The following is a 72,089-nucleotide window of genomic DNA, read 5'->3' on the forward strand; positions in this document are numbered from 1 at the left end:
GACTCCTTGCTGTCCCCAGTCCACCTGGCCTTGCTGCTGTTCCAGTTTCAACTGTTCTGCCTGCTGTTATGGAACCCCTACCTGTTCAACTCTTAATGATCGGCTATGAAAAGCCAACTGACTTTTATTCCTGATTATTATTTGACCATGCTTGTCATTTATGAACATTTTGAAAATCTTGGCTCTCTCTAATTCTCTCCTTCTCTCTTTCTTTCTCTCTCTCGGAGGACCGGAGCCCTAGGACCATACGTCAGGACTACCGGGCATGATGACTCCTTGCTGTCCCCAGTCCGCCTGGCCCTGCTGCTATTCCAGTTTCAACTGTTCTGCCTGCGGTTATGGAACCCCTACCTGTCCCAGACCTGCTGTTTTCAATTCTTAATGATCGGCTATGAAAAGCCAACTGACATTTATTCCTGATTATTATTTGACCATGCTTGTCATTTATGAACATTTTGAAAATCTTGGCTCTCTCTAATTCTCTCCTTCTCTCTCTCTTTCTCTCTCTCGGAGGACCTGAGCCCTGGGACCGTGCGTCGGGGCTGCCGGGCGTGATGGCTCCTTGCTGTCCCCAGTCCACCTGGCCTTGCTGCTATTCCAGTTTCAGCTGTTCTGCCTGCGGTTATGGAACCGCCACCTGTCCCGGACCTGCTATTTTCAACTCTTGATGATCGGCTATGAAAAGCCAACTGAAAATTATTCATAATTATTATTTGACCATGCTTGTCACTTATGAACATTTTGAACATCTTGGCATAGTTCTGTTATAATCTCCACCCAGCACAGCCAGAAGAGGACTGGCCACCCCTCATAGCCTGGTTCCTCTCTAGGTTTCTTCCTAGGTTTTGGCCTTTCTAGGGAGTTTTTCCTAGCCACCGTGCTTCTACACCTGCATTGCTTGCTGTTTGGGGTTTTAGGCTGGGTGTCTGTACAGCACTTCGAGATATTAGCTGATGTACGAAGGGCTATATAAAATAAACTTGATTTGATTTGATTTGATTGATGCCAGAATTGACTTTTATAATGATCACCTGCTGCATTCAAAGATAACCGACCTACAGCACTATACTAAACTTCACTTGCGTCATCCTTGTGCTACTGAGAGATAAACATGATAATGCTTTCACTGATTGCACATAAAGGAAGCTAGTTCCTCCATGACAGAGTGTTTGCTTTGTAACTGATTGTGTGTCCTTTCTGTCATCCTGTGAATTTCACAGCAATGTCAGAATGGCCCAGGCAGGTAACCGCAAGCATGTATAAGTAGTGTGCGATTACATGGTTGCTATTGTGCATCTTCCCAGTATTTAAAACATTCCCCAACCCCTACTGTATATGTTCCACCTCATGTAGCTGGTGAGACAAATGTTCAGTGAAAACCCCCTTTCCCTGGAGATACCAACAATTATAGTTCCGAATGAGGACCACTGAACTGTTCACTCCCTGAAGAGTTCACAATGTGCACAATTATCAAAAGCACACAAGGAACAAAATATTTGCCATTTTGAATTACAGTATAACCAATGAGAGGAATCATTTAGCAGTGAGCATGGTACATGTATGTAGAGACTGAATAATGTAAGAAGTGAGATATACAGTGGGGAGAACAAGTATTTGATACACTGCCGATTTTGCAGGTTTTCCTACTTACAAAGCATGTAGAGGTCTGTCATTTTTATCATAGGTACACTTCAACTGTGAGAGACGGAATCTAAAACAAAAATCCAGAAAATCACATTGTATGATTTTTAAGTAATTAATTTGCATTTTATTGCATGACATAAGTATTTGATCACCTACCAACCAGTAAGAATTCCGGCTCTCACAGACCTGTTAGTTTTTCTTTAAGAAGCCCTCCTGTTCTCCACTCATTACCTGTATTAACTGCACCTGTTTGAACTCGTTACCTGTATAAAAGACACCTGTCCACACACTCAATCAAACAGACTCCAACCTCTCCACAATGGCCAAGACCAGAGAGCTGTGTAAGGACATCAGGGATAAATTGTAGACCTGTACAAGGCTGGGATGGGCTACAGGACAATAGCCAAGCAGCTTGGTGAGAAGGCAACAACTGTTGGCACAATTATTAGAAAATGGAAGAAGTTCAAGATGACGGTCAATCACCCTCGGTCTGGGGCTCCATGCAAGATCTCACCTCGTGGGGCATCAATGATCATGAGGAATGTGAGGGATCAGCCCAGAACTACACGGCAGGACCTGGTCAATGACCTGAAGAGAGCTGGGACCACAGTCTCAAAGAAAACCATTAGTAACACACTACGCCGTCATGGATTAAAATCCTGCAGCGCACGCAAGGTCCCCCTGCTCAAGCCAGCGCATGTCCAGGCCCGTCTGAAGTTTGCCAATGACCATCTGGATGATCCAGAGGAGGAATGGGAGAAGGTCATGTGGTCTGATGAGACAAAAATAGAGCTTTTTGCTCTAAACTCCACTCGCCGTGTTTGGAGGAATAGAAGGATGAGTACAACCCCAAGAACACCATCCCAACCGTGAAGCATGGAGGTGGAAACATCATTCTTTGGGGATGCTTTTCTGCAAAGGGGACAGGACGACTGCACCGTATTGAGGGGAGGATGGATGGGGCCATGTATCGCGAGATCTTGACCAACAACCTCCTTCCCTCAGTAAGAGCATTGAAGATGGGTCGTGGCTGGGTCTTCCAGCATGACAACGACCCGAAACACACAGCCAGGGCAACTAAGGAGTGGCTCCGTAAGAAGCATCTCAAGGTCCTGGAGTGGCCTAGCCAGTCTCCAGACCTGAACCCTATAGAAAATCTTTGGAGGGAGCCGAAAGTCCGTATTGCCCAGCGACAGCCCCGTAAACCTGAAGGATCTGGAGAAGGTCTGTATGGAGGAGTGGGCCAAAATCCCTGCTGCAGTGTGTGCAAACCTGGTCAAGAACTACAGGAAACGTATGATCTCTGTAATTGCAAACAAAGGTTTCTGTACCAAATATTCAGTTCTGCTTTTCTGATGTATCAAATACTTATGTCATGCAATAAAATGCAAATTAATTACTTAAAAATCATACAATGTGATTTTCTGGATTTTTGTTTTAGATTCCTTCTCTCACAGTTGAAGTGTACCTATGATAAAAATGACAGACCTCTACATGCTTTGTAAGTAGGAAAACCTGCAAAATTGTCAGTGTATCAAATACTTGTTCTCCCCACTGTATATATTAATCTATGACTTAAGATGATGGACTAATGTTTGTAGGGGGTACTAAATAAAGACATTTCTGACTGAAATGTTGATAATAAATGTGTAGGCAAAATCATGTGTGTGGGAGTTATTTCCAAAAATATTGGGGGAAGTAAATCCCTGCACCAGACGTGAGAACAGCATGATAGTGTGCTTGTTAAACCTTCCCTTCTAATGTTTCTCTCCCTATCCTATGTGGGGGTAAAGGTCAAATAAAGAGGCGTGAGAGGAAGGAGCATCTACTCCCTCCACCTCAACCCCCTCCATCCCTCATTGGATTATGTGGATTAGAAAAACCGACATGTCGATCAGATACCCATGTGGTGTAGAGCGGTGTGGATCTAAATCCATCATAGTGGAGGCAGATGGTCTGGCATGGACACTGCCATCTGGGAGCTGCATGCACTGCTGAAGTCAACACACACACACACACAGACAGACACTCATAGCCAAAAATAAAACGTAACACCTGGAAAATAGAGTCACAATGGCATAACAAGCATTAGTCTTGTAATGCTTGTAATGTCCACATGTATGTCATTTCATGGAAGATACAGTAAAGTACAGCTTGTACACTGCCCAAACAATACCTAACACCTGCTAATGTTGGCCTCAATGTACCAAACACCCGTTAACTTTGGCCTCAAAGTCTTTGCTCTCCAACTGAGGTGCATGGATTGAGGAGCAATCGGAAGTGAAAAGGAAATTCAGCATCTCTTGGAGGACAGTGGAAGTTGATAAAAGAGCTTATTTATTGTTAAGGTAATGACTCAACAATACGGCACAGGACGCACATCGTACCACCGGGCTCTCCTCAGCTTAACCAACAACACAATGATTGACAATGTAACCTCTTAGGGTGCTTGGACACTGTGAGCCCAACAGTTGAGCCCAAAAGTTGAGTGGAAGTTTATGAAAGAGATTCTTTATTGTTACATGTATTTAATGACATTGTCAATTATTGCGTTGTTGGTTAACCTGAGGAAAGTGCAGTGGTGCCATAGGTGAGCCTCAGCCTCCTGTGCCTGTTGATTAGCCTGCTGTGCTCTGGGCTGACCTTTTCCCAGGGCACGACTCAGACAGCAGGAGAGGACCAGGCCCAGACGTGGTCGATAGATACCAAGGAGAGTAGTGGGAAGCAGTGGCACACAGGACCCTGCATGGGAGAGAGGGCCCCATACTAGTGTTATGATGAGCGCGACAGGATGGAGGAGCCTCTGTCTGTGCAGACAGGATGATAGTTATTTAGGGAGATGAGGGACTGAGAGTGGACAGACAGACAGACAGACAGACAGGCAGACAGGCAGGCAGGCAGGCAGGCAGGCAGGCAGGCAGGCAGGCAGGCAGGCAGGCAGGCAGGCAGGCAGGCAGGCAGGCAGGCAGACAGACAGACAGACAGACAGACAGACAGACAGACAGACAGACAGACAGACAGACAGACAGACAGACAGACAGACAGACAGACAGACAGACAGACAGACAGACAGACAGACAGACAGACAGACAGACAGACAGACAGACAGACAGACCGACCGACCGACCGACCGACCGACCGACCGACCGACCGACCGACCGACCAGGGAAGTGGTGGCCGGTGGAGGAAGAACTCCAAAGCTGGACTCATAGTAGAGGTTGGAATTAAATTAATGGAACAGTATCAAATACATTGTTTTATACCATTCCATTGATTCCGTTCCAGCCATTACTATGAGCCCATCCTCTGATTTAAAGTGCCAACAGCCACCACTATAGGGAACATTGTATGCATGGTAACCAAGAGGGTTCTGAGAAGATCAGATGTGGTTACTTCCCGAAGTACCATGTTGATGTTTTAGTCAGTTAGAGCAGAAGATCTGATATTGAAATAGCTACAATCAATGCATTCAATGTTGATATTTTCGAAACTGAGAGTGGTTTAATTTGACCATAATTGTCACGCCCTGGCCTTAGTTATATTTGTTTTCTTTATTATTTTAGTTAGGTCAGGGTGTGACATGGGGGATGTTTGTGTGTTTTTGTCTCGTCTAGGGTGTTTGTATTGTCTAGGGGGTGTTTGTAGAATTCATGGGGTTGTGTTCATTGTAGGTGTTTATGTAAGTCTATGGTTGCCTAGATTGGTTCTCAATTAGAGACAGCTGTCTATCGTCTATCAGCTGTCTATCGTCTCTGATTGGGAGCCATATTTAGGCAGCCATAGTCATTAGGTAGGTTGTGGGTGATTGTCTATGTGTAAGTAGCCAGTGTCTGCACTTATTGTTTGTATAGCGTCACGTTTGTTGTTTTGTATAGTGTTCTTTTCGTCTTCATTAAAGAAGAATGTATTGTTATCACGCTGCGCCTTGGTCCTCCTCACTTAAATGTTACGACGAACGTGACAATAATGGTATCTGTCAAATAAAGCAGAATATATCCTGATACATCCTATACTTCTGATGTGCGTTATATGTGTGGTTGAGGGTGTAAAAGGTAGACTCCTCTTATACTGCCTACATCCCAAATGGCTCTGGGCAAAAGTAGTGCACAATATAAGGAACAGGGTGCCATTTGGAACGCAGACACTGTATATGATTGATCAAAGGACATCTATAGCCAGAGTAGTTTATGAATTCGTTTTTTATAATTTTTTTTGCAGAAGCAGTAGCTTCTTTTCCTGAGGTCCAAAACCCCCCCCCCACAAAACATCACAAGTAACAAAACACCGATACACTGATAGACAAGGACAGTCACACACATTTTCAATACAACGATATGCAAACAATACAACAACAAAAATAATGTGAAGCAGTGGTGGGTTTAGTTATAGGCGACATGGGCAGCCGCCCAGGGTGGCATCTTGCCGAGGGCGGCACGGGGCGCCTGCACCAACAAATCAGAATGGTGACATTTGCGCGATCGGTTTTCTATCACTCATTTGCACGTCATGTCAATGATATCATGTCACCGTGTGGGACTGTGGGTCAATTAACCTTGTCGGAGTGGGCGCCATGATTCTAGTTTGTGCTGTTAAAAAAAGCTGTTAAAAAAAGAGCGAACTTAAAAATAAATTTAAAAGAAAACAGTTGAAGGTGTGACAAAAGTAACTACTGTTAAGTGTCAGCACATGGTGTTTACATTCATGGCCTATGCTTGTCTGTATTTTTCTCCATTTCAAAATATGTTAATTTCACATGTTGAAGATCTAGATCATGAATATTCAGCTTTTAACTGCCTGGGAAGGTCTCCCACTCAGAAGTATGAGATGGGGAGGGGGGCGGGGGTAGGTTGACCTCAGGTGTCCCACTGGAAGCCCGAGGTAGTGGGAGCGGGGAAGCTATCAAATAGTGCACCTCTAACTTTGTACAGTACTAATGTAATTAGTCAAATCAGTCACACCACGAAATGCTACCAAATAAACCACAATTCATTCATAATACTGTGAGTATATAGTTTCACAGACATATTGTTGCATTTTTTTCTGGTTTGTGCGATATCGATAAGAATAATATAAAACCAGTCTGCACACCACCAAGGTGAATTGGTTTAGTCTTGACTCTTGGTTGACAGTGTTGGTGGAAGGGTAATGTATTGATGCTCGAGTGCCAAATCAACACAAATTTGTTTCTATTTGTCTTTGTTACTTCTTTCTGATATTTATGAGTCTAATTTTTGAATATATTTTTATATTTATATCGTTTTAAATGTTATGATTATTTATTTGTGTTGTTCCAAATGTCTGAAGGGGGGGTTCGCCAAGGGAGCCATACAAGCTAGAATGACCAGTGCTGTGAAGAGACCGCTGGTGGCATGTCTTGTGGCGTATGTATGGGTGTCTGAGCTGAATGTTATTTGATTCTGTACACAATCTGGAATTTTCATCACTGAAATATTTGTCATAAAAACTACAAGAGAAGCAGTTCATCTCTCGTCAACCCTCATCCAGGAAAGAATGGCATGTTGTTTATGTTAGTTCTGTATGTGCAGTTCAGGGCAAGACGTGCTGCTCTGTTTGAGCCAACTGCAGCTTTGCTTGGTTTTTCTTTGCTGAACTTGACCATATTACCAGACAGTAATCAAGATGGGACAAGGCCAGGGACCTGAACAACTGATTTTTGTGTAAAAAACACAGACATACCCCTCCCCATCTTCACAACAATTTTGTCAATATGACTTGACTATGATAATTGACCATCCAATGTTATACCTAGGAGTTTAACTTCATCAACTTTCTCAATGGGCACAACTCCAGTTGAGGTTTAGGTCTTAGAGAATGTTTTGAACCAAATACAAAGCTTTTAGTTTTAGATGTATCTAAGACCAGTATATTTTTAATCACTCATTCTGATACTGACTATAACTCCTTATTTAGAGTACAGTGTGTTATATATACTTAATAATACTAAGAACACAATACTCAGTGAACATGGATCGTAGCTTGGATCAACTCAAGCTTCGACTGAATCAGGGCAATGTTAGACGCCCCACGTGTTATGTGTAAATGTTATGCAGCATCAAACATTTTTATTCCTCCAGTATTACTGGGTTACAATGTAATGTGTGCCAGTCGAAGACATATTGAGGTTAATACCACATGGCAGATATGTCCAGTGGGCCCATGCTGATGTGACAATAACATGATCTGCATCCCAAATGGCAAGGACCCATAGGGCTCTGGTCAAAAGTAGTGCACTATGTAGGGAATAGGGTGCCATTTGGGATGCAGACATGGTCTCTGTAGTGATAGAATGCAGATATCCACCACACTGTATCTAGAGTCACATAGAACGTTTTTTAAAGGTTGCATCAGATGATACTGGAATAGACAACCTTTCTTGAACTACACTACTGGTCAGAAGTTTTAGAACACCTACTCATTCAAGTGTTTTTCTTTATTTTTACTATTTTCTACATTGTAGAATAATAGTGAAGACATCAAAACCTTGAAATAACACATACGGAATCATGTAGTTACCAAAAAAGTATTAAACAAATATATGTGATATTTGAGATTCTTCAAAGTAGCCACCCTTTGCCTTGATGACAGCTTTACACACTCTTGACATTCTCTCAACCAGCTTCATGAGGTAGTCACCTGGAATGCATTTCAATTAACAGGTGTGCCTTATTAAAAGTTGTTTTGTGGAATTTCTTTCCTTAATGCATTTGAGCCAATCAGTTGTGTTGTGACAGGGCGTGGTATACAGAATATAGCCCTATTTGGTAAAAGACCAAGTCCATATTATGGCAAGAACAGCTCAAATAAGCAAAGAGAAACGACAGTCAATCATTACTTTAAGACATGAAGGTCAGTCAATACGGAAAATTTCAAGAACTTTTAAAGTGCTATGATGAAACTGGCTCTCATGAGGACCGCCACAGGAATGGAAGACCCAGAGTTACCTCTGCTGCAGAGGTTAAGTTCATTTGAGCTACCAGCCTCAGAAATTGCAGCCAAAATAAATGCTTCACAGAGTTCAAGTAACAGACACATCTCAATATCAACTGTTCAGAGGAGACTGTGTGAATCAGGTCTTCATGGTCGATTTTATGCAAAGAAACCACTACTAAAGGACACCAATAATAAGAAGAGACTTGCTTGGGCCAAGAAACATGAGCGATGGACATTAGAATGCTGGAAATCTGTTCTTTGTTCTGATGAGTCCAAATTGGAGATTTTTGGTTCCAACCGCCATGTCTTTGTGAGACGCAGGTGGGTGAACGGATGATCTCTGCATGTACATTTCCCACCGTAAAGCATGGAGGAGGAGGTATTATGGTGTGGGTGTTCTTTGCTGGTGACACTGTCTGTGATTTACCTAGAATTCAAGGCACAACACGGCTACCACAGCATTCTGTAGCGATACGCCATCCCATCTGGTTTGGGCTTAGTGGGACTATCATTTGTTTTTCAACAGGACAATGACCCAACACCCCTCCAGTCTGTGTAAGGGCTATTTGACCAAGAAGGAGAGTGATGGAGTGCTGCCTCAGATGACCTGGTCTCCACAATCCCCCGACCTCAACCAAATTGAGATGGTTTGGGATGAGTCGCACCGCAGAGTGAAGGAAAAGCAGCCAACAAGTGCTCAGCATGTGAGAACTCCTTCAAGACTGTTGGAAAAACATTCCAGGTGAAGCTGGTTGAGAGAATGCCAAGTGTGTGCAAAGATGTCATCAAGGCCAAGGGTGTCTATTCAAAGAATCTCAAACATAAAATATATGTTGATTTGTTCAACACTTTTTTGGTTACTACTGTACATTATTCCATATGTGTTATTTCATAGTTCTGATGTCTTCACTATTATTCTACAATGTAGAAAATAGTAAAAATGAACAAAAACCCTTGAATGAGTAGGTGTTCTAAAACCTTTGAGCGGTAGTGTATGTGTACAGAGAAATGCAAACATCAGCTTTTCCCGTGCATTGAAAAACAGATATTTACATGGATTTTTGTGGGAAAATCATTGACGTATCAACCAACATGGCCTTAATCCTATTTAGAAAGAGGAAAATGTCAGGACAGAATTAAGTGCCAATGCAAAAAGGCCTTGAAGCATTCTCAGCCCTTCATGTGAACTTAATACCACTCATCTGACAGGTCATCAAGAGATCTTCATTACAAAGGTCACAGTGGTAAGAGAAAGCGGCATGTGTTAGCATAATGCTAGCCTGGTCCCAGATCTGTTTGCATTCTTGCTATCTCCAATGCTGTCATTGTCAAGCCAAACATGGAATGGAAATTAGTGAAGGAGTTGGCACGATGGCACAAACAGACTGGCAATAAGGCTAGTCTAATGCCTATTTTGTCACTGTATTAAATCATTTATTTACAGTCAGCTGTGTTTTTGTTCTGATATTAAGGTGAATATTCAGAAGACTTGGTGAAGCAGCTCAATTTGGTGAAGCAGAATGCAGCGCATTGACTTTGTTTCTTGTATCCAGGTTTAATGTGACAAAATATGCTGATGAGGTAGAGTTGAGCTTAATTAGAACAGACAAGAGGCCCGTGATGAACAAGAGGGGTTTGGACAGAAGATTGATGCTGGCTAGAGAGCTGTGGCCATTGACGGAGATAGTCATCTCTCTGCTCTCTGCCTGATAAACCAGAGTGACAGACGGCTCAAGGAGCAAACTGCGGAGACCCCTTCAGCCTGCCCCTGCCTGCCTGTGTCCGTACGTCCACCCTCTGACTTGTACACTGGCTGTGTCCCAAATGGCACCCTATTGCCATTATAGTGCAATACTTTTGGTCCAGGCCCATAGGGCTCTTGTCAAAAGTAGTGCACCAGGGAATAGGGTGTCATTTGGGACACACCCACTGTGTGTTCTGAGCAGGACACCACCGCCTTCCTGCACTGGCCACTGACTGTCTACCCTGAGTCTTCACTCTCATCAGCAGTCCCTTGTCAACAGTGATGCCTTTTCACAGTCATTTCAATGTTATCGCTCCACATTTTACTGACAGGTAGAGGACACAGTGTGTGCATCCAAAATGGCACCCTACATAGTGCACTACTGTTGACCAGAGCCCTATTCAAAAGTAGTGTACTATAAATATTATGGGGATCCGTTTGGAACGCCGACATGGGGGAACAAAGTAGTTTTGTAGTGCTCATGAGCCAAAACGGGTCCCCAAAAGTTTTTGCACACTTGTGTACTACATCATGCATTTGACATCATGCATTTCGTATGATATGTTACGAATTGAACCCCAAAAATATATATCATAAGATATCATAAGGTGAATGCACCAATTTGTAAGTCGCTCTGGATAAGAGCGTCTGCTAAATGACTTAAATGTAAATGTAAATGTGATATATAGCTATATATAATCCAGCTGTTAAATCCCAGATAGCCCCTTTAACTGTTGTACTGATGAAAGTCTGGTTCTAGGAATTAAACAGAGATACAAATAATGTTTGTTGATTCAGAGCCACTCCTCCAGAAGCCATTGTGAAAGGGTAATAAATAGATGTGTGAAGATAAAGTGCTTCTTGGGAATATACACAGAAAATGATGATGACCAGGCCATAGTAACTCCACATCCATCATTGGGGGAATTTCAATGACATTTGACATTTTTCTATGGTAGGTAGCTATCTGTTTCTACATAGGAAAGAGGCTGCCATTTGAAATGCAGACCACATCCCCTTGGTATCAGCAGTGTTAGTGAAAGAAGCGCTAGAGGCAGAGGGAGCTTGTTTTTTCCTCTTTGATGAGGACATCAAAGTCAGCACTGGCACTAACACAAAAAACCATTGCCCTTTAATTGAATGAAACCTAGTGCTGAGGGAAACTACCCCAACCCAACTCCAGGCTTGTGTGATGTATTACAGACATTTCCATATGCATGACTATGTCTCTGTCTATGCCGCTAGGTTCAGCGTGTCCTCCAGTGATCATTAGCAAATCAAACATGAAACAGTAGGGGAGGGTGGGATGTTGAGACGTTTTTTACATTCAGCATTACTACGTCAAGGGAAAGAATATATCTACTGTACATATATCTCAGGATGTTGTGTATCCCTGGAAATAATCAGAAGTCATGTAAACATAGCAGTTTTGAACAGGGGCTTCATGCACACATTCATTTAGAGGGGGCACAAAGTACGTGAGGAGGATGGGGGGGAGTCTTTGTCCGAGAATTTAGCCTATTGTCTGCAAAGGTTGTTACATTGTAACTACTGTACATAGTAAATATAAAGGTTCTCTACTGGGTTTCACTTTAAATTAAGTTCCTTGCTCCTAGGTAAGTACAGTACATGATAATTACTAGTATATCCTACATTGTTCTTACATTACACTTGATTTAGCATAGCCTTTGAGCCAGGTCATAACATAGAAAAAAGTCATACAAAATAACTAGTAGTTAATGATAGGGTGTGCCTTGTTACAATTGTTGTTACCAGGTCCTAGTCTATTTATCAACCCTGGTATTACATGTGGATTCAATGGCAGTGGTACCTTGTAGTTACATGTCACACGGTCCGACTTTGGTTCAAGTTATTATCATTGTAATTCACAAGTGACTTTCAAACGTGTAATTACAAAACACTAGTTACATAGTGAGACAAGAAAATGTGTAATAACAGACAATGTACCCTGTAATTACATAGTAACATAGTAAGACTTATATAACTACTATGTTGTTACCACGGTTATTACTGTGTAGTTACATAGTGTAATGTAAAGCGTTACCAAGAAACTAATTATGCTTCTCTGCGTCTCTGCTAAAATCTGGGTAAAAGATTGAAATGAATGTGAGATTTTTCAGTACATTTAGTAATTGCTTGCGTTTCTAAAGTATACCAACCTTGCCAGCAGGCATGCCAGCTAAGATAGTTCGACTACCTTGATTGACAGCCTGAAAAGGCTTGGTAGCTAGTTATGAGGTTGAGAGATTGGGAACCTATCTAGCTGGCTAGCTAAAGCCAACTTCATACAATTGCTAGGTGACTAGAATTACAGAGATAAAAGTTTTTCTTTATTCATTCATCAAGAAGGTATCAATAGGCTACATAGCTTTATAACATTAATTTACAAACATAACTCCTGCGATTCCAGCCAATCACTGGCAGCTAAAATCAAACCAATCGCTGTGTGTATCCCTCTCTACACTCTATCTCATCCTCCACTGCATGATACTGTCTGCACTCACACCGAGCCGGCACCTTGGAAGGAAACACTTACTAGGGAGAATAGGGTGGGGGGGTACACTTTGCCTGGTCCAGTCAGTGTGCCCCCTCCGCAAATTATTTTACATTATTTAATGAATGGAATGTGGGTTTGGTGTATTGTATATCTTAAATGTATGCCTTCATTCAGATATACACTGAGTATACCAAACATAAGGAACACTTCCCCCCCACACACAAGTGGGATCATAGCTTTCACCTGGATTCACCTGGTCACCTGGTCAGTCATGGAAATAACACTGTGTATGTCTCTGTCTGTCTGTCTGTCTGTCTGTCTGTCTGTCTGTCTGTCTGTCTGTCTGTCTGTCTGTCTGTCTGTCTGTCTGTCTGTCTGTCTGTCTGTCTGTCTGTCTGTCTGTCTGTCTGTCTGTCTGTCTGTCTGTCTGCCTGCCTGCCTGCCTGCCTGCCTGCCTGCCTGCCTGCCTGCCTGCCTGCCTGCCTGTCTGTCTGTCTGTCTGTCTGTCTGTCTGTCTGTCTTTCACCAATTTACCCATTGCAGCTTTATCACCAACGTATGCATACATTTCCCTGACGCATATCTACATTATGCATCAATATCCTGTATGTGGAGGTGGGAGAGAAGAGAGAGGTGGATGTGGGAGAAAGGAGGGAGAAGGAGAGAGCGAGAGATGAAATCGCAGGAATTTCAGCTTCCTGCAATTACAGGAAGTGACATAATTGGGGGTCATGGGGGTGGTTTTCGAAGGTTTAAAAAGGTTTAAAAATATTTGTTTACTTCCACTGGACACAAAGGTCTTGCTGTTTAAGAAACTCAGAGCCTTCATAGAATGAAATCTGTCACATTTTTTTAGATTGACTTGAAACTTAAAATTGTCTTTGTGTCTGTCTGTCTGCATGCCTGTGTCTGTCTGTTTCTCTGTAAATGGATATGTCTACCTGTCTGTCTCCGTCTGTCTCCATCTGTCTATCTGTCTGTCTCTCTGTCTGTCTGTCAGTCTGTCTGACATGAAAATAAAGCTCTTTGGCCACACCAGTGGTGGGCTTGGCATCAAAATGAGAATGCATGAGCATAAAATACCCCCATACCTACTGTAAAATGTGGTGGTGAATCTTTAATTTTATCGGGCTGTTTTGCTTACACTAGTCCTGTGGCCCTTGTCAACGGCATCATGAACTTTACCCAGTACCAGGACATTTTAGACAAAAACATGGATGCCTCTGCCAAGAGGCTGAAACTTGGCTGCAAGTGGATCTTCCAGCAAGAGAATAACCCCAAGCACTAATCAAAATCCACAAATAACATTTTGCAATGGCCATCTCAGTCTCCTGTGGTTTGATTTGAAGAGGGCAGTCCATAAGCGCAGACGAAGGATATCAAGGATCTGGAAGGATTCTGTATGGGGAAATGGTCTAAGATGCCTCCCAACGTGTTCTCCAACTAATACAACATTATAGAAAAAGGCTCAGTGCCATTACCTCGCAAGGTGAGGTATTGAAATATATTGAAAACAAATGTCAATCATTTTGAATTACTTGTTAAAGAAAATCTATTTCTCTGAGCAATTGTATTAGTATAATAGAATTTCCCAATTTCTTTGCATAAATATAGATCAGTATATACATTATTTTATACAGTAATGTTTGGAAATCTTTCTCAAAGACTTGACACATATCTTTTCGCATTGAATGCAATCTATTGAATTATGCGTCACATTTCATGATGCATATCATTTTGCATATCATACCAGACTGAAGCTTATCAGTTGATACCAGGCTGGTACACCCTACCTCTTCCTGCTCCTGAATAAATGAATTGTGGGGGTGCAATGGAAGCCAGTTAACTTGTATTGTATATGTTAGCTACATTTACATAAGTATATACCATCCAAAGGAACCACAGCCATATTAAATAAATGACACTGAAAAAAGACTATATGAGTCATATTCACAGAACGGTGTTGAGATATCAAATGTATTTTCAATAATTCAACCATTGAACCCAGAACTAAATTAGACATTGTGTAGTTTGTCATGAACAATTACACTTCCAAATTGTCAGTATAGTTCTGTAAGACTTCAAGTTGTCAACTTTGTACTGTAAGGTGAACATTTCATCACAAAGGCAACAATCAAATCCAAAAGCAATAACATCAGGGACTCCTCACTGCTCTCCATAAACATTTCAGAATGACAATTTATTTGAGCTTGTTTACCTCATACATAAAAAGGAAACACAGGGGACAGCTCTTTAATAGCTCTGTGATTGGCTGGGTTAATATGTGTAATTCATTTACTGTGGGTTTTTGTAATGTGAGCCTGAACAAACAACCTACAGCACAGACCATAGGCTAGGCTTTATTCCCTCATGTAGAAAGAGATTGTCGACATCCCAAATGGCACCCTATTCGCTACAAAGTTCCCTGTAGTGCACTATTTAGGGAATAGGGTTCCATTTGGGACTCAGATATTCTAATCTGCTCCTTGACTGAACCCCATAAACATGTTAACACATCCCTTCTCTATGATCTAATCAGGAGGATTATGTTGCTATAAATAAACATGCTATAAATCTGCCCATCAGGGCAATGAGCCACTCTTGTGTAGCAGAGTCTCCTACTGAGTGGTTTGGGTGGAGATCATATTTTAGAATTTCTTCTAGTTACTGCTTCAGGATTTCCGATCCAAATGACAACTATCTTGCTCATTGCTCATAGCCTGGCCCAATTTCTTGAGAAAATATAGAAAGTCCAGCGAATAAGAACCAAATACACCCATTTCATGATACAATTATCAAACTTGGTACACTAATACTAGATACCTTAAGGAACATTTTAAGATCTTTGGGATGCCTGTCAACCAGGCAGCATTTTGATAAAATGGCTGCCATTTTGATTTCCTGTTAGAAGAAAATAGAGTAATATAAAAACATGAGCTGGCGCACACCCAGAAAAAATGTGTTTGTGTGGAGGTGCTGACTAATGGCGAATAAACTATAAACTATCAAAATAAATATATAAACTTGCAGTCATTTATTGGGTATTTACTATTTACCAACGTTTCGGCATCACTGTGCCTTCTTCAGGGTAATGTCATGAATACTTGAACCAGGTTATGTAGACAAACAGTGCAATTAGTGCAACTAATGACAATAGTGAGGGGTGTGTCATAATTAAGTTAATTAGAATGAATTAGTGATGGCATATTAAATATCATACAATATAACAAACAAACAATATAAAAATTACTTTGTAATGTAATCTACTCACTAAATCAACCCCACAGATAATGTAGAAAATAATTATTATCATAAAGTCATCTTAAGACCTTCATGGGGGTCATATTGAGGTCATATTTGACCATTGCGGCTATGTAAAAAATGTGTGACCTTGTGTAAATAAGTATTTTTGGCTATAGTGCCATTGCAGACATTTTCTATTACCTCCCTGATTTCCAATACGCCCCCCCCCCCCCCCCCCTAAAACGACATCGGAGGCAGCTTATGGTAGCGAAATGCACATTATATTCTCTGGAACGTTTCTGCAGTCAGCATGCCAATTGCACAATCCCTCAAAACTTGAGACATCTGTGGCATTGTGTTGTGTGACAAAACTGCACATTTTAAAGTGGCCTTTTATCGTCCCAGCACAAGGTGCACCAGTGTAATGATCATGCCGTTTAATCAGTTTCTTGATATGCCACACCTGTCAGGTGGATGGATTATCTTGGCAAAGGAGAAATGCTTACTAACAGGGATGTAAACACATTTGTGCACAACATTTGAGAGAAATAATATTTTTATGTGTTTGGAATTTATTTTTGTATTTTTTTTACAGCTCATGAAACACGGGACCAACACTTTACATGTTGAGTTTATATTTTTCAGTGTAGTTTGAGAGAATGAAATAAAGCATGCTTATTGATGGCAACATAATCCATGTAACATTTTACCTCTAGTGCAGATAAGCTTGAGTGATGGTATTTGTCACATCCCTCATATGCTCACTCGCATTTGTTTGCAATCATTCCAGAGGAGCCTTGTGTGGTCTCTGCTGCTCAAAACAATCCATTAGTGTAGCCAGTAATGTGGGAGGTTCACTCAAGCTGTAAGGAGGAGGTTTCTTACCAGCTTTGAGAAAGAAGTATAACGAAACAACTGTTAGATCTCCATCTAGGGCTCAAATCTATGCGTAGGAACGCCATTAGCCTGAAGCCTCTCATTCTTAGAAGTTTGGATACAGATATTTTGACAAGATAGTAATGAACAGATTCTCATTTTGAAGAGTGATTAAACCCACTCATTCACAATTCCCATAGCCCATCCTCTCATATGCCAAATGCTAGAATAGGGGTATAATTTGACAATCAGGATGTGTAGAGAAATAGAGTGAATCCAGTGTGAATCAGTGGTTCTTTCTTGGACAGCTTCTTCTCTTCCAATTAGTGCTGCTGCCTCCGCCCCAGAGCAGCTCTGTCAGCTCAGATCACCACAGCTCCCCGTCTCCGGATCAGCAACACGTTCAGCTAGCGTCCTCGCATCCTGGCTTGCGTCCCAATTGGCACCCTATTACCTGCATAGTGCACTACTTTTGACCAGAGCCTAGTGGCCCTGGTCAAAAGTAGTGCACTATGTAGGGAATAGGGTGATTTGGGACATACAGTGGGGAGAACAAGTATTTGATACACTGCCGATTTTGCAGGTTTTCCTACTTACAAAGCATGTAGAGGTCTGTAATTTTTATCATAGGTACACTTCAACTGTGAGAGACGGAATCTAAAACAAAAATCCCGAAAATCACATTGTATGATTTTTAAGTAATTAATTTGCATTTTATTGCGTGACATAAGTATTTGATCACCTACCAACCAGTAAGAATTCCGGCTCTCACAGACCTGTTAGTTTTTCTTTAAGAAGCCCTCCTGTTCTCCACTCATTACCTGTATTAACTGCACCTGTTTGAACTTGTTACCTGTATAAAAGACACCTGTCCACACACTCAATCAAACAGACTCCAACCTCTCCATAATGGCCAAGACCAGAAAGCTGTGTAAGGACATCAGGGATAAAATTGTAGACCTGCACAAGGCTGGGATGGGCTACAGGACAATAGGCAAGCAGCTTGGTGAGAAGGCAACAACTGTTGGCGCAAATATTAGAAAATGGAAGAAGTTCAAGATGACGGTCAATCACCCTCGGTCTGGGGCTCCATGCAAGATCTCACCTCGTGGGGCATCAATGATCATGAGGAAGGTGAGGGATCAGCCCAGAACTACACGGCAGGACCTGGTCAATGACCTGAAGAGAGCTGGGACCACAGTCTCAAAGAAAACCATTAGTAACACACTACGTCGTCATGGATTAAAATCCTGCAGTGCACACAAGGTCCCCCTGCTCAAGCCAGCGCATGTCCAGGCCCGTCTGAAGTTTGCCAATGACCATCTGGATGATCCAGAGGAGGAATGGGAGAAGGTCATGTGGTCTGATGAGACAAAAATAGAGCTTTTTGGTCTAAACTCCACTCGCCGTGTTTGGAGGAAGAAGAAGGATGAGTACAACCCCAAGAATACCATCCCAACCGTGAAGCATGGAGGTGGAAACATCATTCTTTGGGGATGCTTTTCTGCAAAGGGGACAGGACGACTGCACCGTATTGAGGGGAGGATGGATGGGGCCATGTATCGCGAGATCTTGGCCAGCAACCTCCTTCCCTCAGTAAGAGCATTGAAGATGGGTTGTGGCTGGGTCTTCCAGCATGACAACGACCCGAAACACACAGCCAGGGCAACTAAGGAGTGGCTCCGTAAGAAGCATCTCAAGGTCCTGGAGTGGCCTAGCCAGTCTCCAGACCTGAACCCAATAGAGAATCTTTGGAGGGAGCTGAAAGTCTGTATTGCCCAGCGACAGCCCCGAAACCTGAAGGATCTGGAGAAGGTCTGTATGGAGGAGTGGGCCAAAATCCCTGCTGCAGTGTGTGCAAACCTCATCAAGAACTACAGGAAACATATGATCTCTGTAATTGGAAACAAAGGTTTCTGTACCAAAAATTAAGTTCTGCTTTTCTGATGTATCAAATACTTATGTCATGCAATAAAATGCAAATTAATTACTTAAAAATCATACAATGTGATTTTCTGGATTTATGTTTTAGATTCTGTCTCTCACAGTTGAAGTGTACCTATGATAACAATTACAGACCTCTACATGCTTTGTAAGTAGGAAAACCTGCAAAATCGCCAGTGTATCAAATACTTGTTCTCCCCACTGTATATGGTAAGTAACCCAGAGCTCTTAACAGAGTCTATGAACCAGCAGAAAGGACAAGGTTTAATCAGTAACAGCAAAACATAGGCTGTAACAAATATACCTGTAGTGGGGTCTCCTTGACTGTATTAGCTTTCCTCTTTAACTTTTTTTCTCTCTCCATTTGTGTTGTTTGTCATGCAACAAGCCCTTTAGGGATTCTTCTATCTACCTATTAATAGTCATTGGTATTAGCATTGGAAACGACCATGGTGGTGCCCTTCAAAATGAGTTCATGGGCAAGCCTCATCAATGACGAAATGAGTCATAGAAGGTGCTGTATTGTTTACTCATCATGATCTCATGACATACATGTACCCAGACATTAAACAAAGCATCATTCAATAGCATGTTGCTAATATATAAAAATGTTTGTTATGCAACCTTATAAAATGCCCCCCCGTGGTGGGAGGGTTTAGCGGTGAGAACGCAGCTAATGGAAAGATATATTTGACCATAAAGGCAAACATTTTGTTCTCATAAGGACATACAGCCTAGTCCCAAATCTGTTTGTGCTCTTGCCAACTCCATGGCTGTCTATGTTAAACCAACAACAATGCGTATGGCACTTAGCCTGACAATGAGTGACAAGGAGTTGACATGAAAACACAGACAGACAGACAGACATTCAGGCTAATCAATACAAGGATACATCACTAATGTTCATGAAAGCTATGGCATTTAATATACACATAGGTTGCGCCCTAAATTACACCCTATTCCTATTTTGTGCACTACTTTTGAACAGAGCTGGTCAAAACTGTTGCACTACGTAGGGAATAGTGTGCCATTTGGGAAGCATACCTGGCAATAGGATGTGGAATAAATAATTACGATTAAATAGCAAGTATTAGGCACTTAACATTTTGATTGACTACTGTACATCAATGACAAACATGCCCCCAAAAAAACACACACAATCCTGGCAGTATTTTACATGGCAAATACATGACGTCATTTGAAATCTCTTAGGTGATCAGGGAATAACCTTAAAGTAGATATAACCTTTGGGAATCATTTTTTACTAAACACAAAATATTTCAATGTTGGAGCCAAGGTCTTGTTCTTATGTGACCTCAAGTCTAAACATGGTCACCTTCTCAGTGAAAACACTTCTGAGGAAAAAGCCAAGCTAATCAGCATTCATTTCCTGTCTTTCTACACCAAGCACCTGAAATCACGGTCTGGGTCAGTTTGGTATGCCGGATGGATGTGTGTATAGCATCCCAGACTGGAGCATTTACGTTATCTACCACAGAACTCATACCTTGAGTTAACATTTACATGGACAACATAGCTGTATAACTTACATCAGAGAAGGCTTTGGTTGATTGCCTTGACGAATGAACACACAAAAAAACAGCATACTGTAAAAGACAGAGGGAAATTACATTCACATGATGCAACACTTGATGCAACACTATACCACAATCATGTGGTATAACATTCATGGTCTTTGCAGAAAATAATTCTGAGTAATATCTCAGCAAACATGACATACCAGTACTTTGCAGTAGGTCAATACTCTTATGTACACAATGGTCGTTCACCTCCTCTAAGCCCTACTCTTACGGTTCTTAGACAACTGATGCAGAAAACCTGTGTTTTTTCAACAATCTTATTTTATCATCCTTTTGATGGCAATCCAAAGCAACATGTAAAATGTATACATGTAGTATAACTAATACACATCCTTGCCCTGACAATCCTAGTTTCCTTGTAATCATGTTTTGGCAAAATTGCAATGGATTTACTAGAACCACAGTCAGCTCGGCTAATATATCATAAAACAATGGAGGAACTCAAACCTACTGTTGAGAGTTAGAATAGCAGAATACACCAGGTGCAATTTAGAAAATGTGGTTGTGCATCAGCAGTTTGTCTCTTACAGTCACTCAATTATCCCACGTCAGCTAAAGTTTTTTAGATTGGTAAACTATTCGAGCCAGCGATCTAAACTTGTAGTAATCATGGTTGAATTACCGACCATGGGGCCCCATTGGTTTTGTTAGTCACTCTCACTCAGATATCTTATTAAAAACTGCAAACATGACTAAATGTGTAGAATTGAAGGATATTATTTTTGAACCTGAACAATTTTATCTCTGCCCCATGGCAAAAGGAGTAGAATTGCATGAAATGAATGAAAAAAACTGCAACATTATCTCTGAGGTGAAGAGAACATTTTGCCGTTTTAAAGCTAATTTCTTGCAATTCTACACATTTTGCCATGACTTATGTCATGTTCATATGATATATGATATCTGAGTGAGTGAGACTAACAAAATCAAATGGGGGGGCCCCCTGGAGGACAGGGCTCTTCGGCACACTCCGTGCCCAGTCTGTAATTTGGTGATGATTACTACAGGGTTTAGATAGCTGGGTAGACTACCTTTCCCAGCAATCTAAAGAATTGAGCTGATATAGCTGGGCTAACTGAGTGACTGTCGGTGACTGACATGACAAGTGGCAAACTGCAATACATGACCATATTTCTAAATTGCAACTTGTGTATTCTACTTTGTAACCCTCAACAGTAAGTTGAAACCCCGACTGAGTTCCTACGTTTTTTTCATTTTTGGGTTGGGGACCCCCTAGTGGCTGTGGAACCGTGGGTGTATAGGCAGAGGCATCTCTGGTCGTTAACCACAGAGTGAAATCCATTTTACTACAGGGAGAGGGAGAGAGAGAGAGGGAGAGAGATAAAGATATAAGAGCCATGCAGAGCACTTCTCCCTGGCATCCAGTAATGAAATGTTTACTTAAACTAACCAATTATTACAAATATTGACATTAATGTAGTATAGCCCAATTTATTCATATCTGTTCAAAAAATACCCTGTTACGCCATCTGCCATAAATTGCGGGCACAAGAAAATATAGATTTTTTCAAACCCTGTACCGGTGTCTGGGTTTTAGTAACAAACTCATTAGAAGATCCTAGAGTGCCACTGTGCCAATTGTTCTGCCAATACCGTGGTCCAAGCTAACTTTTTAGTGCCCACAACTGTAGGCTGTGTGTGCTGTAGTGTGTATTTAGGCCAATACCAGAGTTCCAGAGCGTTTTAATGGAGACCGATCCCTCTTTACACGCAGCCCTCACACTACAGTGGTCTCTGACTGCAGGAAGGACTGAGCACGAGAATTACGTTGGAACTGAGCCATGTTCTCTGAGCCGTTTTTGGAGGCGTAGGTGTTGTGCTGGGTGTAGTTTCTGGCCATATGGCAGTTGAGGCATATACTCCGCCATTTTCTCTTGAGTTCCCCTTGAACCTGAAGTAGCAAGGTAAGTATTTTAGCACAGAGGGAAAACTAGCCCACATCTGTCACTACATTGCTTATATAAATGTTCTTATAAAATGCTGTACTCATCGTTTCACTACAATGAAAACAAAGCAGACAACAATTAAAATGTACATTTGTAGTAACTGCTAACAAAATACCTTTAAACATTATATACTTTAAACATTTCTCATAATTTACACTTTTACATTTGAGTAATTTAGCACTTATCACTGTCAAGTAAATTTTTCCTCAATAAAGTTGCTATCAGCCAAGTCAGAGCCAGTAAGCGGGAAAAAAATCCAGTGCGAGTGTTAGTTTTTGTTTTGTATTTTCGGGGGGGCCAATGTTGATTCCAATGCTTCCCACAGTTGTGTCAAGTTGGCTGGATGTCCTTTGGGTGGTGGACCATTCTTGATACACACGGGAAACTGTTGAGTGAAAAACTCAGCAGCGTTGCAGTTCTTGATGCAAACCAGTGTGCCTGGCACCTACTTCCATACCCTGTTCAAAGGCACTTAAATATTTTTGTCTTACCCATTCACCCTCTGAATGGCACATATACAAAATCCATGTCTAAATTGTCTCAAGGCTTAAAAATCCTTCTTTAACCTGTCTCCTCCCCTTCATCTACACTGATTGAAGGAGGGGTGTGGGGGGTGGGGGGGGGGTTATTTAAGATATTGTTAAAAGAGGTAGGGTTTCAGTTTTTGAAAGACGGGCAGGGACTCTGCTGTCCTAGCTTCAGGGGGGAAACTGGTTCCGCCATTAGGATGCCAAGGCAAGAGCTTGGACTGGGCTGAGCTGAGCGGGAGCTGCCCTCCCGTAGGGGTGGAAGGGCTAAGAGAACAGAGGTGGCAGAACGGAGTACTCAGGTTGGGGTGTAGGGTTGGAACAGAGCCCGAAGGTAGGGAGGTGCAGTTCCTCTTGCTGCTCCGTAGGAAAGTACCATGGTCTTCCAGTGGAGTGTGCGGAGGAGCGGGGTGACATGGGAGAACTTGGGTAGCTTGAACACAGGAAGGCTGCAGCGTTCTGGATAAGTTGCAAGGGTTTGATTGCAACAGGCGGGGAGCCCAGCCAACAGCAAGTTGCAATAGTCCAGACGGGTGATGACAAGTGCCTGGATTAGGACCTGCGCTGCTTCCTGTGTGAAGTAGGGTTGTACTCTACGGATGTTGTAGAGCATCAACCTGCAGGAGCGAGTCACTGCTTTGATGTTTTCAGAGAACAACAGGGTGTAGTCCAGGGTCACGCCAACGTTCTTTGCACTCTGGGAGCGGGACACTGGAGTTGTCAACCGCAGAGCTGCTCCGTCTTGTCGAGGTTGAGGTCAATTACAATGATGTACACAACAGCTTTTACAAAAGCCTGCACGTTGCTTCTCATCTATCCTAATTTGTGCCAAGGAGGACTTTGTCAACACTGATTCAACACTAATCATTTACGCTGTTGTGTGTCTTCTTAACTGGGCCATCAGTGCCCAAGGCAACCTATTCATTCCAGAATAAAATGCAATTAAGAGCAATCAAGGCGCGAGCTTACCTCACTGTTTAAGAAACAGTACAGGATGGCAACCACCAGGCCCTGTCAACAGAACAGAAAGTCTTCAAAATGAGAAACAACCAAAAACAATCCAAAATAAAAATGCCCCAAATATTGCCAAAATATATTGTGATATAGATTAAAATATCCTAAAAGGATCAGTTTTACCTGAAAGGATCCGATAGCAAGGTCAAAGAAGATTTTATAATTTTCCATGGATTCATTGAGAGACACAAAGACAACGTAATGGATGCCAAACAGGGGGATCAGCAGGAGAGTGGATTTGGCCAACCTCCTGAAACCAGACACACAATATTACAGAGACACTCTATGGAGGGGACCTAGAGACTACACCGTTATACAATCACATACACCGAGTATAGTCAACATTGGGAACACCTTCCTAATATTTAGTTGCACCTCCCCTTTTGCCCTCAGAACAGCCTCAATTAGTTGTGTCATGGACTTTACAAGGTGTCGAAAGCATTCCAAAGGGATGCTGGCCAATGAATGCTTCCCACAGTTGTGTCAAGTTGGCTGGATGTCCTTTGGGTGGTGGACCATTCATGATACACACGGGAAACTGTTGAGTGAAAAACTCAGCAGCGTTGCAGTTCTTGATGCAAACCGGTGTGCCTGGCACCTACTTCCATACCCTGTTCAAAGGCACTTAAATATTTTTGTCTTACCCATTCACCCTCTGAATGGCACATAAACAAAATCCATGTCTAAATTGTCTCAAGGCTTAAAAATCCTTCTTTATTAACCTGTCTCCTCCCCTTCATCTACACTGATTGAAGTGGATTTAACAAGTGACATCAATAAGGGATCATAGCTTCCACCTGGATTCACCTGGTCAGTCTATGTCATGGAAAGTGCATGTTTTGTATACGCAGTGTATAATTTAATAATTGTTGTTAATACGTCCACAAAACGTTGGTGTTTACCCATTAAATGATAGGAAGCATATAAGGCAGGGATGGGCAACTCTGATGGGGGTGGGGGCCACAAAAAAATCTAAACTAACCATGAGGGGCCACAGTGGCTCGTGCAGTCAGAGCCTTTTGAGGTACCCATGTTGTTTGGGCTGCTGTGAGAGTAACCCATAGTGCACTACTTTTGACCAGAGCTCTATGGGCACTAAAAGTTGTGCACTATGAAGGGAATAGGGTACCATTTCAGACACATCCTAAATCGTGAAGCGGCCCTGACTGCTAAGTGCCAACCAAGGTGGACTTTCCTGTAGCAGTAGACAGCAGCTCATCCAGTCTTAGTGTCGCCAGCCGCTTCTCAGCCCTTAAATCCACTCACAGACAAGATGGGAATATTTCTCCCTGAAGGCAAATACGTGCTGTGCTGACCACCTCTATAGCTTAGCCGAATCTAGTGTCACTCTACAGTGTAGTTCGCACAATGGAACAATAGGCTGCATATCTATGTCTTTTGCTTGAGAAGTCAACTAAAATACCATATGTCAGTGACATACAAAGGCATACTGAAACATTTGAGCACTTAATTTCTCCGTTCAGGAATGTTGACACTGAGTATTCATGGTCTGTTGCCTGAGTGCAGTAACACATAGGTCTCCCTGCTTTGTGACTGACTGAGCACAACAACACATACCTATTTTGTGACTGACCGAGCACAACAACACATACCTGTTTTGTGACTGACCGAGCACAACAACACATACCTGTTTTGTGACTGACTGAGCACAACAACACATACCTGTTTTGTGACTGACTGAGCACAACAACACATACCTGTATTGTGACTGACTGAGCACAACAACACATACCTGTATTGTGACTGACTGAGCACAACAACACATACCTGTATTGTGACTGACCGAGCACAACAACACATACCTGTATTGTGACTGACCGAGCACAACAACACATACCTGTATTGTGACTGACCGAGCACAACAACACATACCTGTATTGTGACTGGTCGTTGCCACCCACATCAGGACACCTCAGCTTCTGAACCAGAATCCTTATAATACTGATGAACAGGAGGAAGTTCACCTGGAAACCCAGTCAACATATATTGACATACAGTATGTTGTATATTTAGTGAAATTTGGTTACTGCAATTCTTTTTAAGGGCAGTTAACGCAGCTATAACCAGCGTTGGTATACATTGAGGGATGTGTTATGCAATCAGATAAGACGACAGTACTTAGTTCCATATAAATCGTCCCATATAAATCACCTGTTGTAAAATATAATGACAGTTCGATAAAGCTAGTTCAAGCTAGTTATACCCACCATGATGGAGAAGCCTATGGGTACATTGATCACCCACTTGGGGATTGGGTTATCATTCTGTTCCCAGCATCTGAAGGAATAGGAAATGATACCCATACGAAGATGTTAGTCAACACGTGCCATGCATCCCTGGCCATACTAACCTAAGTACAGCACTCCTAGGTTCCTGCATTTCTAGGGAGTTCTTCCTAGCCACCGTGCTTCTACATCTGCATTGCTTGCTGTTTGGGGTTTTAGGCTGGGTTTCTGTATAGGACTTTGTGACATCGGCTGATGTAAAAAGGGCTTGATAAATACATTTGATTGATTGATTGAGCACTTTGAACTGGTTTAAACTGATTTGAGAAATAAATTAAAATGACAAAGGTTGCCAATGCGTCATTAACTTTATAATCACAATCAAATTCTTTCATGCAGTCCAAGACAAACAGCACATCTACATTAAGTCTAGCAACAGGCACATGCACAGATTGGGTTCAACAAGTGCCCAAACACGTGCCCTTTTCCCCTCTTATGAAAAAGTGCCCACGCAGCTCATCGATCATTTACATGTTATTATTTTAAAAAATATAAAACATTTAAAATATATATATATATATGAATAATATTCCCTATTTTACCCCAAATTGTATCATAATATCCAATTGGTAGTTACGACCTTATCTAAATGCTGCAACTCCCAATGGGCTAGAAAGAGATGAAGGTCGAGACGTGAAACATGACCCGCCAAGCCGCACTGCTTCTTAACACACTGCTCGCTTAACCCTGAAGTCAGCCGCACCAATGTGTCGGAGGAAACACCGTTCGACTGAATGAAGCCAGCTTGCAGGCGCCCGGCCCGCCACAAGGAGCGCGATGAGCCAAGGAAAGCACTGCTGGTCAAACCCTCCCCTAACCCAGACAGTGCTGGACCAATTGTGCACCGCCCTTTGGTTTTCACGGTCACAGCCCCAGGCTGTAGTACCTTAGACCACTGCACCATGCAGGGCTCTTAGAATATTTTTCTTAATTTTAAACGTAACAAATTGCGCATTAAAATTAGGTCATTTCATAAACTCTTGAATCTCAGAAAATACCCCCCCCCCCCCCGCCCCCCTCAAGACCGCACTCATCTGACTTGCATGCAGTGGCCACTGGCTGCGGGCGGGGAGACATTTCCCCGTTCTTTGCCCCTAACAGTGAATGAGACTCATGATAGATCCAACTTCAATAGTAGCCTCCTACCAGGAAAGAATCGGGCAAACTGACTGATTGTTAGTAAGAGGCAGATGTCAGCAGCAGAACACACTCAAATCAAGTTAAAACTATTTTTTTCCCGATGGCATTGCTAACTAGCTAGCATATTTAGCCTACATCATCATTCGCTCTCTGGTTGTCTCCAGGCCTAGGAGTCACTGGTTTGCTTACAATGTTTGATGAGTGAGTGTGTTGTACCAGAAAATATTAGATCGATTTTCTTTTTTTGGGGTGCGAGGGGCCGTGCACAGAAATGTCTGGCAATCACAAATGAAAAGAATCCACTACCCTACCAACCATGTACATTTATGCTTTCCAAGGTGACTTACCCAGTATCCTCAAAATAAACCCTTGTTATAGCCCATGCAGAAACAAACACGGTTGGGAATCCTGAAATACAGATGGAGAATTCACTGAATACAATCTCATAGCGTAAATGGTTTGGATGTACTGTATGTTCCTCACTGTTTTTGATACATTGGATATATATTAATGACTAGCTTACCCCAGCCGATGAGAAGATAAACGATGAAGTGTCTATTTTCAGAGAAGATGACAATCAGGAGCGTATGGAGGTAGAGGCCCTCAACCAGCAACCAGAAGAAGTTGGCCATGATAAAGTATTGAAAAATCACCAGGCTCGCCTTGCATCCAATCTGGGACAACATTGTAGTACATCACTTGTGCTGCTATACAAAGAGAAACTACAGGACACTCAACACAAATAACCAAAGTGTATCTATATGGAAACTGAATTCCATGTCCTTATTCTGATAGAAATGAGTGGTTACCAGATCTTTGTGTAAAATATACCCACACCACACCAATCGGAGTGGACTGAAGGAGCAAGAATCAAAATGTGTCCAACGGAAACTGAATTCCGTACCTCAATTTCAAAGAAGTGAAAGAAACATGTTTCATAGCAAATCTACACAAATACAGTTGAAGTCAGAAGTTTACATACACCTTAGCCAAATACATTTAAACTCAGTTTCACAATTCCTGGCATTTAATCCTATTAAGAATTCCCTGTCTTAGGTCAGTTAGGATCACAACTTTATTTTAAGAATGTGAAATATCAGAATAATAGTAGAGAGAATGATTTATTTTAGCTTTTATTTCTGTCATCACATTCCCAGTGGGTCAGAAGTTTTCATGTACTCAATTAGTATTTGGTAGCATTGCCTTTAAATTGTTTAACTTGGGTCAAACGTTTTGGGTAGCCTTCCACAAGCTTCCCACAATAACTTGTGTGAATTTTGGCCCATTCCTCCTGACAGAGCTGGTGTAACTGAGTCAGGTTTGTAGGCCTCCTTGCTCGCACATGCTTTTTCAGTTCTGCCCACAACTTTTCTATAGAATTGAGGTCAGGGCTTTGTGATGGCCACTCCAATACCTTGACTTTGCGTACTATTGTTTGTACAGATGAATGTGGTAACTTCAGGCGTTTGGAAATTGCTCCCAAGGATGAACCAGACTTGTGGAGGTCTACAATTTTTTTCTGAGGTCTTGGCTGATTTCTTTTGATTTTCCCATGATGTCAAGCAAAGAGGCACTGAGTTTGAAGGTAGGCCTTGAAATATATCCACAGGTACAACTCCAATTGACTCAAATTATGTCAATTAGCCTACCAGAAGCTTCTAAAGCCATAATCTTCTGGATTTTTCCAAGCTGTTTAAAGGCACAGTCAACTTAGTGTATGTAAACCTCTGACTGCCTGGAATTGTGATACTGTGAATTATAAGTTAAATAATCTGTAAACAATTGTTGGAAAAAATACTTGTGTCATGCACAAAGTAGATGTCCTAACCGACTTGCCAAAACTATAGTTTGTTAACAAGATATTTGTGGAGTGGTTGAAAAACGAGTTAATGACTCCAACATAAGTGTATGTAAACTTCCAACTTCAACTGTACATCTATACAAATACATATCAGTTGGAATTGTCAATGATCTATCAGAACCAGAGGTATACAGGCTGATGAACAACCTGACTCACCAGTGAAGGCTGCTCAGAGCACTGATTGCGAGAGAAGAGGATGTCGTCCTTCACAAGGACTGCCACCGCTCTCAGGATGAAGGAAAAGAAGAGGTTGAGGTGAATGTAGTTCCGCGTGCAGTGGAGTTTTCTATAGAGTGGAAGAAATGATTTATCAGAGGATCTCTGGTGATTTATCAGAGGATCTCTGCTGTGTCACAATACCCTGCTGCTTCTCTCTACAGTGAGTGACTAAGACTGTTTCCCAAATAGCACCTTATTTCCTACAGTATATGATGCACTACATTTGACCACTATATAGGAAATAGGGTGTCTTTTGGGACTCATCCTAACTCTCACCTGAATAGACAGAGGATGGCGCTCCCGGTTGTGAGGGCGATCAAAGACAAACTGTGGCCCAGCGTATACAGCGTCTTCACCACCGTAAAGAAGACAAGCTATAGGTGAGAGAACATACTGTACAGTCATTGGCAGTATCAAAGCTGTATATATAATTTATCTCAGATGGGCATTCACTTCAGCACCATAGAAGAAGAGTCAGGAGAAAGAACATACAGGGCACAGGCCCATGGATCACTTTCAGAATGGACTGATCCTAACACCAAATGACAGATGTAAAATCATATAATTATCATCAGCAACATCAACATGTTGAAACTGAAAGACTGTGGGATCTTTAGAAACATCATTTTCAGAGTCACAAAAGTGTACTTTAGAGACGGTGTTTAAAAACATTGGGGAGAAAAACATGTACCGAGCATTACTGTCAGAAAGAGCCTTCCCCTGAAAGGAGCCATTGTAAGTACAGTGCCTTTTCTGCTAATCATTCAACCCACTCAAAGAGTGATCCACAGATTCAAACAGATTAAAATCTGTCAATAAAATGACCTGCTCGAATTTGCCCTCTTATCTTGTTTCCCCAGGAAATTAGTCAAAGGTTTGATTTCCCCCTCTTTCGCTACAGTCGAGTGAAAAACAAAGAGACTTCCTCTAAAACAAATGTCAGACAAGGACTGTACCAACCCACCAATGCTCGCAGTCATTCCTTTGAGGCAGTGCCAAATTGACATTCTCTTAGTAAAACAGTCACTCTTTCTAAAAGCATTGAGTGAGCTCCTATCCTGTAGCAGTGACATCTCTTCTCCACCTGCACTTCACACTTTCCATTGCTCATTGTTCTACAAAACGTGGACGCACGCACACACTTCCTACAGAACGAATGTATCCCTATAGACAGTTGTAAACAGTGAAATGACAGATACAGTCAATTTGAAGAAAAGGTCCATTTGTTTCGATACTGCATCTCCTCCAAAAGATTTGAAAGAAAACTTTGTGTACATTTAGTTGCTAAAAACACCCAAATTGATTACATGAAATACACCTTCACTACGAAGCACGTATCAAAACTGCAAGGTGTCTTCTGTACACTTTCCAAGCGTATTCAGATGGAACTTTTGGAAGTTATCCATGGGAAATGCCTAACACCTATCAACCAATAAGCATCCAGGATCCAAACTACCCATTTTATTCTACATAATGATACCTCAAATAAATAATTAGCCACAGCAAAACTGTGTAATGAATTTTGTCTAATTGGCAGGGCTCATCATGTCAAAAGGGCAATCAACATCTGTCCCGCTAATCTGCTCATCTGTATCACCAAAAATAGCCTTTGATCCTACAAATATTGTTTTTTAAAATAGCTTTAAGGTATGAGAGGAACAAGTGAGAGTCCTAAATGTTTCCCCTTTAGGAGACTTTGCCACTTCTGACTGCCACAGGGACTGAATTGGCTCTCCAGGGCGTCATGTTGTTCTGAGGAAATTGCCTTTAGAGGACACACAGCATGCAACTGATGTACTGCATATGATAGACACAACCTAGTATACTGTCAAACTTACATAATTGCTTCAGTAAGAATGTCAATGAATCTATTCATGTATTATCACGGAGATATCACACTTAATATATATTAAGGTTACATTAGGTTTGAACATCACACATCAATGAACATCATAACTCACCTTCAAATACAACTATAAGAAAAGGTTATACAGCCAAAGTTGATGTTAAATAGCCTGGTGCCAGTCTGTTTGTGCTCTTGCCAACTCCATTGTTGTCATTGTCAAGCCAAACATAACAATGAGTGACAAGGAGTTGGCATGAAAGCACAAACAGACTGGCACTCAGGCAAGAGGTTACATCCCAAAGGCAGGGTCCCAAAGAGCTTGCAGTATATTGGTAATGGCAGTGGGCATCGTTTGGTACTTCTTGCCCCTCCACCACCTTCAAGAATTCCTTGCTTCACTACTAGTTGCAGCCCAAAATGTATGAACTACAGGTGTGAAACAAGTCATTGAGGAAACGTGTCATATCTATTTTTCATAGTGAGAAGATGAACTTTCCTTTCCGAAAGACTGGACTGGCCTTAAGACAGACGGACCGGTGGAAAGGCCACACAGCTAAAGGAAAACCTTTCAGTACATTTAATATTCCATATTTTGTCAGCTGGAGATAAGCACAGTGCCAATGGTGGCCCTGTGATCCAGACCAGAGGCGCATCTTGGATAACCACCAACAGAAGAGAGAGAAAGTGAGCACAATAGGCTATTCAAAGGTACTGACATTCATGTCCCAATCTGAATAAAACAAGTGAATGGGAGGGAATCGTTGATGGATCCTTTTTGTCTTCTTCTAATGCCTCTTAAGGGGAAAGTAATCCAAAAGTAAATCAGATTAGGTTACTGATTACAATTTTGACACATAACTAGCAACTGTAACGGATTACATTTACAAAGTAACCTACCCAACCCTGGTTGATTTTCCTTTTTCAGGTCTCATCTCTGATCAAATGCTGGGCAGTGTAATAGCACTATGAATCTCTTACTTGCTTGGCCTCTTACTAACATCTGCTGTAGTGGGCCAACCAGGAGGACAGTAACTCGGAGTCTGCATCCAAAATGTCACCCAATTCACCACCAGGGTTAGGTAGGTTACCTGTCCAAAATTGTAATCAGTAACATAATCCAAAAGTTATCCAAACTCAGTAATGTAAACAGATTACATTCAGTTACTTTTGGATTACTTTCCCCTTAAGAGGCATCAGAAGAAGACAAAAAGGATCCATCAAACACATTTGGTGTGTCATCATAGTGGTCTCTGACTTGTGGTCAGACTCCCTCGGGTGGAACAAACTTAAACGTGCACATTTTTCCAATGCTGAATTGAATGTCACTGAGAAAACAGAAAGGTGATTTGAATTTAAAAATAATCCAATATGTAATCTGTAATCAGATGACAATATTTTTGCTGGTAACGTTACAGAATACAGTTAGTTTTGTAATCAGATTACATGTAACTGATTACTTGTATTCAGTTACTCCCCAACCCTGTTCTACCTTAGGGCTATGGTTAAAAGCAGTGCACTATAGGGAATAGGGTGCCATTTGGGACACAGCCTGGTACAATGTTTAGATTGAGGAGACAGCTGGGTGCCACAGTGAACAGGATGTTTTATTTAGCCTTTAAGGCGCCTGTGTTTCATCTGTATTTCAAGTCATCAGGTGGAAGTGAGCACACACACACACTGCAGTACACCTTCCCTATCAAAACAGACCCAGGACAGAATTTCAATGCATTTAGCAAAGGGTTCTTAGCAAAGGGTTCTACTGCTAGTTTTCATTACCAGCATGAGGGCCTTGACACTCAGAAATCAGACCAAACAAAATCTAATTTTATATAATATAAAACCATGGAAAAATCTATCACACAAGAACATTGTCTTGTTTCTCTCTCTGAGGTCTAACGTATCAACACCTTCATTGCAATATCTAATATATGATAGAGTACTGTATTGTATTTCCAAATAAATCTACTTTCAAGTCATATCATGTAGTTTCTTGGTCAATCTAAGAACAATGATACAACACCAGAGAGACAATAGATGTAGAGATCTAGAACTTAAAGAACATCACCCTGCTTACCCTATCATCCTTTTCTTCTGCCCCACACACACTGCTGATGTTGGGGAAAACATCAGACCATCCGTCCGCTGTACAGTTCTTGTTTATGTTTCCTGTGGACAGGAGAAAAACATTGTTTTTGCCAGTTAAATGTTTCTATTGCCTCTTCTCTAAAACCTTTATAAATGGTTATCCAGACCCATTATTCCTTTCATAAATCATAGTCAAAGAAACATGCAGCATGTTTATTTGTTTGGAGATGTTTGGATTTGATTTCTCTGGTGAGTTTGATGAAAGATTTTTCTTTAGCCAAGATTATCCTCCATTGTTTTCACAGATAGTAAGCCCAATCAAGCTGACTGAAATATTGGCTTCACACACAACCCCAAAGTGAATTGCTGTGATCCCATTTTGAGCATGACAGATGATGGCTTCCATTAAAGTTTCATTCATCAGGCTCTTGTTTACAGTATTATCATATATTTTGAAGGCTGTTTTTATATCAATATCAAATTGACAAAAATAGCTTTTTATCAAAAAACGATTTCTCAAGCGAGAATTTAGCTAGGACTGTCTGGGAGTGGGGAAAACTGAAAACTAGCTGTTATTGCCAGAGAACTCTTTGGAACTCTCTTTGTTATTGGTCTATTAACCAGTTTACCACCTGGTAATGTCACCTGGCAAGCCGAAACTCCCATCCATGCAAACCTGCTGATTAGAAAGTCCCGTGTAGATTGTGTTTTCAACCGGCAAATATCAGGAAATAACACGGATCCAATTTTTTCATACTGTTAGTGTTAGTTTCATCAGCTGTTGTACAATATGATTTAAAAAACACAGGAAAACTGAATTTCTACTGGGCCTTTAAACGATATTCAGACAGACTTTTCAAGGGCAAATAGATGTAATTTTGAGAGACAGGTTTTTGACAAAAACCACTCACTCTGGGACGAACAATCAATTGTTCAATGCTTGATTCAAAGGAGCCTTCGACTTAGTCGGTTGAATATTGAATGTGTTTCTTCTCTTGGGTTTGGCATTCCACAGAGGTCTAGATGAGAGAATGTGTCTGGAGATATAAACGTCTTGAGTGTGCTCTGCTCTGTGGCAGGGACAGACAGGGGCAGGGGGAGAATGTAAGCGGAACAGAGGATGTGAGAGCCTGTGTTTATTCTCTCTGTGTTATTCTCGAGGAGACAACGATGACTGTCCCAAATGGCACCCTATTCCTCACAGTGCACTACTTTTGACCAGAGTCTTATCGGCCCTGGTCAAAAGTAGTGCACTATATAGGGAATAGGGTGCCATTTGGAACGCAGCCGATGGCAGTGCCTGAACCCAGTGTGCAACGTCCTGTAATGTACTTTGCCACATACTATGTATAACCACAGGCCTCTTTCTTTCTTTCTCCACTTCTGTGATCGGAATGAGCATGTCTCACTCCATTAGTCTACTCTACACAGACCCTGCCACAGCAGCCTGCCTAGCCGTAGGTTTGACGAGTGCTATAGGGCTCCCCAGAGGTTTCTGTTACAAAGAAGTCTTCCAAGCCAATTTACAAGCCCAACTCGTCCTTTCCAAATCAAGAGGTACACTATACAGACAAAAGTATGTGGACACCCCTTCAAATTAGTGGATTCAGCCACATTGGTTGTCGACAGGTGTATAAAGTCGAGCACAAAGCCATGCAATGTCCATAGACAAACATTGGCAGTAGAATGGCCTGTACTGAAGAGCACAGTGACTTTCAACGTGGCACCGTCATAGGATGCCACCTTTCCAACAAGTCAGTTCGTCAAATTTCTGCCCTGCTACAGATGCCCCGGTCAACTGTAAGTGCTGTTATTGTGAAGTGGAAACGTCTATAGGAGCAACACCGACTCAGCCGCTAAGTGGTAGCTCACACAAGCTCACAGAAAGGGACCGTCAGTTGCTGAAACGCGTACGACAAAAAAAATTGTCTATCTTCGGTTGTAACACTCACTACCGAGTTCCAAACTGCCTCTGGAAGCAACATCACACAACATCAGCACAATAACTGTTTGTCGGGAGCTTCATTAAATGGGTTTCCATGGCCGAGCAGCCGCACACAAGCCTAAGATCACCATGCTCAATGCCAAGCATCGGCTTGAGTGGTGTAAAGCTCGCTGCCATTACACTCTGGAGCAGGGGAAACACGTGCCTCACCATTTGGCAGTCCGTTTAGCGGATCTGGATTTGGCGGGTGCCAAGAGAACACTACCTGCCCCAATGCATAGTGCCAACTGTAAAGTTTGGTAGAGGAGGAATAATGGTCTGGGGCTGTTTCATGGTTCAGGCTAGGCTCCTTGATTCCAGTGAAGGGAAATCTTAATGCTACAGCATACAACGACATTCTAGACGATTCTGTCATTCCAACTTTGTGGCAACAGTTTGGGAAAGGCCCTTTCCTGTTTCAACATGATAATGCCCCCCTGCACAAAGCAAGGTCCATACAGAAATAGTTTGTCGAGATCGGTGTGGAAGAACTTGACTGACCTGCACAGAGCCCTGCCCTCAACCTCATTGGGATGAATTGGAACGCTGACTGCGAGCCAGGCCTAATCGCCCAACATCAGTGCTCGACCTCAATAATGCTCTTGTGGCTGAATGGAAGCAAGTCCCTGCAGCAATGTTCCAACATCTAGTGGAAAGCCTTCCCAGAAGAGTGAAGGCTGTTATAGCAGCAAAAGGGGGACCAACTCCATATTAATGCTTATGATTTTGGAATGAGATATTCGATGAGCAGGTGTCCACATACTTTTTGAATGTATCTTGAATGTGGGGTGTTCATCATAGGACTGGAACCTGTCTTCAAGTGAATACGATAATCTAACAGTATAACCCATCATTTATCATCCTCTTTGTCTGGTTAATTAGTTTATAATGAATGAAGTGTCCATGCAGATTCATCCAGACTGATGGGAAGGAGGAGAGCTCCACAGCATCCTAGTCTGCCACATACAGTGGGGAGAACAAGTATTTGATACACTGCCGATTTTGCAGGTTTTCCTACTTACAAAGCATGTAGAGGTCTGTCATTTTTATCATAGGTACACTTCAACTGTGAGAGACGGAATCTAAAACAAAAATCCAGAAAATCACATTGTATGATTTTTAAGTAATTAATTTGCATTTTATTGCATGACATAAGTATTTGATCACCTACCAACCAGTAAGAATTCCGGCTCTCACAGACCTGTTAGTTTTTCTTTAAGAAGCCCTCCTGTTCTCCACTCATTACCTGTATTAACTGCACCTGTTTGAACTCGTTACCTGTATAAAAGACACCTGTCCACACACTCAATCAAACAGACTCCAACCTCTCCACAATGGCCAAGACCAGAGAGCTGTGTAAGGACATCAGGGATAAATTGTAGACCTGCACAAGGCTGGGATGGGCTACAGGACAATAGGCAAGCAGCTTGGTGAGAAGGCAACAACTGTTGGCACAATTATTAGAAAATGGAAGAAGTTCAAGATGACGGTCAATCACCCTCGGTCTGGGGCTCCATGCAAGATCTCACCTCGTGGGGCATCAATGATCATGAGGAATGTGAGGGATCAGCCCAGAACTACACGGCAGGACCTGGTCAATGACCTGAAGAGAGCTGGGACCACAGTCTCAAAGAAAACCATTAGTAACACACTACGCCGTCATGGATTAAAATCCTGCAGCGCACGCAAGGTCCCCCTGCTCAAGCCAGCGCATGTCCAGGCCCGTCTGAAGTTTGCCAATGACCATCTGGATGATCCAGAGGAGGAATGGGAGAAGGTCATGTGGTCTGATGAGACAAAAATAGAGCTTTTTGCTCTAAACTCCACTCGCCGTGTTTGGAGGAATAGAAGGATGAGTACAACCCCAAGAACACCATCCCAACCGTGAAGCATGGAGGTGGAAACATCATTCTTTGGGGATGCTTTTCTGCAAAGGGGACAGGACGACTGCACCGTATTGAGGGGAGGATGGATGGGGACATGTATCGCGAGATCTTGACCAACAACCTCCTTCCCTCAGTAAGAGCATTGAAGATGGGTCGTGGCTGGGTCTTCCAGCATGACAACGACCCGAAACACACAGCCAGGGCAACTAAGGAGTGGCTCCGTAAGAAGCATCTCAAGGTCCTGGAGTGGCCTAGCCAGTCTCCAGACCTGAACCCAATAGAAAATCTTTGGAGGGAGCCGAAAGTCCGTATTGCCCAGCGACAGCCCCGAAACCTGAAGGATCTGGAGAAGGTCTGTATGGAGGAGTGGGCCAAAATCCCTGCTGCAGTGTGTGCAAACCTGGTCAAGAACTACAGGAAACGTATGATCTCTGTAATTGCAAACTAAGGTTTCTGTACCAAATATTCAGTTCTGCTTTTCTGATGTATCAAATACTTATGTCATGCAATAAAATGCAAATTAATTACTTAAAAATCATACAATGTGATTTTCTGGATTTTTGTTTTAGATTCCTTCTCTCACAGTTGAAGTGTACCTATGATAAAAATTACAGACCTCTACATGCTTTGTAAGTAGGAAAACCTGCAAAATCGTCAGTGTATCAAATACTTGTTCTCCCCACTGTACATGGGCCGTTGGAGATTGTGGAGTGAGCAGACGTGATTCATTTTGCCTCTAGTTCATGCAGTGCAGAACATGTTCTCTGAACCTTGCTTGGTACAATTCACCATGATTCAGTGCCACAGTATATAAAAAAGAACGATATAGACTTGGGGGCCATTTTTGTCCCTGGCTTTCAATGCACTCCAAAAAGGTAGAACATCTACATTACACTGGTCTATACACCTCAGTAATTCTGTGAAATGAGAAACATGGGTCTGGTGTGACTCCAAAGCCCAAACATAGCGTGAGATTTTTCCTGAAAGAAAACGTACATAACATTGTAGTGTAGCTTTAGATATCACAGACCATATCAGAACATTGCTTGAGGAGTATCTCAAACTACCCTTTCATCTGGGCCTGGGTTTGAGAACAGAACACTCACACTAAACCATCCAGAAATGTTACTTTGCCATTGATATCAAAATGAAAAAACACAATACTTTACCATTTCTGCCAAAAAACATCTTGAGCACTCTGGGGCACTCTCTAGTGACAGTCTCTCCAACCTCTGCACGGTCCCAACATGCTATGTTATCCCAGATTGCTTTGCATCCCACTCCTGTCAAGAGATCAGACAGCAGAGTCTTAGATAAATACAACAATTTAAGTAAATAAAACATGTTTATCATAACTCTGCCTTATGCAATTGTTGAAATTGTACTTCTGCCATAGGTGATTCAAGACCATACCCTCTACAGCAGGGCTCTCTAACCCTGTTCTTGAAGAGCTACCCTCCTGTAGGTTTTCCAAACCCCAGTTTTAACTAACCTGATTCAGCTTATCAACCAGCTAACTATTAGAATCAGGTGTGCTCGATTAGGGTTGGAGAGAAAATGTACAGGATGGTAGCTCTCCAGGAACAGGGTTGGAGAGAAAATGTACAGGATGGTAGCTCTCCAGGAACAGGGTTGGAGAGAAAATGTACAGGATGGTAGCTCTCCAGGAACAGGGTTGGAGAGAAAATGTACAGGATGGTAGCTCTCCAGGAACAGGGTTGGAGAGAAAATGTACAGGATGGTAGCTCTCCAGGAACAGGGTTGGAGAGAAAATGTACAGGATGGTAGCTCTCCAGGTACAGGATTGGAGAGAAAATGTACAGGATGGTAGCTCTCCAGGAACAGGGTTGGAGAGAAAATGTACAGGATGGTAGCTCTCCAGGAACAGGGTTGGAGAGAAAATGTACAGGATGGTAGCTCTCCAGGAACAGGATTGGAGAGCCATGCTACAGTGCCTTTGGAAAGTATTCAGACACCTTGACTTTTTCCACATTTTGTTACGCTACAGCCTTATTCTAAAATGGATTAAATAAATTTAAAAATCCTCAGCGATCTACACACATAACCCCATTAATGACAAAGCGAAAACAGGTTTTTAGAAGTACCTTATTTACATAAGTATTCAGAGCCTTTGATAGGAGACTCGAAATTGAGCTCAGGTCCATCCTGTTTCCATTGATCATCCTTGAGATGTTTCTACAACTTGATTGGAGTCCACCTGTGGTAAATTCAATTGATTGGACATGATTTGGAAAGGCACACCCCTGTCTACTGTATATAGGGTCCCACAGTTGACAGTGCATGTCAGAGCAAAAACCAAGCCATGAGGTCGAGATAGGATTGTGTCGAGGCCCAGATCTGGGGAAGGGTAACAAAACATGTCTGCAGCATTGAAGGTCCCCAAGAACACAATGGCCTCATCATTCTTAAATGGAAGAAGTTTGGAACCACCAAGACTCTTCCTAGAGCTGGCAGTCCAGCCAAACTGAGCAATCGGGGGAGAAAGGCTTTGGTCAGGGAGGTGACCAAAAACCCGATGGTCACTCTGACAGCGCTCTAGAGTTCCTTTGTGGTGATGGGAGAACCTTCTAGAAGGACAACCATCGCTGCAGCACTCCACCAATCAGGCCTTTATGGTAGAGTAGCCAGACAGAATCCACTCTTCAGTAAAAGGCACCTAAAGACTCTCAGACCATGAGAAACAAGATTCTCTGGTCTGATGAAACAAAGATCGAACTATTTGGCCTGAATGCCAAGCATCAGGTCTGGAGGAAACCTGGCACCATCCCTACAGTGAAGCATGGTAGTGGCAGTATTATGCTGTTGGGGGGGGGTCAGCGGCAGGAACTGGGAGACTAGTCAGGATCGAGGCAAAGATGAACGGAAAACAAAGTACAGAGAGATCCTTGATGAAAACCTGCTCCAGAGCGCTCAGGACCTCAGACTGGGTGGGAAGGTTCGCCTTCCAACAGGACAATGACCCTAAGCACACAGCCAAGACAACGTAGGAGTGGCTTCAGGACAAGTCTCTGAATGGCCCAGCCAGAGCCCGGACTTGAACCAGATTGAACATTTCTGGAGAAACCTGAAAATCCCCATCCAACCTGACAGAGCTTGAGAGGATCTGCAGAGAAGAATAGGAGAAACTCCCCAAATACAGGTGTGCCAAGCTTGTCATACCCAAGAAGACTTGAGGCATGATTGGTGCCAAAGGTGCTTCAACAAAGTATTGAGTAAAAGGTCTGAATACTTAAGGAAATTTGATATTTCTGTTTTAAATGTTTTATAAATTAGCAAAAATTCTAAAAACCTGTTTTTGCTTTGTCATTATGGGGTTTTGTGTGTAGCTTGATGAGGAGAAAAACTATTTAAATCCATTTTAGGAAAAGGCTGTAACAAAATTTGGGAAAAGGCAAGGTCTGAAAACTTTCCGAAGGATAACATCATAGAACTATTGAACATGATCAATGCCTCATGTACTGTAGTGTAGACACAATATACAATATACACTGCACAATATACACTGCACAATATACACTACACAATACAGCAGGGTCTTTCAGAATGAAAGGTAGTCCATTAGACTGCTGGTGTTTGGAACAATATGATAGACTCTCTGTGTGGGAGTGAAAGTGGCTAAATGTGTGACTCTATTTGCTTCACCAATGTCAGGAGGAGGACCACGGCTGAGAAAGCCTTTCGCTGAAACTTGATTCCTGAAATGGCTTGTTATGAAACAAAAGGGTGTGAAAGTGCCAAGGGCAGACTTAACAGTCAAACCCTTTTAAGCCACTTAGTGGAAAAAATGGAGCGCTTAAGCTCAGTAAAACGTAGATAGCAGAGAGAATCCACCAGTAAACAATGTAGCTAGCTCTATCAAAAGAAACCTTTTAACTAACATCAGATAAAAATAATTAAATGAAAACAAAATTGTGAAACCCAGACAAAAAAATACATATTCATGATGTGACCCACATGAGTGGTATAATGTGTGTCCTTCTGTGTCTCAAATGGCACCCTATTCCCTTATAATGCACAGGGCTCTGGTCAAAAGTAGTGCATTATAGGGGATAGAGTGACATTTGGGACACACCCAATGATATAATTTTAAGTGCAGCTCCTGCTTGCTGTATGGTATCTTCATAACTGTGATTCAGTGCATGGTAATGGCAGTTTTGTATCACACTTTTAGATGATACTGTTGAGCACTTTGCCACCCACAGTGCGCCCTGGCGCTAATCAACGCATAGATTTTTTTCATAAATGTTTCATAATCACATTGGGCTTTAGAACAAGAACAAATCAATTATCGATTTGCATTAAGCATGGCTTCATTCCAGTACCAGGGTAACTGATGCATGAAATCCCGGCCCCCTTTAATGTTGACCTGGATGCTCTCTATACTTTCATGCTACAGTTGGCTCAGTTAGTATGAGCATGGTGCTAGCAACGCCATGGTCGTGGTTTTAATGCCCCCTGGGACCACCCATATGAAAAGGCATACATCTATTAATGAAGTCAAATTATTTTGTGTTCTCTTTTATGTCATTTTATGTTCAGAAAAAGGATTTGTTCCTGCTGTAACTGGGTACTTTCAATGCATATTGTACTTAATATTGTCTATAAGAACTGTTTTATACCTATGCTCATGTTATGGTGAAAGAAGGCAAGTTACATTGCAAAGTAATGTATAATTTAAACTATACACGTTTAAATTTTTGCGGCAAAGACTAAGTGTCTTGTCTTTGATAACGTGCACTAATTCCCTTGACAGTTCACAGTAATTCTTCATCCAATTAGTTTAATTTATGTAGCACAGCCTGGGTTACAACTCACAGTAAAGTGTCAACATAGTGAGTCGGCAGCATGGTGGAGCTGCCAGGCATGAAGTTTAGTTTAATAAGAAGAAGAAGAAGAAGAATTAAAACTGCAAGCGGAAATGCCAGGGTTCAAGCTGTGGGGCCACTGTGCTACCATCAGGACAAACTCGACACATTGCCCTAGGATGAGCTACTTCTGTAATCCATACCATGCTTGCCAAATATCAGAACTAAAACATCAAACAGATCATGCAATATGCCTTTGATGTATTTTGGACCAACTGTAATGATGATGACTACTTTAAATGTCTTATTCTCCAGAACCACTGGACCGATATGCACCAAATTTGGTACATGTATCCATGTTTCTGGCTCAAACAATATGACCTCTATGAGCCAATGAGCTTGCATGAATGGTTTTTCCTGTCCAACAGTGCCACCATGCAGCCAGAATGAACCACACTATACAGGTTAGCTAGACTCATATCCCTGAGCATGTGTGCCAAATTTAATCAATCTGAGTCAAACAGATAAAGATATATAAATATGTGCCTGTTTTAGCGCCACCGTGTGATCGATCTGAATGTGCTTGCATATGTTGAGTCTTGACAGTGTTTGGAACATGTGTACCAAGTTTGGCTACAATACAAATATCCGTGTCTGATATAGATGCATTAATGTACCAGACCACACCCACATGAATGTTTATTGGTTAGTAGCAGTCATGTTGTTTGACATACTAGTCTGGAAAATATTGTGTTGAGAGACCCTGGTCCATAGATGCCGTATGTTAAGGTTCATCCAGATCAGCCCAGTGGTTCAAGAGGAGATGTTATTTAAGTGTTTTTAACAAAATTCTAAATGGCGGAAAATCCATCATGGCGAACCTTATGGGTCATTGAGGCAACTTTGTTCCTTGTGAGAAGAGGGACCGATTTACTAAATGTCAAGACTCTAGGTCATATGGGATGAGGGACGTGATGTGTCAAAGTTTGCAACTTCAATCGCCTGTTATAGAGCCACCTTGTGGCCAATTGGCATGGCATGGCATGAGAGGGTGTGGACTATGGGCCTTTACCATCATGTCAAGTCGCACCGTCCTCGGCCTTACCATCTCACAGTCATTTGCATATTAAATCTCCTTGCAAGAACAACCGGTATAATGATAATGAACGCCAACAAATAAAATAGGGTTTCACCCAGCTTCACTCGCTTGAACCCCTAATTATAGAGAGAATGCTCATAGGTATGAGTTGTAAAACATTCACTATGTACAACATTTACTTCAAGATAGCTAAAGTGCGAGCTATTCAGATTTTAATATTAAGTGCCAATACATCAAAGGTTTGTGGTCACAATCTGAGTTGCTTATCTGGACTAGGAAACACTGTACAACTACTAAAGGTCTTCATTTAATTTGACATTTACGTTTCAAAGGCACTCGAATAGGTGGCATTTCATATTTTCGTTTAAAGTTTCATAAAAGTAATTTAGTTGAGTGACCTAAAAATCTATGTAGCTTCACCATTAACCAAAATATGCAGTCGGTTTCCATTCCCGAAATATTCAGAAATCTATTTTCAACCCATGGTTTATTCTGTCTGATGAGAAGAGATGAATGTGAAATCAAAATATTCTGTGATGTCACCTTTGGAGTAATTTGAAGATTCTTGGTCCCTCAGCTTCACAAGACATTCTTCCTGGTCTGTTTCAAGCTCCAGGAGGAAGTTACACGTTGGATGTCTTCCATTCACCTAAAAAATATGCAATATAAGTTTTATTAAAATGAATTGAATCGTATTTTGAGATCATATTAAAGAGATCAATTGTATAGTAGAAAGAAAGGTGTAGTTCATTTATTGATTCAATACATTTTTCACAGGACATCATATATTTTCTTAAGTAGCAGAATGTAGGGAAACACCAGTGAACAAAACATCCACAATATCAGGGACGGGTTATACATCAGCTGTTATACATCACATAAATCGAATCATGTTTTAAATACATTTATTTTATGTGTTTAAATGACACAGCAGTTCATGATAACAACACCTTCTATATCGGTTAGTTGACAGAGAGAGAGAGAGAATGAATTAATAAATAAATGAATGAATGAGAAGTTTTACTGGAGGAGAGAGATTTCCATTAGAGGTAGAACAAAATAGATTGTGAGAAAAATTGCTAAACTTTTCCCATGAGTAAATGGAGAAGATGGATAGAATAACCAATTTGTTTATGCATCATGATGTTCCACACTAAACAACCAGTGTTAGTATATGGTTTTGGGAGATAGGACGGTAGGGAATTCCTTGACAAACACTTTCAGCATCCTAGATGGGAACTGTATACGTTCCCTAGATCCCCTGAAGGGTTTCAGACATATGTGATGACGTACAGTATGTGTGGCTGTGTGATGACGTTGTGTGTGAGTGTGTGAGCATCAGTGTGTGTGTGTGTGTGTGTGTGTGTGTGTGAGTGGGTGATCATCAGTGTGTGTGTGTGTGTGTGAGTGGGTGATCATCAGTGTGTGTGTGTGTGTGTGTGTGTGAGTGGGTGATCATCAGTGTGTGTGTGTGTGTGTGTGTGTGTGTGTGTGTGTGTGTGTGTGTGTGTGTGTGTGTGTGTGTGTGTGTGTGTGTGTGTGTGGGTGGGTGTGTTAACCACGTTAGCCCTTTTCTGGAGGATTCAAGTGCAGTAAAAAGATGATGATGGCCTGAGTGTAAAGAACAGAATAGTCAAACTGGGCATTGTGCCATTATGAGGTGTGCTGGAGGAAGAGAGTGGCCTGAAAACATGACTGAACATCAGAATGAACTGTCGTTTCTGAATTGACCCATTCTCTGCCAGGAGAAACAATTGGCATGTCACAGAAAGACCTCAGGGGGCACACACACAGCACCAAGTAGCATTGTCAGAAGCGTTAACAAGCAATCGGGGCCACCAAGCAGAAGAGACCTATTCTGCATCCAAAATGCATCCCTATTCCCTACATATTGTACTACTTTTGACCAGAGCCCTTTGGGCCAAAGTCAAAACTATTATACCACTCTCCCCTATGTATTTGGACAGTGATGCTAAAACTATTCATTTGGCTCTATACTCCAGCATTTTAGATTTGAGATCAAATTTTTTATATGAGGCGACAGTACAGAATGTCAACTTTCTGTACTTACTGTTTAGAAATTAAAGCACTTTATGTACTATATCTAGTCCCCCCGTTTGAAGGTGTCATATACTTAGAAGAAAATAACTTATAGTGTATTACATTTAGTAAAAAGTTTAGTATTTGGTCCCATATTCCTAGCACGCAATGACTACATCAAGTTTGTGACTACTTGTTGGATGCATTTGCAGTTTGTTTTGGTTGTTTCCAATTATGTTGTGCCCAATAGAAATGAATGGTTAATAATGTATTGTGTCATTTTGGAGTCACTTTTATTGTAAATAAGAATAGAATATGTCTCTGAACACTTCTACATGAATGTGGATGCTATCATGATTACGGATAGTCCTGAATGAATTGTGAATAATGATGAGTGAGAAAGTCACAGAGGCATAAATATCATAACCCCCCCCCCCCAAAATGCTAACCTCCCTGGTTATTGTAATGGTGAGAGGTTCGCATGTCTTTGGGACATGATCTTTGTGCATCTGTAACTTACTCATTCATCATTACTCACGATTCATTCATGATTATTCATAACATTTTACTGCAGTGGGCTAAATCAGGGTCACACAGTGTTTCTTGGTAATCAAACAAATCTACTTTGAAACAGAAGTATACACCTCACACACATGGTTATGGGCTTAAAAAGAAGAAGACATCTGTACCATGTCAGACAGAGTTGAAATGTATTCCATTTTGAATTTGCATCCTAATAATACAGTATATACTTCACAGAAGACTAAAATATAACAAAACTGTTTGACATAGAAACACCAGATTTTTGTCAGTTTTTGGAAATAATCTTTATTAATCATGAAATTATAAAAAATATGAATAACATTCCATCCATGAGGCCAAAGAGAGCACTTTTGATCATTGACTGCAGGAAAGGGCTACATCCAAAATGCTGAAGTATAGAGCTAAATTTAACGTTTTAGCTTCACTGTCCAAATAAATACGTAGGACAGTGCATATATGAAAAAGGGTTCTGTTTGGGACACAGGCAATGACTAATATGACTTCCGGACTCTTCTAAGGCAAACACACAGAACTACACTACACTCACAGTCGAAGACGCATTCAAAAGAAACTACATCGCACTTGAAACAGAATGTTTCCCTTGGCTGGCTAGGAAGGGTATTGAGGGCACTGCTACCTTCCGTGAGTGTGCAGTGAGAGAGGAGGTATTGACTCTCACACCCGGGACTCTCACAGTTTCGCCCCAAAATGGCAGTGATTGTCAGGTCAGTGGTAGGAGCATCTATCTCTGAGAGAGAGTCAATGACCCACTCCCAGTCAGCTAAAGGGCCTTTTAAATGAAGCTGCACACAACACACCACTAATTACTGGGTTTACTAACCGTCGCCTAGGCCCTTACAACTAGGCTCCGTCCCTAATGGCATTCTATTCCCTTCAAAGGGCACTATTTAGTGCACTATTTAGGGAATAGGATGCCATTGGGGACATAACACCAATGTGTGTGGCTACAGATATGTTAATGCAGCAGCAATCCCATCCACTGTATGTTTTGCTAAAGCAAATGTATTTTAATGCTTCTTTGCTCCACCAACTTGTGGTACACACACATTAAATTGGAAGGCCATTGGCGGTAGAAGATATTGCTCTGATTAATTCCTAGTATTCTGTCAGAGAGAGAGAGAGAGGAAGTGCAGAGTATGTAAGTGCAACTCAACGCAGACCTTCAGGCTAAAATGTGAGAGGCTAACATTTTGATATGAAATGTATTGCGCTGCTATTACTATACCCCACAGCTGATTTGTAACTAACAAAGCTAAAAACACTGAAGCACTGGGGACACACAGTAAGCCTTTACACTTCTTATGCATAAACAAACTTCACAGCTTTTTATTTAATCATCCTCTATCCAAAAATATGTTTTGATTCCTACAATAATATCAAATAAATCCATAATGTTCATCACCTTCCCCTAACAGATGAATCTGTGTCCAGTGATGCTCTGTAAATGGTTTATCTGTCTATAGCCAGATGGACTTGTGAACCCAAGACTGGTACATAGCAGCTTTACACTAATCATACTGATTTGGCACATACTGTATTAAATCTGTGACATAATAGTAATTCATTCGATGAAAGGCAGTGGCTAGAACATGCTATTTCACAATTCACATTGACCTGAGACTGCATGGGACTTTCTTTTGTAAAGCACAATTAGGTGAGATTAGAACGCACTGACTATTGAATGTGACAGACTGACTTTGTGTTTGCCGGATCCAACATGCTTTATACTTGAGAGTCAGGGGCGTTTCATTGCAATCAGCAACCATTTTAATTAGCTGGCATGTCATGTACAGGACACTTGCACATCTAGACAGCTGTTGAACATGATCTGCTGATTGGGATCTTTGGAAGTACAGGATAATCATGAGTCTGCTAATTACCTGCACAGAGTACATTTTACAAATGAAAAGAGAAGGCCAATTACTAGGTCTGATTTTGAAATTATCTTTGTAGCCGCTTACAGACAGCGCATACAGATGATGCTCAGATAGGTATTTCTGTACAGTACAATATGTCCTCCATATCATCGATATCATCGATTACAAAGTAAGCACTGTGTGTTGTATTAAACATGAACACATACTGTATACTGTAGATAGACTGCCTACATTATTAAGAGCTTCTTTACTGGCCTCAACATACAGTGCTAAAGTTTTTCTATGAAATTACGCTCTGCTTTCATCAGGTTGGTGGAGGAGAAGTACCATGACATAAAATACCCAAAATATTAAACTTATTTTGAGAGAGGGGGTTCATTTGTACTGGCAATAGTCCTGCCCTCTAGCACTATGTGAAGATAGGGCAAAACTGGAGAGTCTATTTGTATCAAGCACATTGGCACTAGACCAAACCTAAAGGTGTAAAGGCAGCGGTACATGAGGTCTCGCTACAGCGTGTTCTGAACAGATAGGAGCACCCGGGTGCTACAGACACTGAACATGCCTGAGGTACATTACAGCATATTAGGTACCAGTGTGCTAGCCTGGTTTCAGACCTGTTTCTGCTTTTGCCAACAGTATTGCTCCTTGTCAAGCCAAACAGCATATTAAGTGTGACTTGAAGCAAAGTAAAAAGTACTAGAATAGGGTTTGAAAAAAATCTGTAAGTCTAAACTGTTAGACCATGCAGACAGCAGACAGTCCTATTTTACTCCAGTTTTCAGAGTTGAACATCTTGTGTGAGAGGGCTTCTACCATGGAAAGTACAAGCCATAGAGATTCTAACTTTCTGTGCAATGCTGTGATGTTAAAAACAAGAGTATTTCTAAGTAAATCATTCTCACGAGTCACATCATTACATCAGAATATACTGAGTTGAACAGACACTGAACAGCTGCTATCTCTTGTTCTGATGGGTATAATCTCATTACATACACTATGGGACCAGACTCCCATTCACACCTGTGTCCCGATCACTCTGCCACACATTGAGGGCACAGCCAACACAGGCACAGTATTGCATGGGTAAATTCCATAGAGGTAAATAGAGGACTCTCGTGCCCAAAAGACAGTTTTAGCATGGGCAGCGCCATTGAGGACTTTCACCATTTTCAAGTAGTCAACAGGGTGGGAATTCCTATGGGTTAAGGAAGGGTCACATAATTCCATCCAGGTCATCAGGAGGGATCATCAATCAATGAATTATACTTTTGTGCCAACATTTCAAAACTGTGGTGGTAGTAAATCAACAACCTTGGCTTTATCCTTTATCCTCGTCTTTTCAGTTCGCTGCAGCTAGTGACTGGAACGAGCTGCAACAAACACTCAAACTGGACAGTTTTATATCTCAATCTCTTCATTCAAAGACTCAATTATGGACACTCTTAATGACACCTGCGGCTGCTTTGCGTGATGTATTGTTGTCTCTACCTTCTTGCCCTTTGTGCTGTTGTCTGTGCCCAATAATGTTTGTACCATGTTTTGTGCTGCTACCATGTTGTGTTGCTACCATGTTATTGTCATGTTGTGTTGCTACCATGCTGTGTTGTCGTGTGTTGCTGCCTTGTTATGTTGTTGTCTTAGGTCTCTCTTTATGTAGTGTTGTGTTGTCTCTCTTGTCGGAATGTGTGTTTTGTCCTATATTTCATTTATGTTTACATTTTTTTTTATCCCAGCCCTGTCCCAACAGTAGGCCTTTTGCCTTTTGGTAGGCCGTCATTGTAAATAAGAATTTGTTCCTAACTGTCTTGCCTAGTTAAATAAAGGTTAAATAAATAAATTATATAAATAAATTATACCTGTTCTAACAACACACTCCAGGTGGCGGTATTCACCTTTTCAGTTTTTTTACCATTGCATAGACGCGGCTGGTTGTTTAGCAACAAAACCGATGTGTCTTCAACTATGGGGCAAAACAGAAGGGGTTGGCTTAGATTGTTGACAACATGTAAACTATATTTTGTATCCAATGTTTATTGAAAACATAAATACATTTTCACAATGAACACTTGTCTCTCAAGTACATTGTTACAATTGTTGGTTAGCTAGGTAGCGAATTTTGCCGATACGGCATAGACATGACATCAGTCAAATTACCTCAAAACAAGACAAGGTATCAAGAACAAGATAAAACTAGCTGAAACGAGCCACCTACAATTCCGCACATGGCAGCTTCTTGTCATTGTTGCTAGCTATCTGGCCATCCAAAATCACAACAACACACAGACTAATGCTCATTGAAGCGTGCCATCGTTTTTCCGTGACATTGTCAGCTAACCCATCAATAGAAGTATAAAAAAATGTACTTCTTTAAAATGGAGATTGCCTCAATGGCGCTGCCCATGCTCTCACAGACACCATAATGCGACAGATACAATATTATGTCCTCTAACTATATCTATGGTCAATTCAGAGCAGTCCTTGAGGGGTAGATAATGAGGATGCTAGTTAGCTGAAAGATGAAATGACCTAGTCCAGAATTTGACCTGTAAAGTGGATAAAAAGGGAAGAGGGCACTCCAATGTCAGCATTATGGCAAAATCTGGATGTTTTGAAGAGAACAACCCTATTCATTACTGCTATGTGTTTATATCATATCTCTTTGGACTGTGAAAAATGCTGCTTAAATCAAGAGCTGAACTACTGTAGACTGCAGAGAGCAATATGTTGTAATAAATTAATAATAAATAATAATAATAATTACAACACAGTAGTGTACACTGTACAGTTGCCTATACCATATATCGACAAAAGCCTTATTAGCAAATGCACCAATCATAATGCCACACATTTGAGGTACATTTCTGTTATGTCTTTATATTTATTATATTTCATATTTTCAAGCATTAGAAAGCCCTTCTCTGCAATCCTTGTGCGCATTTTGATCATCACGCATAAAACGGAATATAAAATAAAAGTATTGTTGTGTCACACTTACCACAGACAGACACGTTGATAATGACAGAATAAAAACAATCAAATATGTCATTTTAAATTCGTCGGTCACCTGCCTGTTCTTCTAAAAGAGAAAATTTTGTTTAAAACTGATGCCGGACTTCATTGATGAGAGCTCGTAATCCCACGTAAGTGACTAAGAGTGTTTTATTGAGAAGAAAAATCTAATATCCAAGATTTAAAAGTAAAACCAACCAGCTATGAAAATGGCTTAAATATTTTTGATTTGTCAAATCCAAATACTTGACTCAGAGAGACAGAGGGAAAAACGCGCACTGCTTGTTTGTCCGCCCGCACTTCTTTGGCACCTCTTCGGGTTGTTGGGAAGTCAGAGGTCTGCAGCAGACGTGTCAAATATTACATTGAAAGCTTATTTAGTAAGTCCCGAATCACCGAACTGAGCTTGAAATTGTGAAATTCCATTTCCCTGAAGCCATCAAACCCGAGAACCATCTGCACGCACCGGACAATAGTACAGCAGCACGCGCGTCCGTGGAGGGACGCTCCTTTCTCCTTGTGAACTTCGAAATGACTGAAGTCAGCTCTGCGCTGTTGTTACGCAAGGCAAAAACGCGTGCACATCAATACAAAAATGATATTGACCTCAGCTTCTAATCAGCTGATCGTTCAGGCTACTAACCACGCTCCCTTAATTTCTTGGATTTCTAATGTGGATTTTGTATACAACATGCCTAGCCTACAACACATAAATAACAGAATACTTATCGTAAATTATTTGTGTAAATTCACTTCCATGAAAGTAAGTTTCACTCATTTGATAAATAATGTAATAGGCCATCATCCAGGATAATAAAAAAATGTGTTCATAATGGAAATTTCCCCTTCTCTTGAACATGATTTACTGTTCAAAGCTGAGCTTTGTGTGATAGTGAAGGGAAACCAAAGTGACAGCACGCAAAGCCCAGAGCAAAGTCGACAGAATGATGACGAAACAATTCCTAAAGATGTATGTGATGCACAATGTCGCAACAAGTACCTGAGGAGATCCTCCAACAGCAGTGTTTTCATTTTCAAGCCAAACTCACAATCCACATCTCAAATGAATGGACTAAAGATGTGTCACAAGTACGTAAAAGATAAGGGGGAAAAATGTAAGGCAATTTCAGATGCAATACATTTGACCTCTAAATAGCAGCAGCACTGCTTTTCTCAACCGGACAATCTCCTGTAGTTGTCCACTCCACTCACTCCACCCTCCACCCACTGCAGCCAACTAATCATGCATTCATTCCAAGACCTCTTTTTTTGTTGAGCACTAATGACACTTTGCACTGGCCCTTGTGTACTCCATAAGCATGGGATTCAATTAAGAATATATTTTTTTCCTTTTTATGGTTTGAGTGCCAGTACCTGCTTAACCTAGTTATTTATTTATCTAACATCCCGGCCACCATTCACCAAAGACCCTTTCACCTCCATGGTTCACTCTACACACCTTACACAGGTCTATCCATAGTGGGGTCTCCATTAGTCCCCTGGTCACTGATGAATGTGATAAGCAGACTAATATTTCCAAGGGGAATGGTAGTAGACAGTAGAGCCTTCGGTTTTCCATGAGGAAGAAAGGGGATGTCGGAGGCATCAGTGTAACATTGTTTGTGGAGCTGAAGCAAGGCCAATATAAGCAAGGCAGCAAGCACTGCAGAGGTCAGTGTAGCATACCTCACATTGTATCCATCATTACACATTTCTGAAGGACAGGCTGTCTATCAGCAATGTCACATTAGCATATAGGTATTTCATTTACCTTGAGAGTACTGACCAGAATTATATTTTCCCAGTGGTGGAAAAAGTACCTAATTGTCATACTTGAGTAAAAGTCAAGATACCTTAATAGAAAGTTACTTAAGTAAAAAACACCCAGTAAAATACTACTTAAGCAAAAGTATAATAGCATTTCAATTTAAATATACTTTGTGTCAAAAGTAAAAGTATAAATCATTTCAAATTCCTTATTTTAAAAAGCACCACTTTTTAAAATGTTTATTATGGATAGCCAGGGAAACACTCCAACATAATTAAAAACAAATCATGTTTGTTTAGTGAGTCCGCCAGATCAGCGGCAGTAGGGATGACCATGGACGTTCTCTTGATAATTGCATGAATTGTACAATTTTCCTGTCCTGATAAGCATTCAACATGTAACAAGTACTTTTGGGTGTCAGGAAAAATGTATGGAGTAAAAAGCACAATATTTTCAATAGGAATGTAGTGAAGTAAAAGTAAAAGTTGTAAAAAATATAAATAGTAAAGTACAGATACCACAAAAAACGACTTAAGTAGTACTTTAAAGTATTTTTACTTAAGTACTTTACACCACTGTATTTCCCCCAACATTTAACAGATAATGAACCATTACAGCGTAGTGACAGAGTTGAGCCATATGTTCTGGGAGTGCATATTACTGTGCGAATATTTAACATATAGCCAATCAGATTACGTAGAATGAGTACTTTCAGATGTAAAAGCCATCAAGATTATGTTTTTAGGTGTAGTGTAATATTTACTCACAGCAGGGGATACATTTCATAGCTCAATTTCATAGCTCCAATGAAATTCATCCCCATATTTTTCGATCAATTCCACTTCCCGGCAGGCAAGTGTTCCGTTTGTGTGACCTAGACTAATCTGTAATATGATTGGTTTGACCCAGATGATGGCTGCACACATTATCTCAACATGTGGGATTTTTTCCAGTGGTAAAGCAGTACAAGGGGGGTTATTTCATTTGAAGGCCTGTCAGCAGTTAGCACTAGACAACCGGGACATTTCAATTATTTCACAAGTTTGTCTCTTTGATGTGCAGTGTTTGGCCTAGGATTTTTTTCAGCAATGGTACTAGCGTAAACGCAATGACATGCTAGATATTCCCATAGACCTACAGTCATTGAGCCAACGACTAACCATTTAAAAGCATGTGTCAGCAGAAATATACAGTTCAAGTCGGAAGTTTACATACACCTTTGCCAAATACATTTAAACTCAGTTTTTCACAATTCCTGAAATGTAATCCCAGTAAAAATTCCCTGTCTTAGGTCAGTTAGGATCACCACTTTATTTTGAGAATGTGAAATGTCAGAATAATAGTAGAGAGAATGATTTATTTCAGCTTTTATTTCCTTCATCACATTTCCAGTGGGTCAGAAGTTTACATACACTCAATTAGTATTTGGTACCATTGCCTTTAAATTGTTTAACTTGGGTAAAACATTTTGGGTAGCCTTCCACAAGCTTCCTACAATAAATTGGGTGAATGTTGGCCCATTCCTCCTGACAGAGCTAGTGTAACTGAGTCAGGTTTGTAGGCCTCCTTGCTCGCACATCCTTTTTCAGTTCTGCCCACACATTTTCTACAGGATTGAGGTCAGGGCTTTGTGATGGTCACTCCAATTCCTTGACTTTGTTGTCCTTAAGCTATTTTGCCACAACTTTGGAAGTATGCTTGGGGTCATTGTAAATTTGGAAGACCCATTTGCGACCAAGCTTTAACTTCCTGACTGATGTCTTGAGATGTTGCTTCAATATATCCACATAATTTTCCTCCCTCATGATGCCATCTATTTTGTGAAGAGCACCAGTCCCTCCTGCAGCAAAGCAACACCACAACATGATGCTGCCACCCCCGTGCTTCACGGTTGGGATGGTGTTCTTCAGCTTGCAGGCCTCCCCCTTTTCCTCCAAACATAACGATGGTCATTATGGCCAAACAGTTCTATTTTTGTTTCATCAGACCAGAGGACATTTCTCCAAAAAGTATGATCTTTGTCCCCATGTGCAGTTGCAAGCCGTAGTCTGTCTTTTTTATGGCGGTTTTGGAGCAGTAGCTTCTTCCCTGCTGAGCGGCCTTTCAGGTTATGTTGATATAGAACTTGTTTTACTGTGGATATAGATACTTTTGTACCTGTTTCCTCCAGCATCTTCACAAGGTCCTTTGCTGTTGTTCTGGGATTGATCTGCACTTTTTGCACCAAAGTAGGTTCATCTCTAGGAGACAGAACTCATCTCCTTCCTGAGCGGTATGATGGCTGCGTGGTCCCATGGTGTTTATACTTGCTTACTATTGTTTGTACAGATGAACGTGGTACCTTCAGGCATTTGGAAATTGCTCCCAAGGATGAACCAGACTTGTGGAGGTCTACAATTTTTTTTCTGAGGTCTTGGCTGATTTCTTTTGATTTTCCCATGATGTCAAGCAAAGTGGAACTGAGTTTGAAGGTAGGCCTTGAAATACATCCACAGGTACACCTTCAATTGACTCAAATAATGTCAATTAGCCCATCAGAAGCTTCTAAAGCCATGACATCATTTTCTGGAATTTTCCAAGCTGTTTAAAGGCACAGTCAACTTAGTGTATGTAAACTCCTGACCCACTGGAATTGTGATACAGTGAATTATAAGTGAAATAATCTGTCTGTAAACAATTATTGGGAAAATGACTTGTGTCATGCACAAAGTAGATGTCCTAACCGACTTGCCAAAACTATAGTTGGTTTAACAAGAAATTTGTGGAGTGGTTGAAAAACGTTTTAATGACTCCAACCTAAGTGTATGTAAACTTAACTTAACTTAAACTTAAAAAACTTTTTAAAAAAAAGTAATTTAACAGCGGTGGTCCACCACTGATAAATGAATACAGGGGAAACACTGATATGGAGTCCTGGGGTGACATTTGCTACTTTTCATTGACAAACTTCAGAAGTTTCTAACATGTAAACTAGACACTAACCATGATCAATAGGTCAGTCAGCCTAAAACAATTAAATCCTGAATGCCTTACCAACCACCTTGCATCACTAGAATTTGAACTTTTTAAGACTTTTCTGGTATTCGACTTGATGCACTCATTTAAACACCAATCGTATGGGGACTCTGGAATCGCATGTCAATCGCATGGGGACTCTGGAATCGCATGTCAATCGCATGGGGACTCTGGAATCGCATGTCAATCGCATGGGGACTCTGGAATGGCTCCATTAACCGTGCTATATCTGTAACGCCCTAAATAGTTTCACCTAAAAATAAAAGACAAGATGTGAGCATGAAAAAGAACATTCAATCAATAAAATGTTAGCTAGTCTGTGAAAAGAAAGTTAACCCACTGAAGGCTCAAACATAGAACTTCACAAATACCCATTTATGTTATGCCAGTAATTCAGCACTTATAAGTTATAATCATAGGAGGCCCATGAAGTTAGTCAGTTCAGTGAAATCAATTAGTTCTAAAAGTTGAGCTTAGCTTTGCACAATTTACTTCATTAAAAGATATGATGACCTGTCATTTCAAGACTTAACTCACCATCACTGTCAATTTTGAAAAGTCAGTCATTATTCTGTTGGATGGCATTCCACCACTGAAAGACAAGATAGAACATAAATGCAAAGTCACAAGAACGAGCTCAATGCCATAATGAGGAATACATTAGTAGTTGTTGTGCTTGTTGGGTCAACATTACATGTGTAGACTTGTTATTATTTGTAGACCTGTTACAACATACAAACTACATTTCCCTCAAATAATCCTTCCTTAAAATGAGGAAAAGTGTTAACTTGACCCATTTAGCCAAATAATTGCTTCCCCTGGGAAGTGAGGCAGCTCAGGGAACACGGGTCATCTCCTTTCTGCACCATCTGCTGTCATGGCTGTGCTACAAGTGTTGAATTTCATGTTGTATAATGACACAAAATCTGAACAGTTCTCATGCCTGATATTAGTGTACATTCCTTTTGTTGCTGTATGTGCCCTTTTTAATGCTGACTTCCTTCTCCTCCTGTATTCCCCCTCATAATCATCCCTTGCCTCTTTCCCTGTTTACTATACTCATGTGGAAGAGATATGTTACAGTACAATTGTCCATTTCAATTCATCATAAAATCACAAATAATGTGTTTATATGGTTTTGACAGTGTATTATAATGCATTCCTACCAATATATTGTGATATCTATGCATTTCATGCATTAATTAACTGTATCTTGTAATGTGTCCCTACTGTACATGTTAGCTAGCTACTGTACTTTCTTCATTGGACTAGCATGGCTATTCATGTACACTTTCATTGTTCATTTGTACTTTGCAGAGGAGTTGGCGTATAAGGGCAGCACAACATTTTGGTTTATGGAAGTTTTTCCTTTCCTTATCAGAGAATACAATATCAACATCAACCCTGATCCTATGGTCATACATAAGCCGATCAAAACATAACGCAAAGGCAATCTACACCGGTCACAGCTGGAAGGACTTCCCTCTCACTGAATCTGGGTTCCTCAATTTCATAATTTTTCAAAAATCTAAGGAATTTTGCCCAAATCTGTGTCTGGGGCACATGTTGTTTTAGTGGTCCTGAGACAAAAATACTATGGCTTTAGGTTATTGTTGACTTGTCATTTTATTTGTATCACATTACTGCAATTTATTCTGTTGCTTTGCATTATTGACTATTGCTAAAAGCTTTTGGGAGTTAGTTCAAAAAATATTTTCCAATGATTAGGTAGTGTATAAACATATTCATCGCCGCAAAATGTACTTAAAAGGACTTTTCAGATACCGTATTAAGACTAAACATTCAATTCAATCCAACATCCAATTCAGACTCTCATTTTGGAAGGTATCCATATTACTTCAAGCTATCATTTACATAGAAGCTGTTTACCATTCTCATCATTTGAATCTCAGTACAGCACATCTGAAGCATATTCACAAAATGAGCTAGGACAAAACCTAATAATAAATGACTAAATATGGAGCTATCTAACATAGCTAACATTCCAAGAGGGTTCAATGTTTATTTTAGCAAAGTACTAAACCATAAACAACACCCTTTTATTGTCTATTTAACAGCTCTATACCAGGTGGTGTCAGAGGAAGGCCCGGAAAATTGCCAAAGACTTCAGCCACCCAAGCCATAGACTGTTACTCTGCTACTGTCCAGCTGTCTACCTGAGCATCGGCTCTCAGATCAACAGGCTCCGTGACATCTTCTACCCCCAAGCCATAAGACTGCTAAATATTTAATTAAATGGTTACCCGGACCATATCTTGCACTGACTATGCACACTCACGAGACTATACACTCTGTGCTATCTAGAACCTTAAAGGGATCGTCGGCTGTCCCCATAGGAGAACCCTTTAAAGAAACATTTTTGGTTGCAGGTAGAACCCTAATGGGTTCCATGTAGAACCCTTTCTACAGATGGTTCTACATGGAACCCAAAAGGGTTCTAACTGGAACCAAAAAGGGTTCTACCTGCAACTAAAAATAGTTATCCTATGGGGACAGCCGAAGAACCCTTTTGGTGCCCTTTTTTCTAAGAGTATACACACACACACACACACACTACACTGAAAAACTCACACAACACACACATACACACATACCGACACAACACACACACACACACACTTTCACACTCATCATATGCTGCTGCTACTCTGTTATTTATTACATATCTACCTCAAATACCTCGTATCACTGCACATTGATCAAGGGCTTCTATTCCCTGTCTGTACCGCAGCTCCATTCTTGTGTATTTTATTCCTTGTGTTACTATTTCCATTTGTATCTCTGCATTGTTGGGAAGGGCTCTACGCCCGTTGTATTTGGCGCATGTGACAAATAAAATGTGATTTTATTTTATATATTTAAACAGTACTGATAGTAAGTGTACCACAAGCCTGGGAGAACACTATAGTGTATAAAACTACTGAGAGAGGTCCACTCAGGCAATGACCAGTCCCCTTGTTAACGTAAGAAGATTGACGATTCCCTGCTGTTCTGTTTTAACTGGGCAATCTGGGATTCAAACAACAACAAAGTGATCACACTGCCTAAAATGGATGTAACAATTCCAGATTTCCCCTTTAAGGATGCCCCCATGATGCACTTTGGGATTCTTCTGGTGCTTTGAGGAAGTGACTCATTTGTAAACAGTTATCTGTGATTTATCAAATAACTGGCCGAGTAGGCAGTCCTAAGATGCATCCCAAATGGCACCCTATTCCCTATGTAGTGCACTATATGGTAGGTTGCCATTTGGGAAACCGGTCTTAGTCTCACACAGTAACACTGCTCTCTCTCATATCTTTGTTCAACATGTCAAACTGTATAACATGTCTCACCTTGTCTAAATGCGTTTAGATGTAAATATAGTAACTGAATGTTATTATACAGTTGGCTACTTTGATTTACTTTGGTAGCGACTACATAAAACACATCTGGATGGTGACCAAAAATGTCTGAGAAGGTCCAGTCCAGACAATAGTTAGAAATAGAGCAATGTAGACAGGAGACTAATATGAGATCTTTGTCTGCACTAAACGAGTTTAAAAGGAGAAATCTGCGATTGCGACTTTTAAAAGAAGTATACATACCCATTGATTCTTAACGAATGTAACTTATAAATGCCTCCTGAGCTTATTTCAACTGTCTCACCTCATCAGAACTCAAAATAGAAGCTTGTTTTACTCCTTTAAAAAAAAAAATGTCATTGTAAACAATCACTATATAGACTAAAAACATGGTTAAAACTATCATTCTGATCTCATGGATGGTCAGTTCTTGCATCGATAGCTCTGTCTATGAATTTGAGAGTGGTTGCATTTCTGCAGCCCCATCCCTCAGCTGTTTACCAAAAACAGTGGCAGGGAATCGGCGTTGTTATTGTTTGAACTGCAGATTGCCATTTTAAAGATGACATGAAATGATGCAGCTGGGCTGCATACCGAACCATAACACTTTGGAATAAGGAGATTGTACTCATGATATGTGTTTTGTTTAACTGCTAGTAATTCAATCGCAAACCTCACAGAGTGAATGCTGGATCGTGTGTGAACACTCCACATGTGGAGGCATACCTTCATAAAACTATTGTTTATTTAAAACATTTATTTAGCTTACTGTAAAAGGGAAAGAACACTTTTGAAAACCAGGGAAAGAGAATTGATATATTTTGGGTCGATTACATTGATTAATTGGGAAACGTCCAAGACGTCCAAGGGCCAAGAAATGTAAAAAGTCACATGAAGCCTAAAGATTAAAATAATGAGCTGTACTACATGGATTCAACCATTCCAAATAAAACAATGCTGAGTGATTTTCATATCATCGTTATGAGCGGAAGCAATGAAGAAAGCCTGCTATTTATGTTGGGAAACATAATTCATGTGTTATTCCTCTACCAAAACGAGTAAACAAATAAATATCCTTTTTCTAAATGAAAGCAGCGCAGACATACACTATCAGTGGGCATGCCAAAATACATCTTGAGGAACTTCGACAAAGGAGTAAGCTGCCCTTCAACATTCAGTAGGACGTAATCATCTGAAATGGCCAAATATAGTGACCACCATGTCATCAGGCCAAAGCACTCAAAGCAAAGGAGACCGGCAAAAATTGATAAAGGTTATCAGGAGAGTGCATGAATAGATGAATAGATATGTGGACAATGTACAGGACTGACTGTACACATGCATACACAATTCACATAATGGATTAAAGTACACTGTGAGCGAAATCCTAAAAAACATGCACTTTCACTTAGTCATACATTGATGTCCAGGGCTTGACGTGGGCAGGAGCTCACCGGAACTGAGTACCGGCACGTGAGTACCAACTATCTAAAGTAGTGAAAATAAGATTTGCCATTGAATTGCTAAAACATCACAAAAGTTTGACCGTTGTTTTTTTGGGCTTGACAATCCTAGACTACTGCTTGTAGTGCCGCAAAATTGCTGCCACTTCACAAATGATTACACCTTGGCTTTCTCTACCCTGCAATAGATTTTGGAACAGAGAAGTTGTGGAATGAAAAATACAGACAGACCTCTTCTGTTTTTGTCTGGTGACGTGCAGAGGATGTCATGTCAGTCTGACTTTGAATGAAGACAAATTCTTCAATGGAGAAATACTGAATCACTGGCATATCCTGTGAAAATTGGTTTACACGTTTCCTAAGTGCTATACACCTTGGTTGGAGAGCGATGTTCCAACCCTAAGATCTATAATGGAGTATGACCATATCCCTTGTACTGTCACTCCAAATTGAGTGCCGCCATTACAGTCTGAATAGTGTCACCCTATTCCGTGAAACTATGAGAATGTCCCAATGTGATTCGAACAAATGGCTTACATGAAGTTCAGTGTTCATTTGCAAATGAAACTTTTACACACTGCACTGCAGAATACAAATGAGTTGACTTGTCAACCAATGGAATAACTGAACACTCCACTATGACCTACGGGGTTTGGTGTACACTGTGGAATTTCCTATTGTCCTGTGAGAAAAGTGTTGCGACAGGTTTTATGTAACATGTCCTTTCTTACAAACGAGCTACGCACAAACTGTGGCACTGGGTCAATCAGTACTTGTTTCTTGGCAAGGATAGAGGGCTTCTGAAAGACCCAGAAATGTTAGACAGACCAAGGGGATCCCATGTAAGCTGTGTCTGTGTTTGTGTCTCCGATTCAAAGACACCTCTGCATAACAGGCATTAATGTCAGAGATTACTTGAGCTGAGTGGTAAAGCAAAAATGTGTTTGTGAGTCACATCTTATTGATGCATATGGTTGCTATTAATATGATTGGTTTTCATTTCACTATCGATTTGGTCTGTGTTCAGATGCTTGGTTCACATTCTTCCCTCGCCCCTCTGCCATATGTGGTTATGTGAATTAGCTGCTACTACAATTCACCACTCCTCTTAAAAATACGAATATGCGTAGGCTACCCTCAACGGAGATTTAGATTTGATGTATACAGTTTTATGTAGTGTCAAGCCGATGAAAGCATGATTCATGCTGAGTTAATGCATGACCTACTGCAACAAAAGACTAGGAAAACCATGCCCAGATGTCTTGCCATGGGCTAAATTATCAACATTGCATCTACTTCTGCTTGTAAAGGCTTAAGGGTGCCAGTCTGTTTAAAATGCTTTGTAGTTTGTGTACAAAACAGTCTTTTAAACATTCTTAAGCATAAACATATACATCCCATCCTCAATGAAAAGAAGAAAGAATTCCCATACAAGTTAGGAGATCAACAGCAACTGTCTTTGCTGGAATATGTTTAGCTCGTAAAACGAATGCATCTTTTTCTTGAAAGATAGATCCACAGAGTACATCCACAGTATCCCCTTAATACAATCTCAAATGAATATAGGACCCCAGTGCACTTACTGTAGAATGGAACATAGAACAGACTGCCATCCAGATCTAGTACAGTAGTCTATATGTCAATCACTTGATATAGAGGTGTCTTGTCTGGCCACTAAGACATATTGGTTAACTTTTATTTAACCAGGGAAAAACACATTGAAACCTAGGTCTCATTTGCAAATGTGCCCTGGGAACAATACAGAAAAGAAAATGATACACAATTTAAAACACTAAATAAAATAAATAGCAAATATTATATACACAATAAACAATCAAACAAAACAAACACATTTATCAATATAAAAATCCCTTTCTCCTAAACGGACCCAGCGACAACAACACATCCAAATGAAACATTACTTGGAGATTATTCCATGGTAGGTAAAGGCAGATTTACCCAACTCTGTGGATACACGTGGAGTCTCCAGCATTAACCAACCCTGTGATCTAGTGTTGTAATACTAGTTGCTGTAGTTCAACAATATCAAGTAAATTGGTAGTTTATTGAGTAAGGCTTTATAAACAAAAACAGAATAAGGAAGTGACCTATGTGTTTTTAGTGAGGTCCAACCATCTTTATGATAAAGGATGCAGTGGTGAGTGTCAGAACTGTCAGATGTTATAAAACGAATTGTGCTATGATAATTGTGTCCAAAGGCTTCAAAACACTGGGAGCTGCATTCATGTATGTAATATCACCATAATCTATAACAGGAATAAATGTAGACTGAATGATCTGTTTTCTACTATTTAATGAAAGGCCCTATTCCTATAGAAGAAGCCCAACTTAATTCTTAATTTCTTCACTAACTCGTCAACATGCTTTTTAAAAGATAGCTTTTCATCAATCCAGATGCCCAGATATTTATTGGCGGGGACACGATCAATGAGGGCACCATCTAATGTACTTGTACACAAATCATCAGTTAGATTATTAAATGATTTGGAAAATAACATGTACTTGGTTTTAGCAGCATTTAGTACCAACTTCAGGTCAACGAAGAACCAATCGTAGAATAAGTAACGTGTGATCCACAGTGTGAATGCCTTGGACAGGTCAATGAAGAGGGCAGCACAGTGTTTCTTCGTATCTAAACAATTTATGACATCATGACCTGGTCTGAACTTTGACTGTTTTACATTCAGAAAAGATGTAGCAGTTAAAAGGGATCTAAGTTGAGTATTAATCAATGATTCCAGGATATTTGCTAGGCAAGAGAGTTTGGAAATGGGACGATAATTATTTAGATCACTCGGGTCGCCACCTTTATGCTGAGGAGGCACATGGGCCGCCTTCCAAACTCAATATAATTGTCAAGTTAAGTATATGTGTTAATGCTTCCACAATCAATGGAGCAAAAAACTGAAATAAGAAGGCATCAAGCATATCAGCCCCAGTAGATTTTTTTTACATCAATCATAAGTACTTGTTCCAATACATCAGAAGTAGACAGTTGCTCCAGAGTACAAGGATTCACTGGGGGTTGTCTGGTCCTTTATCAAGTCGACTTGTGGCTGGGAGAGGGACTTGCGGCTGGGAGAGGGACTTGCGGCTGGGAGAGGGACTTGCGGCTGGGAGAGGGACTTGCGGCTGGGAGAGGGACTTGCGGCTGGGAGAGGGACTAGCGGCTGGGAGAGGGACTTGCGGCTGGGAGAGGGACTTGCGGCTGGGAGAGGGACTTGCGGCTGGGAGAGGGACTTGCGGCTGGGAGAGGGACTTGCGGCTGGGAGAAGGACAAGCAGTTTACTGACTGACCCGGGTCTATTAAACCAACATGTCTTTCAAACAAAAAAACGGCAGACATAAAATGTTGATTAAAAGCATGACCTATCTAATTTTTTTAAATAATGATATCAGAGTTCAGTATAACTTGCTTGGGTAGGGAAGGAGAGGAATTTCCATGCTTTAGCGCCTTAACGTTTTCCAAAATGTAGATGGATCACCAGCAGAGTCAGCGAAAGAACTTAGGAAGTAGCTTGATTTAGCCTTTTTTACTATATATGATAATTACAAGATTTAGTCCACCAATAATAATTGGCAATAAGTAGTTGACAGATTTTAGTATAGTGGTTTGGTTCAACTACCACAAGAAATAACTCCTAACCCACCAGGTGCAATGCAATGTGTAACACTGTACAGGTCAGTTATAGGTATACATTTTCAGTGCTACTCTATCGCCGCCCAGTGGTGATTGATTGATATATCACTCATCCAAATTCCTCCACTTTCTTTCAATTCAGATTCAGACTCAGAACTACAGAATGGCTAGGCCTACTCAATCTTTTGTCTTCGACAAAACTTTGGGCCTTCCCTAATTTGATACTGGCAAAATGCTTCCTCTTGCTGTTAAAAAATGGCTTACGTGTCAAGAAAATGCATGCCATTTACACTAACAAAAATGTAACCTTAACTAGGCAAGTCAGTTAAGAAAAAAAGTAATATTTACAATGACGGCCTAATGTTAGGCCTGGCAACAGTCAGAATAGATGGGCCTCACCTATGAGTCTGGTTCCTTTCTAGGTTTCTTCCTTCCAGGCCTGGGTAACTCCAGTCCTCGGGGCCTGATTGGTGTCACACTTTTTCCCCAGCCCCAGCCAACGCACCTGACTCCAATAATCAACTAATCATGATCTTCAGTTTAAAATGCAATTAGTTTAAATCAGGTTTGTTTGCTAGGCATGGGGGAAAAGTGTAACATGCACCTCTGATTGATAGCCTACAGCTGCTCTTTGAGATCTTGACAAGGTAAAGCAGGAGGGACAACTGCTTTGATGTAAAAGGGGCTTATTACAGTATGCGCTAGAGAGCGAGCATCACATCCGGACATTCAACTACACACCGCTATTTGGTGCCAAACACAGATTGCAAATGTTTGCTATTTGTCATGTTAATTGTAAGCGTATTTAACCACATTCATGCTTAACCTGACCGACAATTGTTATACAAAAATCACAAGTGAATAATATTTAGTTAAGTTTAAAGTTAGTAACAGTGTTGGTATCGCTGTCGACGACCTACATGTAGCCTACTCACCACACCAACTATGGTCAAGTGAGCCAACACTTACAATATGCACGTCAAGCCATTCATTTTCCTTCTGAATTTGTGTGCGTGAATACACAATACTTTTTCTGGTAGGCAAACTGAGTCTGATGCGCACTCATGCACAGATTGAGACCATGGCAAGAAATCATTCCAAACAAACAGTTTGAAGAACACTTATCCCTTCTTCCATAATCAAAATTATACCAAATCGTTTATTTACTTTTCGCACCTTATCAAAAATTACTTTGATATCACGGGTAGAATGAGGCCGCAGTAGCCTAATGGGCTGCTATTTAACAAATGTTCTATTGTTAAAGTGAGATGTTTATACGGTCATGACACAAACACAGTACACAGACACACAGCTTCACAATTTAAGCTTACTAGAGAGTGTGTGCCCTCAGGTCTGGAGGAAAGCAAAAGTCATTCCCCTACCTAAGAATAGTAAAGCCCCCTTTACTGGCTCAAATAGCCGACCAATCAGCCTGTTACCAACCCTTGGTAAACTTCTGGAAAAAATGGTGTTTGACCAGATACAATGCTATTTAACAGTAAACAAATTGATAACAGAATTTCAGCATGCTTATAGGGAAGGACACTCAACAAGCACTGCCCTTACACAAATGACTGATGATTGGCTGAGAGAAATTGATGATAAAATTATTGTGGGGGCTGTCTTGTTAGACTTTAGTGCAGCTTTTGACATTATCGATCATAGTCTGCTGCTGGAAAAACGTATGCGTTATGGCTTTACACCCCCTGCTATAATGTGGATAAAGAGTTACTTGTCTAACAGAACACAGAGGGTGTTCTTTAATGGAAGCCTCTCAAATATAATCCAGTTAGAATCAGGAATTCCCCAGGGTAGCTGTTTAGGCCCCTTGATTTTTTCTACTAACGCCCCTTGATTTTTTTTATACTAATGACATGCCACTGACTATGTATGTGATGACTCAACACTATACACGTCAGCTACTAAAATGACTGAAATGACTGCAACACTCAACAAAGAGCTGCAGTTAGTTTCAGAGTGGGTGGCAAGGAATAAGTTAGCCCTAAATATTTCTAAAACTAAAAGCATTGTATTGGAACACTCACTAAATGCTAAACCTCAACTAAATTTTGTAATAAATCATGTGGAAATTGAGCAAGTTGAGATGACTGAACTGCTTGGATTAACCCTAAATTGTAAACTCTCATGGTCAAAACATATTGATGCAGTAGTAGCTAAGATGGGGAGAAGTCTGTCTATAATAAAGCGATGCTTTGCTTTCTTAATAACAACACTATCAACAAGGCAGGTCCTACAGGCCCTAGTTTTGTCACACCGTGACTACTGTTCAGTCGTGTGGTCAGCTGCCACAACAAAAGGACTTAGGAAAATTGCAATTGGCTCAGAACAGGGCAGCACGGCTGGCCCATGGACGTACACAGAGAGCTAATATTAATAATATGCATGTCAATCTCTCCTGGCTGAAAGTGGAGGAGAGATTGACTTCATCACTACTTTTATTTATGAGAGGTATTGACATGTTGAATGCATATTTTGGAACTCCTTCAAGACAGTTGGAAAAACATTCCTCATGAAGGTGGTTGAGAGAATGCCAAGAGTGTGCAAAGCTGTTATCAATGCAAAGGGTGGCTACTTTGAAGAATCTCAAATATAAAATACATTTTGATTTGTTTAATACTTTTTTGGTTACTACATGATTCCATATGCGTTATTTCATAGTTTTGATGTCTTCACTATTATTCTACAATGAAGAAAATAGTCATAATAAAGAAAAACCCTTGAATGAGTAGGTGGGTCCAAACTTTTTACTTGTACTGTACGTACATGGACACACAGGCTTTATTCAAGGTCAGTGGAAGGTCCTTAGTAAACACAGAAAACAATAATGGTCCAATCCAGCTGCCCTGTGGAACACCACACTCAAATTTGCATTAGAGAGGCTTCCATTAAATAAAACCCTCTGTGTTCTATTGGATAGGTAACTGTCCATCCATGATAAGGCAGATGATGTTAATCCATAACACCTACGTTTTTTCCGTATTTTCCAAAAGCTTGCTTGGCACCGGTAACAGGCTGATTGGTCTGCTGTTTCAACCATTAAAGGGTGCTTTGCTATTTTTGGGTAGCGGAATGACCTTTACCTCCCTCAAGGCCTTGGGGCACAATCCGTCTTCTAAGCTTAGATTGAAGATGTGGCTAATAGGAGTCGCAGTGTATTCCACTACCAACCTCAGACATGTACAGTACCATCCAGGTTATCGGTTCCAGGTGGTATGTCCTTATTTATAGATACTGTAGCAATATTTTTTTATGTGCTTGTCTTTCATTATTTGGATCACGATGCATGAATATGAAGGCTCAGCATTTGTTGTTAGCATGTCATGCCTAAGTTTGCTAATCTTGTCAACAAAAAAAGTTATTAAAGCGGTTGGCAATATCAAAGGGTTTTGTTATGAATGAGCCATCAGCCTCAATGAAGGATGAAGATGAGTTAGTATTTCTGCCTTCAATTTAATTGAGGGTACTCCAGAGCTTTTTACTATTATTCTTTCTATCATTTATCTTTGTTCCATACTATAGTTTTTTCTTCTATTTGTTTAGTTTAGATACGTGCTTTCTCATTTTACTATATGTTTGCCAATCTGCTGTGTTGCCAGACTTATTTGCCATTCCTTTAACCTCATCCATACAGTTTTTTCAATTCATCATCTATCCATGGGGATTTGGAAGTTTTAACAGTCAGTTTCGTTATGGACACATGCCTGTCAGTAACCGGAAGAAGCAATTTCATAAATGCTTCAAGTGCAGCATCAGAATGTTCATCATTACATACATCAGACCAACAAATATTTTTCACATCTTCAACATAGGAATCATTGCAAAACCTCTTGTATGATCGCTTATACACTGTTTAAGATCCAGTCTTTGGAACTTTGGTTTTCCTAGATATGGCTATTATATTATGATCACTATATCTGATGGGTGTGTATACTGCTTTAGAGAAGATTTCTGCAGCCTTATTAAAGATGTGGTCAATACAAGAGGATGATTTAGTTTCTGTTCTGTTTGTAAATAACTGGTAGTTTGACTGATAACCTCAACCAGCTGGTTGCAGGCACTGGTTACAGTTTGAATCTTTTTCTTGAGGGGACAGTGGACACCCAGTCAATATTCAGGTCACCCTAAAAATATACATGTACCTTTTCTGTTGATATCACATACATTGATATCACATACATTATCAAGCATTTAACCCTAACCCTAACCCGAGTGGAGCAGTGGTCTAAGGCACTGGATCTCAGTGCTAAAGGCGTCACTACAGACCCTGGTTTGATTCCAGGCTGTATCACAACCGGCCGTGATTGGGAGTCCCATAGGGCGGCGCATAATTGGCCCAGAGTCGTTCGGGTTTGGTCTGTGTAGGCCGTCATTGTAAATAAGAATTTGTTCTTAACTGACATGCCTAGTTAAATAAAGGTTACATTAATATATATATATATATATATATATATATATATATATATATATATATATATTAACCAGATACTGACTGTTAGCACTTGGTGATCCATATCAGCTTCTCACAATAAGCTTTAGGTGAGGCAGGTGAACCTGTAGCCATATCACTTCAACAGCATTTGACATGAGATCCTCTCTAAACTTTACAGGAATATAACTCTGAATATAAACAGCAATACCTCCTCGATTGGCATTCCTGTCACTTCTGTAGATATTATAACCATATATATGGTATCATTTTAATTATGGAAGATTGAATAACTGTGATTCAAACGGTTTGCTTGGAATGATTTGCAGCTATAGTCTCTGTGCATGACAGTGCATCCGGCTCAGTTTCCCTACCAGAAAACACGCGATATCGGAAAGTGTTGCATATTCGCGCATGTTTTAATGAGGAGGACACTGAAGAGTGGATGACTCAATGGCTTGACCGCGTTTTGCAAGTGTCGTGTCACTTGACCCCAATTCACAACCACAGCAGGTTTTTGGCGGACTGATTAGGAAACGGGCACCGGTCACGCCCACATATACAGACACTGACAGCAGCTGCAAGCGCTCTGTAGCCTAATTTAGGATCTTCTATATTGAGGGGTGTTTGCCTAATATATGTATATATATATAACATTTAACGAATATATATATATATATATATATATATATACGTTAAATGGTATGTATTATACCCGGATATGTTGAAACCATTGAGAAGTATTGATTGTAGTGAAATAATGTTAATCGCTTAAATCCCTGTTCAGGTGCATTTTAGATTATTCAAGTGTAAGGGGCAGCTTTTACAGATGTTGATCTTTTTTTTTACAACATTTGGCCAAAAGCCTGTTCAATATATATATGTTTTATTGTCACATACATGCACTCTCAAAAGTTGCCTCACAAAAAAAACAAAGACAGAAGTGTGTCAAGCATAGACTGTAAAAATCGTGTCAAATCATAATTCTACCACTAGAGTTCTCCTGTGTAAAAACCTGTCCTGCTATGTTGGCGCTGTTTACCTCCCCAATCCTGTGCTGTGGCCAGCTGGACATAAACCATAATTCAGACAGTCTAAACTATCCCGGAAATACAAATGTAAGGTATTTTACATTGAATCATTCACGGAGTTATACAGACACATATATTATTAATACTGTAGTAAAGGTAAGTTTGACATTTATTTAATGAAACATGTATTACTTAAATGAAAACATTACGGCTAGTTAGCTATTTTATGAACATGGCGCCTTCGGGGGAAAAAAATAGATTGTCCATGCACGTTGTGGTAGCTACTGTAGTTTCTTTGCTACTGTCAAAACGATATTGTATTTGATTAGCCCAGCTACGCGGCTATTAATCATGTTTGACAGCTAACGTTTGCTAGTTAGTACAGAACTGCTTTGCTTTACCGATTCGGCTAGCTAATGCGTTGGCTAACTAGCTGGCTAGTTACCTTAGCTTAATTTACTATTTGTTTTGTCGAACCATGTTTAGGTTGATAGCTTTAGTAGTTTACATCAAGCCATGCATATTGAAGTATTTGATCTAGCTAACTAACGTTTTGACAAGCTGTCTTTGGCCCACGCTTTGGAGATTATCCTAACCAAACGTTAGCTAGCTTCCTGTTAGTACCAACTAGCTACCTAATATTAAGCTGACAGTAGCCAGCTAACTGACTGGGAGCTCCCAGTTTGCTCTTGTGGCCTTGGCTGCTTTTGTTGAAATATCCACGGACTGTGTTGAATACTTAATCCGGAAATAAGACACCTTGGATGGTCTAGGGAAGAAGGCACAATTACCTGCTCTCCCCACTAACCATGTGCAAATAGTTGGCCAGACAAAATTAAAACAGTCACGACAAGGCGTATTAATGTGTCCAATTAGCTAGTTAGCTGGCCAATCTAGCTAGCTAACGCTTTAGCTAGGTAACAAAATGTTTGCCTGCTTGTCAACATTATGCAATTTGAATGTAAAAATGATTAGTTTTGTCCCATTTAGTTAAATGGTTAGCTGTAATAATAGTCGATGTGATAAGTGATTGCAATGAATTTAGCTAGGTACTACACATAGCAGGCCTATCTTACACCCAACAACTGTTTTATGCACATGTGCCGTTCATGGTGTGAAAAGTTGCCTGGTATGGTTAGCCGAACCCATATTCAGGTCCAGCGAATGAGATGAGAGAGGTCAAAGTAGCTATCCTGTTTTTATATTTTCAAAATAGTATTTCTTGACTTAGTTTTAGCTATTCCTTCAGCTTTAGCACAGCCGCAGAAATCCTGAAGAAGTCCTATCTCCCATAGCTACTATTATTCATGGTGATTTTGACCGGCTGTTTGACCGGCTGCCCGTACCAGGTATATAGATAGCCTATATTCAACAGTGGTTAATTTCAGATGGTATATTTTATGTCACCCTCCTCTGTTGAACACTGGTTGTGTTGGAAGAGTTAAAACAGAGGAGCAGCTGGACCTTGAGGAAGACAACAAATGTTGCATACATTTGATCAACTTTATTCATCTTGATGCCAATAACTAGACTTATCTCATGTATGATTAAAAGCTCTGTCTTTTTTGTGCTCCTGGACACCTTGCATAATTGAATAGGGGAGTGTAGTTCCTCCACCTCTGTTGTATTGGAGTCATGTAGTGTCAGTCACCTTAGACAGAGGTGTGTAGCAGCTGTGATCTGTATTTAACTAGGCAAGTCAGTTAAGAACAAATTCTTATTTACAATGACGGCCTAGGAACAGTGGGTTAACTGTCTTGTTCAGGGGCAGAAAGACAGATTTTTACCTTGTCAGCTTGGGGATTCGATCTAGCAACCTTTCGGTTACTGGCCCAAAGCTCGGGCTACCTGCCCGCCCTCTGCTGTTACTTTCCTTTGTAGGGTGCCAGTGGAGTTGAGCACAGAGTAGTGCTATGGCACAGTTGGCACTCATTAACGCCTACTCTGATTGGCATAGCATGGGATATTGCTCACTGTCACCTCTACTCCTCTCAGCAATCCTTCACCCTCTCTTACAGCTCAGCAGGCTGCATGTCAGGCATTGGAAGATACATGATTTACAGTCTTTCAACCCTCAGGTTATTTTTACTGTCTTGCTAAGGCCATACAAATGTAATGAAATGTTTAACAGTTGCCCCTCATCACTTTTCTCAAAAATAAAAAGTGAAAAAATACACCATTAAAATAAAAAATTATGTCCTCAAGCTTCCTGTAAAGAGAGATACACAACTTTCTGTCAGATTATAGCTGAACCATGCTTCTTTTAGTCTCGCCAAGAGGCTAAAATCTCTTGATTAGGTTGTTAGGTGTTGAATTAAGGTTGCTAACAAGAATCTCTACTCTTGAATTGTTTTATTTATATTTGCTCGCTTGCCTCACCTGTTAACATTTGATAAAATGTATATGGCCTAAGTGTTTGTTGCTCTATATATCAGTGTAAACTCAATATGCTTCACATATAAGATGCCATGGTATTGTAAGGACTGGATGTGAGTGGCCTAAATCTGTGAAATTTGGCTCACATTTCAGTATCACATGTTTTGTATTCTGACTATGACCAATTGA

The 72,089-nt window shown here is 40.8% G+C and overlaps 2 protein-coding genes across 10 annotated transcripts in view; one reads left to right on the plus strand and one right to left on the minus strand.

Annotated features, from left to right (window-relative positions):
• Positions 1-19,430: 19,430 nt before the first annotated feature.
• On the minus strand, positions 19,431-51,435 carry LOC139550840 (vasoactive intestinal polypeptide receptor 2-like). 2 transcript variants are annotated; one of them, XR_011670142.1, is made up of 14 exons: positions 50,761-51,435; positions 43,825-43,930; positions 38,526-38,639; positions 33,476-33,567; positions 29,832-29,929; positions 29,493-29,622; positions 27,999-28,149; positions 27,823-27,883; positions 26,258-26,327; positions 25,923-26,014; positions 24,153-24,279; positions 23,985-24,026; positions 22,209-22,433; positions 19,431-21,828 (listed from the first exon to the last, which is right to left on the minus strand). XR_011670142.1 is itself a non-coding variant. In XM_071362040.1 (13 exons), exons 1-13 carry the CDS (start codon positions 50,809-50,811, stop codon positions 22,260-22,262), a joined length of 1,308 nt encoding a protein of 435 aa, XP_071218141.1. In that variant the 5' UTR covers positions 50,812-51,435; the 3' UTR covers positions 19,431-22,259. The 2 variants fall into 2 exon arrangements, 1 of the variants encoding a protein (XP_071218141.1); XM_071362040.1 differs by having other exon boundaries at positions 19,431-22,433.
• Positions 51,436-69,493: 18,058 nt separating this feature from the next.
• Positions 69,494-72,089, plus strand: part of LOC139551293 (zinc finger MYND domain-containing protein 11-like) — a 30,799-nt gene continuing 28,203 nt past the window's right edge. For 5 of the 8 annotated variants that reach the window (XM_071362780.1, XM_071362784.1, XM_071362785.1 and 2 more), the window contains exon 1: positions 69,521-69,680. The gene's annotated coding sequence lies outside the window, so the exon portion shown is untranslated. Of the gene's footprint in view, positions 69,681-72,089 lie in introns of all 8 variants that reach the window. The other 3 variants (XM_071362783.1, XM_071362782.1, XM_071362788.1) reach the window with 3 other exon arrangements.

This window comes from Salvelinus alpinus, chromosome 23 (genome assembly GCF_045679555.1).
Source record: "Salvelinus alpinus chromosome 23, SLU_Salpinus.1, whole genome shotgun sequence".
NCBI classification, from domain to species: Eukaryota; Metazoa; Chordata; class Actinopteri; order Salmoniformes; family Salmonidae; genus Salvelinus; species Salvelinus alpinus.

What these genes read in the sequence shown, in the direction of transcription:
- LOC139550840 (XM_071362040.1), bottom strand. Translation starts at nt 50,811, where the DNA reads ATGACATATTTGATTGTTTTTATTCTGTCATTATCAACGTGTCTGTCT. An exon ending in TATCAACGTGTCTGTCTGTG is followed by an intron (nt 43,931 to 50,760) that starts GTAAGTGTGACA and finishes CATATTTTTTAG; the next exon opens with GTGAATGGAAGACATCCAAC. An exon ending in GATGTTTTTTGGCAGAAATG is followed by an intron (nt 33,568 to 38,525) that starts GTAAAGTATTGT and finishes TCCTGTCCACAG; the next exon opens with GAAACATAAACAAGAACTGT.